This window comes from Melospiza georgiana, chromosome 14, assembly GCF_028018845.1.
Source record: "Melospiza georgiana isolate bMelGeo1 chromosome 14, bMelGeo1.pri, whole genome shotgun sequence".
Taxonomy (NCBI): domain Eukaryota; kingdom Metazoa; phylum Chordata; class Aves; order Passeriformes; family Passerellidae; genus Melospiza; species Melospiza georgiana.
This window is the reverse complement of record NC_080443.1, coordinates 18,103,611-18,175,699: the sequence shown is the minus strand read 5'-3', so window position 1 is coordinate 18,175,699 and position 72,089 is coordinate 18,103,611. Positions and strand designations below refer to the sequence as shown.

The 72,089-nt window shown below is 41.1% G+C and overlaps 2 protein-coding genes across 3 annotated transcripts; both read left to right on the top strand.

The window, feature by feature from the left end:
• The first annotated feature begins 30,094 nt into the window (after positions 1-30,094).
• KCNG4 (potassium voltage-gated channel modifier subfamily G member 4) lies at positions 30,095-46,465 on the top strand. The gene is made up of 3 exons (XM_058034174.1): positions 30,095-30,152; positions 30,970-31,769; positions 44,403-46,465. The coding sequence occupies exons 2-3, from the start codon at positions 31,020-31,022 to the stop codon at positions 45,186-45,188; spliced, it is 1,536 nt and encodes a 511-aa protein (XP_057890157.1). The 5' UTR covers positions 30,095-30,152; positions 30,970-31,019; the 3' UTR covers positions 45,189-46,465.
• A 20,848-nt stretch (positions 46,466-67,313) lies between these two features.
• HSBP1 (heat shock factor binding protein 1) lies at positions 67,314-70,998 on the top strand. Of its 2 annotated transcripts, none has more exons than XM_058034080.1 (3): positions 67,314-67,387; positions 67,941-68,007; positions 68,798-70,998. In XM_058034080.1, exons 1-3 carry the CDS (start codon positions 67,343-67,345, stop codon positions 68,914-68,916), a joined length of 231 nt encoding a protein of 76 aa, XP_057890063.1. In that variant the 5' UTR covers positions 67,314-67,342; the 3' UTR covers positions 68,917-70,998. The 2 variants fall into 2 exon arrangements, with proteins under 2 accessions (XP_057890063.1, XP_057890062.1); XM_058034079.1 differs by lacking the exon at positions 68,798-70,998 and adding an exon at positions 68,510-68,773.
• The last annotated feature ends 1,091 nt before the right edge of the window (positions 70,999-72,089 follow it).

The window sequence follows — 72,089 nt, the reverse complement described above, 5'->3', positions numbered from 1 at the left end:
ATAATATAATATAATATAAATAATAAATATAATATAATATATATGACATTATATAATATAATAGGTAATATATCTATTAGAAATATATATTTGTAATGGATAGCATATATTTATAATACATATAATATTATAATGTATATACTAATATATAATATAATGTATAGTACACTATATATAATATATATAATATATAATACATAATATATAATATAATATATAATATATAATACATAATACCTAATATATAATATATAATGTATAATATATAATACATAATACATAATATGATATATGATATATGATATATGATATATGATATATGATATATAATATATAATATATAATATATAATATATAATATATAATATATAATACAGTACATATAATGTATAATACATTACATATAATATTATATATTATATATTATATATTATATGTAGTACATTATATATAATATTATCACAAATGATATTTTATTTTAACATTCTCTTATTTTATTATTTATTTTTATTATAATATATTATTATTTTTATTTTTTTTCACTCGATTCAAAATTTTTCACTAGATTCAAATTTTCCCTTGGGGAAAATAAACCCCCAGTTTTACTCGTAGCCCAAACCTTATGTAACTCTTCAGGATATGATTCATACTACAACTGCACTGGGTGACAACTGAATTTTGAAAGACACACACACAGACATTGATGTTGTCTGCCAGCATCTCAATTTTCCTTGAAACACATAAACTCTCACTGCCTTCCTTTGGCTGCAGGGAGAAATCTGTCAATGTTTTTAAAGTTCACTATGAAATACCTCCCTTGCCACAAGAAGTGAGTGGGAAGATTTTTCCTGTTCCCTGAAGAGCTGTAAGATTTTGGAAGAGTTTCATGTTGTGCATCAGGACAATCCATCAACACTTTGAAACTCCTCAAGGAGGAGAAATTCAGATTTCTTGTCATCGGTTCTGTGCGACCAAAAACATTTTGTTCCCATGTGAAGTATCTCATTTTTGAGATGGAGATAACTGAAATATTGAAATGAAAAAAATGATCGCTTTCTAAAAACCCACCAATTTGCTTATTTTGATAGAATTCTAAAATTCCTTTAAAAATTTGTCATTTTTTAAAGGCAAAATCTGCTTAATTTCAGGTAAGAATTCCTCAGGGTGTCTCTTTCTTTAGGGATCAATGGGTTTGTGGGCTCAGTTACCTGGATTAGAGTGTCCAAATTAAATTGGACCATTGAGCAGGAGCCAGGGAGAGCTCCAGGACCATGGTGTGGTGTTACCAGGGCAGGAGCTGAGGGAGGGCAGCTGGCTGATATCTGGTTACTGAAACACACACCCTTCTGCCCAGAAACCTTAAAAATATTAAATATTTCATATGGTTTAATCAAAGAAAATGCTGCTAAGTAATTTTGTTTTAAGGAATTTGTAATCAGGGGCATTCTATTGTAAGAAAATAAAGTAAACCAAGAGGAAATCTCCGGCTAATGGCTTTTTAAAACCCCTCTGTTAACTAAATGCTGAATTAAAAATTAAAATTTGCACGATGGAAATAGAAAGGAATTGTTTGCTTGCCTTTGCTGTTTGGCTTTCATATATTGGCTGGGTTGTGCAGAATATTATTTCTATTCAGTCCTCCCCTCCCAATATTTTACTGTCACAGGATTTCAGCAGCCAATTCTCATACACTCATTTCAGCCTTAAAATCTCACTGCTAAGTCAATGTACATAATCCAGTGACAGATTGGGCTCTTGCTGTGGAGACAGAAGAAATAATCAAGTGCAGGGCAGAAAATCCCAGACACCCATCTGACTTTAGTGCCAGGGAAACTTTAGTGTCAGGCAGCTCCTTAAATTACAGAGAACATGTCAACAAATAGCAATAATGAGTGAACTATGGCCCAGAATGGCCCGAGCCCTGTGCCAGCAGGGCTTGGCTCGCCCAGCTCTGCTCTAATCCTTCATCTTTGTGGTCAGGGAGTGAGGAAATGCAGAGCTGGCACAAGGGTTGCAGAGAGGTTTTTGAGGTAGCAGGGATGCTCTGTTGTGGGAAGCCCAGGACATTCCTCTGGATGGCTCAAAACCCTGGCAGGGGCTCAGAGACCTTGGCACGGAGTCACAGACACCTGAGCCTTTGATTTAAACGCATGGAAACAATTCCCAACTTTGTGTGAGGATTTAGAAGCCACAAGGGTTTGAATAGAATGATAGTGAATTTGTCACAGGGTGAAAAAGTAGAATTTTGTGTATTTAGATTGGGGGTTCAAGAGGCAAGGTGGAGAAATCCAGGTGTGCTCTGTTCTCCTTCTCCTTCTCCTTCTCCTTCTCCTTCTCCTTCTCCTTCTCCTTCTCCTTCTCCTTCTCCTTCTCCTTCTCCTCCTCCTCCTCCTTCTCTTTCTCCTCCTCCTCCTCCTTCTCCTCCTCCTTCTCCTTCTCCTTCTCCTTCTCCTTCTCCTTCTCCTTCTCCTTCTCCTTCTCCTTCTCCTTCTCCTTCTCCTTCTCCTTCTCCTTCTCCTTCTCCTTCTCCTTCTCCTTCTCCTTCTCCTTCTCCTTCTCCTTCTCCTCCTCCTCCTCCTCCTCCATCTTCTGCTGGGATGGTGACACCTCTGGATTGGTTTAGAGTAGAGACAGACTGTCTGACATAGGTGATAGCTATTGGGAAATTATAGTAAATAAAGTACAGGAAGTTTTTAGTATAAAAAGCCAACACCACCCCAAGGGCAGGGACTGTGCCACAACCCGACCTGCTGGACAGAGCTCAGCAGGTCAGAGAAAGAATGGAACAGATAAGAGAAAATAAACAACCTTGAAAAGCAGAACCAATGAATCTCGACTTCTTTGGTCATGGGGCTGGGGAAAAAGAGACTTTCTAACACCTCAGGAGCCATTTCAAGCACAGAAAACCTGAGACTCCATAATTTAGGGAGCCGGGAATGGAATTGGAAACACTGCTAAAATTCCCACTTTATTTCCATGCCTCCTGGGCTCTCCCCTCCTTTAAGGTCTCCCAAACTGAGTTAAATCTGTGCTCCTCAGGCAGGCATCGTTCCCTGGGGCTGTTGTTAAGCATCCTGCTCTCACACCTCCTGAAGATCCACCAGGCTCTCTCTATTTATTCCGAATTCTTCATATCTATGAAGATCCAGGCTCCCTCAGTTTATTCCAAACTCACACACCAGATGGACACCCAGCTCTCCAAAGAGCTTTGCTCCAACACCCAGCCTCCAGCTTGGTTTTTTAATTTATTTTTTATTTTTATTTTGAGGCAAGCCCAGTAATGAAAATAAATGCCTGGGGCCTGACAGAAAGCAGGCATTTGATTACATGAACAGCCAGTTTTCCAGCCAGGAGTGATAACAAATTAAACAGCCATCTGAAACGGGGAGTAATGAACCCAGGAATGCTGGCACAAGTTGCCATCTGTGTGCTGCTCACTGAGGATTCAGTCTCCAAAGGAACCCGGATGCAGCAAAGTGTGTGACTGAGTGAGGGGCTGGTTGCAAACCTGTGGAGCAGCAGCAAAAACCCCAAAAAATCCCCACAAAATGAGCAATAAACCTTGTATTTAATTGCTTTGCTACAATAAAGGCAGAAAATCCACCTCAAAATTAAATAGCTATATATTTATATTCATTAAATATTTATATTTATATATTTGTATTATTAAAATCTACTTCATATATATTTGTATATTTATATCAAAATATACATGAATAGTTAATGTTTATGTAAACATATCATTATATAAAATATTATTTTATATTATAGAATACATATTCTATTATAACAATTCTATTATAACAATCCTATTATATATTATATATTATATATTATATATTATATATTATATATTATATATTATATATTATATTATATGTTATATGTTATATATATGTTATATATTATAGCATATAGTATATAATATGCATTATATAATTATATATCTATATTATATAATATATAATTATTAAATATTACACAAATGATTATTATAAAATTATATGACACATATATTAATATAATATTATATATATATATAAATATATATATAAAAACTATAATTAATATATATATGTGAACAAACACGTCCTTAAATAAAATGATGTGTCAATTCCAATCTGCTCTGTTAGGAATCATGTCCTGCAGCAGATACAGACAGCCTGTATTACTTCACACCACTTCATATTTAATCCTGAAGCAATCAAATGATGGTAAATCAGAGAAAAGATTGGAGACACATTTCTGACATGATGGTTTTAGCAGCCCCCACAAGCAATGTTTCCCCTAAAAGGTGAATTTGTGGCTCTGAAATTCACAAGTTCCTGTGTAAAAGTTTGCACAGCAAAGCAGGTGAAGAAATATCAATTCTGACACATCAAATCCCACTTTTTGAGGTCTCACAGCTTCACTGTCCAGGTGTTCAAGACCTTTGCACCAGAGGAAGATTTGTGTGAAAATATTTCACCTGCAAACATTCTGTTAAATGAAGGAAAAAGCCAGAACTTGGCAGGTCCACAGGTGCAAAACACCTGCCCAGGCTGTGAGCAGCATTTTCCTTGTACAAAATATTTACTTTTAGGTTTCACAGCATAATACACAATTTAAGCCAGGTAGCCAATATTTTCAGTTTTATTTCCCACTCTTTGGGGCTTTCCCCTCTTCCTTTTCATTGCAGGTCCAGCAAGTTGGTGGCTCCAAGAGTTCTTGCCAATGGGAAGTAAAAAGTAATAATAAAAAAGAAATTCAACTTTAAGACTTCATCATTGCTGTGAAAAGATTAAAAATCTAATCCAAACACACCTTTCAGAGCCAAGCAGGAGGTACAAGTGGGATAACATCTTTGGGTTTTTTATAAACAAAATTTGCAAAGATTAATTTGTGATTTAGCTGCAGGTGTTGGCAGTAGTGTTGTTAAGCACCTGCTCCATCCCTATGAAATCCTGTTGGTGTATTTGACTCAGATTTAAGTACAGGAAAAATTATGTTCGTAAACAAGAGCTGCTGGGAGGAAACTTCACAGCAAGGCTGAATTTTAAAGTAATTGATCTCCAAACTTCTCCATCAAAACTCCCTGCTCTGACACAAACAGTGTCAGAAAAATACTGACACCAATTCTGCAACGGAGAGAAAAGCAGTTCTAGAGGACTTTGGTCATTTCAGGCACTAAAGAAAGAATTGCAAAAATCTTCTGATGGTTTCATACTGAAAAAAATAATTATATAGTGTCGTGGGTTGACAGTCTTTATCCCAATATCGTGTGTTGTGTCAGAAGTGGGATAAAGGCTGTCATGGCCATGGCAGAGGTGGGATTGAATCAGCTTTAAAGTTCCCTTCCAACCCAAACCATTCCATGATTCTACAAATATGCTGAAATTTCTCATGATCCCATGGAGATGGCACTCAGCCCAATTTAATTTTTTCTGTGCTGCTGCATTTTATTTTATATTTTATTTTTTAAAAGATATTATAATATATAATATATAATATATAATATATAATATATAATATATAATATATACATTATACATTATACATTATACATTATACATTATACACAATATATAATATATACATTATATAACATATACAATTATATTATATACATTATATAATATGTACATTATATAATATATACAATTATACATTATATATTATAATTTATAATATCTAATATCTAATATCTAATATCTAATATATACTATATACTATATACTATATATTATATATTATATATTATATAATATATAATATATAATATATAATACATATTTCATATATTATAAATATATAATATTTTTATTTATTTTACATCTAATATATACCATCTATATTTATTTTATATATAACATATAGAATATTTTATAATTAAATAAAAATTATCTATAATATTAGTAATATAATATTTATATAATTATAATTTTTTTTAAATAGCTGGCCACCAGTTCCAGATGTCTCTAAAAAATGAGAGCATGTGAGTAATTCAATGCCAAGCAGCAGCAGTGTGCAGGCAGAACAGATGGCCATTCCCACTGCCTTGGACCTGCATCCTCCTGACGTGTGAGATGCCAACTGCAGGGCAGCAAAAAAAAAAATCAGGTATTGGGACTTTTTTATTAACTTTCTGGGGTGAGTGACATTTTGCTGGAAGCCAGGCTATTTCTGGCTGCCATGTGTGCTGCTGCTCATCCCTAAATTGGAGATGAAGTTGTGGGAAGAGGTGGAAGCTGTCGTGGTGCTGCAGACAGCTGCAGGATGAAGGTCCCTGGTATAGACAGATGATGATAGAATCACATATTTTTAATTTAGTGTTGAAGGACACTTCTATCAGCACCAGCTATCAGTGGATACATTCTCCTCTGTGAGAAAATAACCAATTATTGCAGCAATTCTGTACAAAGAAGTGGGATTATACAAGTAAAAATGAATGATGATAAATATATAAAGAGATGTTATGGACTTCTTGCATCTTAATGTGTAGATGAAAAGTTGCAGATAGATTTACATATAAAGAAAGATTTGGATTTACATATAAAGAAAAAAATATCTAGATAGGCAATCAGTTGTCAAGGTTTTAGTGCCTTGGTTCCTCTCATTAAATACAGCCACATTTTCTCTTAATTTTCATATTGAAATTAATCATTATTTCATTGAAGTAAAAATAACAGGAAAATAAATTCAGCCCTTCCTTAGCTTTGTGATTTAGCACCTTTGGCCCATAGCAGGTTTTTCACAAAACCTTTCAACATCTCTGCAGAAAGAAAACCTGAAATTGTGACTGCACTGGTTTATTCCATGATTAAATAAAAATGTCACTGTTTCCAGCAGAGTTCTCCATTCTTTCCATTACTTGAAGCTCACACATTTGGATAATTTACACATTCTAAACATTCCTCTCTGGCTTGTTGAACTAATTTTCTTTATCAATCTAACTGAGCTAAAATTCACCTTGATGCTGAGTGATAACCACACAAGTTACTTGCACAAACTCTGGTTCCTCATTTCTAAATCCTCCTCCTGATTTTAACTCATTCGCCCTAAAAATTGTTCACTTTAAATGGAAAGCTTTAGAAGTTCAGTAGTTAAGTTCCTGCGCTGAAATTCCAGCCAGGAGGAGCCCAGATTTTGCAGCAGGGCTTCCACTGACAAATAAATGAGTGAATTTTGCCTGATGTTTTCTCCCATACAAAACACTGGCAGCAGTGTGCAGGGCCATGTCTTTGAGAGCTGAGAGCACCCCTGAGAGTGCTTCCAGATACAGCCACAATGCACATTCTCAGCTAATTTGATAAAGATAATTTTCATTTTCCTGCCAGCCATTCTGTCTTTGGGAATTATTTCCTCCAGTGCCAAGCACAGGAGCACATTGTGCCAGGCAGCCCCTGCTCTGCAGGCTCAGCAGAATTCTGGGGTGCATGAACTGTTAATAATTCCTGGAGGGACTGATCATTCCCTCAGCTGACACCAAAATTCCCACTAGCCCTGACAGAGCAGGATAAGGCTCTTTCTTTTGGCCCCATTCTACGAGGAGCTTGCACAACCCCATCTTTGCCATCTGAATTTGGTACCTGTAGCCCAAGGGTGTAAAGAATATTATAGAGAGTCTCTTGAAACATGCAGAGGGTAATAAAGGTGGTGGAAGAGCTGGAAAACGTCACTTAGAAGGCATTCTGGGCACTAAAAGCAGTTATTAAGCTGTCACTACACAGTGGGATTTTCTGCTCTGCTCCTTGCAGTTCTCCACAAACACTGGATAAGGCTAGGAATGGCAGAAGGGGTTTGAAAATTGGAATAAAAACCTGATAACTTCTTGTTAGTCTCTTTCTGAAGAGAATTGAGCACTGGCAGCACAGGGATGGATCCATTTGTGGGCGTGGGATGTTCCCAATTTTCCCTTGTGGCATCAGGGAGGGAATGGGAAGCAAGGGGAGAACTTGGACAAGTTCCTGTCAGGAATGGGATAAAAGGGGTTTAATCCTGCTTTGGGAGCAGGTGTGTGTGGCCTCTGGGAATTATTCCCATCCCTGTTTTTTACTGGGAATTATTCCCATCCCTGTTTTTTACTGTAGAAAGGCTCTGGGGCTGCTCAGAGGCAGCAGAGGTCCTGCCAAGCAGAGCCTCTCCAGCCACAGAGGGTTTGTTCAGCCATTCCCCTGCTCCTCAAGCAACTCATCAATGCAAAGCCAAGCTTTAAATACCTCCTCCTTCAGTTCCATAAAAATCTTGGTGATAAACTCTCAGCTACCCAGAGGTCTGTGGGACAGGAGTTTGGTTCAGAGTCTGAACCAAAATGCTTTGCAATTTGATTTTTTTTCTCCTACTTACTCCAACCCACAAATAATTTCCAGTCCCTCTGCTGTTTATAAACCCCCACAGTCACGCTGTGCTCCATCCTCATGAAAACAACCACAGCTCATGCACGTGGCTCCCAGCACATGCATCTTTTTGCCAGTGTGTGGCTTATGATGTGGCTGTTAGCCAGGCTGCTGGCATTTCAAAATTCATCCCATTCCCCTTGTTCTGTCCCTCTGAGGTGCTCACATCAGGCTGAAATTAAATTCTAGGTATTCCAGTTCTGCTACATGATGTCATTCATTTTAGAAGGACATCTAAAGAAGAAGGGGGGAAAAAGAAACTCTTTTTTTTTTTTTTAATTTGGATCACAGCACCAGAGCAAACAATGTACACCTGATCTATCTGCTTTTTAATTTTTTTTCTCTATTTTACAATAGAGAATAGACACAACAAAATTCATTGGGAGCTTTGGAACAGTGAGAAAATTAATCACTGAGCAAACTCACAGTGAGAGGGGTGAGTGCTTTGGGTGGCCTCAAGGTGCTGAAATCAGGTTTATAACCCCCTTACACAGGTCAGGACAGGTGCTGTGGATCCCTTGGCTGATAAAAGGTTCTGACACTTATTTATATTTATATTTATATTTATATTTATATTTATATTTATATTTATATTTATATTTATATTTATATTTATATTTATATTTATATTTATATTTAACTGATATATAAATTAATATTTAACTTATATCTATATTTATATTTAACTTATATCTATAGTTTTATTTAACTTTATATTTATATTATATTTATATTTAATTTACATTTATACTATATCTATATCTATATCTATATCTATATCTATATCTATATCATCTATATCATCTATATCATCCATATCATCTATTTCTATTTCTATTTCTATTTCTATTTCTATTTCTATTTCTATTTCTATTTCTATTTCTATTTCTATTTCTATTTCTATTTATATTTATATTTATATTTATATTTATATTTATATTTATATTTATTTAGCACATTTCTCACATTTCCCTCTCTCTTCCCCATTTCTGAGGTACTTGGGAGGTACAGACATCCCAAAACACCTGATACCAGAGATTTCCCTCTAATATGTAACCCTGCCTTTTAATTTTTAATTCTTGTGGAATTTAGGGCATTTTCCCCATTTCTGAGGTATTTGAGATGTACAGACTTCCAATACACCTGATACCAAAGATTTCCCTGTAATATATAACGCTCCCTTTTAATTTTTAATTCTTATAGAATTTAGGGGGTTTTCTCCCCCATTGTTTCTTTCATCTTTCAATGTCTAAATTAATTTCTCAGCAAACCTAAAGTCTATTTGTAAAAGCAAATATATTTTTTCATTTATCAATCAGTGGAACCCTGCCCATTTTTTCTTTCATTTCTCAGTGCTGGTTTTATCTGCCAGCAGACCCACAGCTGGTTTGTAAAGACAAATCCACTATTCCTCTCACCTGCTCCCATTGCTGAAGCAATTTGCTTTTCCCTGGTCCTTTACAGATGTTTTATAAGTGCACAGGAATGGTTTAATATATAAGCTCTCCCCTTGGTTTCCAACAAAATCTAGCAGGAAGAAAAAAAAATATGTTTTAAAGGCATTGCACAGGCTGGGTGTAATAGCTACCACATAAATGTATTGCAGCACTGCTCATTTCAGCCCAGAAATTGGGTTTTATTCTGACACTTTGTGTAAAAGGGAGATGACAGTGGTGCCAGCTTGCTGAACTTGTCAGAGATTATTTTGATTAATTTACTTCTGCCTTGCTCACTCTTCTCTCGAGGGCTGGAGGAAACGGCTTCAGGTTGAGCCAGAGGAGGTTTAGATTTGACAATACTTGAAATATTCGAAAAAATTCTACATAGAAAGGGCTATAAAGCATTGGAATAGTGGAGTCACCATTCCTGAGAATGTTCAAACCTGAGGACAGGGCTCAGTGGTGGTGGGGTCACAGCTGGACTTGGACCTCTATCCCAAACTCCCCAATTCTATAATTCTGCAATTCTGCTGCTCCTGGGGCTGCCAGCAGCATTAGAAATCTCTGATTTCTGCAAGGATTTATTCTGGAAATCACAGTAAGTGCACCAGGAAAGTTTTTTTTTCTTTTCCAGACCCTTGGAAAACTCCAGAGGGTGACAGCCTGACTAATATCAGCCTGGGGAAGTGGCTTTTCCATAGTAGGTGCTTTTCCATAATATTTTAAAATATTTGCAGCAAAATCACAAATTCAGGGTGAGGCTGAGCCCTGGCCAAGGAAATCCATCCAAGCAGCACCACAAAGTCACCTCCTGTTCCTCAGTGGGTCTGAAGTCAGTGAGTTTCCCACTGGTTTTACTTTAAAAATTACAAATTCACCTTCACAAATGGGACACAAACTTTGTCACATTGTCTTCAAAACTCTTGCCACTTACACAAACACCACCCCACAGTAAAATCTCAAAAATGTGAATATTTTGCTCAGCAAGTCTGTGGTTGCTGGTCCCAGGATGCAGGCAGGCTGAGAGATGGACAGAAGTACATGTTCCTTTTTCTCTCTTTTTAGGTGCAAATATAATCCTGAAGATGATAAAATATTCATGGTACTAAATATTTAAATTCTTCTACCCTGCTGGTCTGGGTACTTCTACATTCACCAAAAAAAAAAAAAAAAAAAAAAAAGGAAAAAAAGGAAAAAAGAGAAAAAAGAGAGAGTTCTAACAAACTGAAACAGAGTCAAACAGAAGAAATGTGTGTTCAGCAAACACAGGTGAGTGTTTAGGAAATTACAGCTTTAGTCAAAGCATTGCCACTGAAACAGTGACGAATTTATTGCAAAAGAATTACAAGACAAAAGTAATTCACACGGTCTCAGGTGAGGGAACACTTGCTTAAGAAGGGAACTGCACCTCTCTCAAAAGAAATGTTCTCAAATAATTTTGGGCTGGCTTTTTAACAGGAAACACTTTATGAAATGTGTTTTAAGAACCTCTGGACTGAGTTGACAATCACCTCTATAGATATTTATTTACTGAGACATCCAGATCTCCTCTCACACTTGATTTTTACCAGTTGGCATTTACGTTTTCCAGACAGAGCCAGAATTATCCACAAATCCGTGAAAAATCCTTGAGAAAATGTTGATGTTGATATACGGAATATAGAAAACACATGAGCAAACATCTTCCAGATCTGCTGTTAAACTAAAGTGATAAAGTTTATCCAACTCTGCAAACATAAAGGCAGGAAAAAACCCAACAAATGACACGCCTGTAGAGCCTTGGCCATTTTACTTTTAAATGCAAACCCAAAGCATTCAGAACAAATGGAGCATTTCTTTCATTTCCAGCCACATGAGTGATGCTGAATTAATATATGGGGCACATTTGAGGGACTTTGCTCCAGTATTAGGCCTTTAAATAAATGGTTTTGTTCCTTATTTCTTTCTCCCATTTTCTTTTTTTTTGTGAGGGATTTTAACCCTTTATCTCTTCAAGGTTTTATTCCCCTTGATACAGCTGCAACCACAGCAGCAGGTTATTTCACCCCAAATTTGGTGTGGTTATTCATTGTGCTGTGATCAGCAACAAGAATTCAGAGCTCAGAGAAAAGAATCAATCAAGAGTAAATCATTCTCCAGAATGGCTGAAAAAAATACAGTTCTTGGGATCTGAACCCAGCAGGAGCAAGTTACCCCAAGCTGTGAAATTCCTGAAATAATTTCCTTTCCCAGGATTTTCTAGGAAGGTGATGTGTGTAAGGACAGAGGGCAGAGAAGCTGTTACACAACTCTCCTTGCTCACGTTTCAGAATTGCTTCATCTGAGCCCAATCTGGCAGCGTCACCCACACCCAGAGCTCTGCATCTGCCTGCCCATCTGAGAGCTTCATCTGCCTCTTTCATAAGATAATTACTGCAGGAATCGTTAATATCGCCCGTAATCACTGGGCTTTTGTTAACACCTCTAAACCAGCCCAGCTCACACATCGGTTTGCACGGAACCTGGGACTTTGCGTTAAAGGAAGGACAAAAATTAGGGCTGAAATTTGCTGCTTGTGAGCTCTGAGCCCACATCCGGAGCAACCCTTTGGGTTCTCTGCTGTGAATAATCCACCAGAAATTGCTGATTTCTCTCCTTAATAAAAGGGCATGAATTCTCTCAAAATAACTGTCTTGAAACAGAAAATAACGTGGAGCATGGGACATCCCTTTAAAGGAAATTCTAACACTGAAATGTGATACAGAAAGTGATTCTGCAGTTTGCAAGTCAATGTTAAAGGGAAAACTCCTCATTCCTGCCTAGTGAGAGCCCCAAAATTTGTTAAAGGAACTAGAAAAATTATTTTTCTCCCCTCATATTTCTCAAAATCATTCCTCATTCACCATTGGTGACACAGCTATATCCTAGAGTAGGTATGCACAAGTGTATTTATTTATGCACACAAAGATGTCCAATACAAGCAACAAGAATTAAGAAAACGAAGTTATGTAGTGTTAAATAGTAGATGCAAAGAAAACTTCTTATCAAACATGCATGAAAGTAATCTATACACAAATGGCAGCAAGGAAATGTTCTTTATATATCACCCTCTGCACAAAAATAAAAAGTTTTTGAAATGGCATAAATACGAGTATTTATCAAATTCCTCACTCGGTATAAAAATGATCTTTGCCAGTGCAGGAAAAACACTTTAATTCCTAACCAGGTGTTTATTTGGGTGTGGTTTTGGGCTCTGTTTTTTGAGTGCTGCTCTCCTGCAGGTCCAGGGGTGTCACATTCACATTTTCTGAAAAATCTCTTTGCCTTCCAGGATTTTTCTCCTGGGAAGCCTCAGAGAAAAAGGAAAACAATCCTTATCTCATTTGCTTCTCCTGTGTTTTGCTCATGTGGGGATGTGTTTGGAGATTGTTTATCCAAGGTGATTTTTTCATTGGTTTCATGTGAATTGTTTTGACTCATTGGCCAATCAGGGCCAAGCTGTGTCAGAACTCTGGAAGGAGTCATGAGTTTTCATTATTATTTTTGTAGCATTCTGTCTATATATTTTCTGTATTCTTTAGTATAGCATAATATATAATATAATATAATATAATATAATATAATATAATATAATATAATATAATATAATATAATATAATATAATATAATATAATATAATATAATATAATATAATATAATATAATATAATATAATATAATATAATATAATATAACAACATAATATAACAACATAATATAACAACATAATATAACATAATATAATATAACATAACATATAATATATAACGTATAATATATTATATATTATATATTATATATTATATATTATATATTATATATTATATATTATATAATACATATTATATATATCATAATATAATATAATACAATGTAATATAATATAATACAATGTAATATAATATAATACAATGTAATATAATATAATGTAATACAATGTAATACAATGTAATATAATATAATATAATATAATATAATATAATATAATATAATATAATATAATATAATATAATATAATATAATATAATATAATATAATATAATATATATGATATAATACATATTATTTTCTATTCTATTCTATTCTATTCTATTCTATTCTATTCTATTCTATTCTATTCTATTCTATTCTATTCTATTCCATTCCATTCTATTCTATTCCATTCCATTCCATTCCATTCCATTCCATTCCATTCCATTCCATTCCATTCCATTCTATTCTATAATAAATTATCCTTCTGAGCACATGGAGTCAGATTCCTCCTCCCTCCCCTTGCATGGGGGCAGCACAAACCCAGTTCAGGGGCTGTGATGGATCCCTGCAGGAAGGGAGCCCCAGGCTCGGGTTTCAGCTTCGCCAGGGCACAAAGCCAGGGAGGAGGGATGAGGGGGAGGAAGGAGGCAAACAACACCAGCCAGATGACTCCAAACACGACACCAGAGAGCAGATGAGCTCCTTGATGACAGCCCCTGAAGCTCCTCTCCTGCCATGTCTCTTTCCATGACTCAACTTGTGGTTTTAATGATGCTCCCTCGCTGCTCGTGAGCCAGGAGAAGACATTAATCAAAGCACTGCTGCTTGATTAAAGCATTAATAATATATTTTACAGCAGCAGAGCTGTCTGTTAGAGGGAGGTTAAACTGTCTTTGGCAGGAGAGGTGTTTTCCTTCGTTAAATGTCAGGGGAGAAAAGTTCCAAAAACTGAGCAAAACCAAGATTTGGCAATGAGTAAAACTATTCTTGTCACCACGACTCTGCTGCCTCCAAAGAAAAATGGGAAATGCACTAAATAGGAGGGGGTTTAACAGGGATTTGACATTTCTGACCCCTTTATTTTTGTTTTTTTTCATAGAGAGAGGGGTTTCTCCTGCCAGAGGAGGTGCCAGCCATGGATAACCCGAAGGGGAATAACTGCTGTGGCTCAGTGCTGATTGCTCCCCATCCCCCTGGAAACATTCCCAGTTATCCTGTGGGATAACTCACTGGATTAAATCATTTTAGGAGCCCAGCTTTCCTCCTCTGACAGAGTGGGGTATCTGTCATGGGTTAAAATTGCCCAGAATCAACTTGAATAACAGATCAGTAAAAACAATTATCCTTAAAAATAACAAAATTACCAACAGTGCGACAAGACTGAAAAAGGATGAAGCAACGAAGAATATTAAGATTGACAGCAGTGTTCTCTTCCATTCATAAATGTGATGATTCCATTTGTTTTGCAATAATGATATTTTGCACAAGCGGGTGGTTTAAAAAAAGAAAATTAAATCAAAACGTGTCAATGCAATAAAAATGTTTCCAAATCCCTGGACTGATTTCCTACTCACTTCAATCTCTTTTTGCTGGTGTAGTCCCATGGAATATAATAGCTTTGTTCTTGAGGGGATAAAATCAGATGCAGAAATGAAGTTACAAATGGAAATGATGCCAAAAAATCACAACTTACTTTCCTGGGCAATGTGTCAGAGCTGGACACTGCCAGAAATCATATTTTTGTCCAGGTAAAAAGACAAATGAATAGACAAAAATTAAAGGTCAATTGTTAATCAGTATTAAACAACACCATCTGAAATTATCCCAGATAGATATGACCAAGAAATTAATATCTAAAACCTAGAAATAAAAAAAAAAAAACTCATAGAAGGCCGAATGTCTTCATTTTACCTCCAGCATGGACCAGACATTCCAGACTCTCCAACTTCAAGCACTCAGCTGGATTTATTCCTTACTGATCCAGGAACTAAAGCACTTCTGTCCCTAAAAAACCTAAATTCTAAATATCAGACATACAGGAATAATAAACAGCACAGCATGGAGCTGCTGTAAAATGGAACCATGGGAATTGTCTCATGTATTTTCAAAGCGAATCTATCCACAGCTTAATTTGGATTTTTTTTCTTCTTGTCCTTATCTGAAACAGATGTTACAAGGAATGCTGATAAAATCACTTTGCTGTCAATTATGAACTGTGAGGCAGATAACAGAGGTGGTTATGGCTTCTGCATAAAAATGACCAAACAATAATTAAAAAATGCTAATCACAAACCAACTGGAACTTTTTAGAGCTTTCTTATGATTTCTGCATCTTTAGTGGGTCACTCGTGGGTCTGTGTTTCTGAAGAATCCACACTGATACTAAAAGATAACCCTTAGGGAAATCAAAGGGATGGACAAGGTCTATTTTTGTCTTTAAGTCAGCCTGAATAAACTAAACCATAGCCAAAAATATCTGGAGAAAAGAAAATTTGCTGCCCTTGTGGCACATCCCCCTCGTCCTCAGCAGGGTGAGATAAAGGACGCAAATCACAAAGGGTGAGCTGCTCACCACAAAAAGGCCATAGGACATCAGCATTCTGCATGCCTGGCATCAGCTGGTTAAAACTGATATTAAAAAAACCTTGAATTTAATGGAAATAAAGGGATATGGGAGTGTTTGTAGCTCCAGATTGCATCTCCAAGTAGAGGAGCTCACCCCTCATAACAAATTCACTCCAGGTTCTGTCGACTGGCACAGAAAATCAGAGCATTTATTGAACAAACAGCAAGTGTTGCACCCAGCTTTTTATTAGAGCTGTAAAAGTGTAATGAAATTAAAACCTTTTTAAAACAAGGTATTTTGAATCTTTTATAAAGGTGTGTGGCTTCTGACTACAAATCAGCAGCCTGCTCTTGCTCTGAAGGCATCCCAGGAGAGATCCACGGTGTGAATCTGGCAGAACAAAGCTTCAGGAAAGCCAGGAATTAGCAGTGGAATTTATTATGAAAGGATGAAGTTCAAACATATAACCATTAGCCAGCTAAGTCCATTGCAAATAGCTTCTGGAAGGAATTACAGTTCCAGGGACTCATTAGCTTAAGATGTGTTAATAGCAGCCAAAGGGTTTTAGTGCCTGCAGTGAATTCAGAGCTGGAGCTGTGACTGATGCTGACACTCACAGGACACCAGCCAGGCTGCTAGAATCCAAAATAAAGGGAATTCTCAGAATTTTGGTGCCCTGGAAACACAGGGGCCTTCCCTTCCTCCAGACCCTGCTTGCCTTGCTCATGTCCCCATTTTCTGCTCACGCTTCACAGGACACCATCCTGAATCTGAAATGCAGGGAATTCTCAGAACTGTAAGTCAAAGTTTAGAATCAAACACAGGATTTGATCTAACACCTTAGAAAAGGTCTTAGAAACTTAGAGACTTAGAAAGGTCTTCCAAACTTAAGTTTGGAAGTGAGAATGTGAGATTTATAGTTTAAAGTGAGAATGTGGATTTATATTTTAAAGCAGAGACACATTAAATTAAGAAGAAGAAAGTTTAAAGTAGTTGCAGAAGTAAACAAGAAGTTTAGAATGCAGTACTGTAAGTTTGTACGTCATAACATAATTAACTAAAAATGCTTACACTGTAGCATGAGTCCATAAGACAAAATATTTTAAAATTAAGTCAGGACCATAAATATCCTTGTTAGCAGTGGTTTATTAGTCAATAAATCCTTAAAAAGTCTTGTAACTAGAGGTTGTGCAACCTTCTCAACCATGCAGGAAAGATGTGAGCTGAACTCACCCTTCCTATGTGAAAGATAAAACCAATAAAATGCATCATCTAAAAAACTCACAAGTCCTGTCTCTAACTCATTCAAAATTCCTTCACAAGAGACTGGAACAATCAAAATAACCCTGGGATGGAGGAAAACAGAATTTGGCCCTTCCATTATCTGTATCAGGCAATTGGCCAATTAATGACAATTATAGGGATTCACTCCAGAGCCTCTCAGTGAAACCAGAGACCAAGTTTTGCCTTTAAAATGGGAAATATTTTTCCATTAGTCTGACTTAGATTGCTGCATCTATTTCCAGGGTGAACTTCCCAAGACAACAAGCATCTGTGTGTGCACCAAACAAGAGGCTGTTCCTGTCCATTCCTGAGATTATTAAGCTCTGCTGCAGCACCACTAATGACCAATTGAAGGGAAAACAAACTTGTCTCAGACACCAGAGAGCCAGCATTGATCTCTGGGAAATATCAGAGTAAGAAAACATTTTCTTACTCTGGGTTTTGCTGGAAATCATGATCAAAAATATCTCAGAAAGTCCCCAGCAAGGCAGACGTGCTACAGAGGTGGTTTATGTCCTGAAATACTTCTTCCTCTGAGCTGTGATTTATGAGCTAATACCACTCCCATGAAAGCAAAACCACTTCTGTAACAGGACAATAATTAGGAGCACCACCAGAACATGAATCTGGAATGCACCAGTCCTTCCAAAGCCCTGCAGCCAGCAAAAAATAAGTCGGGATCCAAAGCTTCACAAAACCTTTTCTTAAAATTAAGATCTCACCCTAAACCCAGCAAAACATTATAGCACTTCTTATTTTTCTAATCAGCTTTAGCCTTTCCTTCTCCTGTCACCAGTAATGAAGAACTCACAGCCCAAGCTACGCCCTCCTTGCCCTTGGGTCCCTCAGCTCCTCACTGAACTCTGCCTGAACCTTTTGATCAGTTCTGTTGACAAGGCAGAAATTGATGGTTCAGCTGCTTCTTGCGCTTCCCCGGGGCTGGAGGAGAGCAGCAGCCTCAGGACCAGCAGCAGCCCTGCCCCTGAGCCCAAGCAGGGGGTGCTGAGTGAAGCAGCAAAGTGAATTTTCCTGTCATTGTTCAGGGTGGGCTGAGGGCCCTCTGCTAATGCGGTGTGCAGGTCACATCACCCCAAGCACTCTCCCTGGTTTTGCCTGCTGGGGAATCACAGGTGAGAGAAGGAAGCACCTGCACTGATTTCACAAGGTTTTGCAGTGGAAGAGGAGAGTACAAGCAAGAGCACCCTGTGCTGTCACCCAACAAAGACAAAATGCATTTTAATTCTTGGTTCCATCTCCATGGTCCAACACACTGGGACGACTCCTGGGGGGGAAACAGGCTGGGGAAAGTTCCTCTGAACAGCACAATTGCTGCAGAAATAGTGCAAAATTGTCGCAGCAAACCCCAGCAGAGTGAGGAGGGTTGTGGAGACTCACCCAGGACATGGTGAGAAACCAGGGCTGTCTTGAAGGACTCCACCGAGAGTGGAAGAATCAGGGAAAGCTCACTGGCACTTCGGCTGCCTCTATTAATTCAGGAGCTTAGGGCAATTTGGGTGATTTCATTCTAATCAAAATCTTTTCCTATTTCTAATCCCTCCAGCAGATTAAATATTACCAAAAGGAAAACCGACACCCACACACTAAGCCTGGGCAGGGCCAATGAGTGCAGTTATTTATTGGAGGTCATTAGGGTTGAAAGACAGGCCCTTTTGGCCAGCTAAATACCCAGAAGGGAAGGACAAGCAACAGGAGAGATCTCTATCACCCTCTAAGTAGTTTCTTGTTCTCTGCTGTGGAAAGAAATAGCCTGGAATGAATAAAATTCAAATTAGTCCCTGTTCAGTGAGATGGAGCTGTGCCAAGTGCTGCCATTTACTGAAGTCCTTCCACATCTCTGCTAAAAAGGAAAGTTCTCAACAGTGACATCTTGGAGACAGAATTTGTTCTGGGCACAGGCTGCTAACAAAATGTATGTACTAATGTAAAACTCTCAGGGACTTGGAGTTTCTGCAGCCCATGTCTAAACACTGCTGAGGGTAAGAACAAATAATATTATCATTTCTGCTTGCTTCAAGAAAAGGACACATTTATTGTGTTTTTCCATGTAAAATGTTTAAAATGAACTGTGAAAATTCTGCTTTGAACGCATGAGGGAATACTGCAGATCCTTTTCTCCCTTTCTTGGTGTCACACATTTCCATGTCAGGCACTGCCTGGATGTTTCCCAGGCAAGCAGGTGGTAATGAAGTTATTTCCCTCAGCACCAGGAGTGTTTGGAGCCATGGCCATAGCTCAGCATCTCCTGCACCTTTCATCTCTTGCTGTTAATCAAAGGAGCAATGAAAAGGAGCCCAGGAATGAGGTGTAGATAAATATGAATTATTGAAAGTGGCTAGGAGGAAAGCACTGCAGAAACAGGAGGATCTGTCATTTAAGCTCCAGGTAAGAGAGCTTAAATGAGAGAAGTGAATGTGGAAATGCTCTGAGTGCTGTTTGTGCTGCTTAATAGGGAGCAGGGGGTGCTGCTTTTAGTTTGCAGCAGTGTCTTGTCCTCACTCCAGCCAAGAGGAAAATCATCCTGTCATACCCCATCCTGTCCTGCTTCCACTCATCCAAACCAGCAGTGGATAAGTAAAAAATTTTTGGGAGAAGAGCAACTTCACTGGAAAAACTTCTTTCCCTTCAGGAGCCTTGGTGGCATTTTATTTAAGACATTTGCTGTTGTCTTTTTAATGCATTCAGATGAAATTTTAGGTCTTCCCTGAAACATTGAGGGAAGGATTTCCTTTCACCTCATGCTAGCAGCCACTCAACAGCTGTGGATGGGTGGTGTTACCCATAATCTTCTAAGTTATTTTACCATTTCTTCATAAGACAAAACTTTCACGTCTTTAAATGACTTTGTCAGCCCCATTCATTTCAAATCCTGCAAATCTCTTTCAAACAAAGAAATCCAAAGCCACAGGAGGTGAGAATTTAGCAGCACTCCCATTTAATCCATGATCCATTGCATCTTTGCAAAAATCTCCACAAGCACCTTTTGATTTGTTTGGTGGATAAACTGAACAAATGGACTCACTTTCTCTTTGCTGTGTGCTAGCCTAACATGCTGTAAAACCACCCAGCATTTCTGCTTTCCTGACTCTTGCTTTTCATTGCATTCATCCCTCTTCCTACTTCATGCCTGGTTTGCTTTAGATTAATCCCCCACAGTGGACACACAGTAATTTCCTCAGGTTCAGCCTGAGTTTACAAGTGCCTTCCATCTTCTCTAATCTCTCTGTCTCTGTGTCTATCCTGCCAGGCATTTCCCTTGATTTTATTGTTAATTAATGCATCTTTGCAGTGTTTACAACAAAAGCTGGGTTATAAACATGACTCACAGATCCATCCCTTGCCCAGTCCCACCTTTGCTGACTCAGTGTGATGGCAATTTTTAGATTATGGTGAATGAAACATTTGCTGATTGTTTTTCCTCCCTGCCCTTTTAGCAGCCACAGCTGATAAGCCCTCATGACTCCGTGGGATAAGAGGAGGTGGGGAATCCAGATGGAGAGAGCAGAATGATCACTTCACAGGAGGCAATGCCAGCTCTGGGCAGGGAAGCTCACAAGGAGCACTTAGACCTTCCCAAAGTTCCTCATCCTGGTGCCAATCCAGCTCTGGAGTGCCTCAATCAGTGCAAAAGCTCCTCTGCACAAAGGGGTGATGGAGCAGCCAGAGATCAGGGAAAAGTGGGATTATTGACAGCAGGACAGGACCCTGAGCCACCCCTTGGGGCTTGCAGGGCTGCAGGGTTTTGCTGCTGGCAGCCCTGGGTGCTGGGAAGGGTCTGGCCCCAGATGGGGAATGGGAATTCCAAACAAACAGGGAAAGGCTTTGTGGGGAGGAATGGGCAAGCCAAGGGCTCCAAATTCACTTTTGAAACACAAGGCTGCAAAGAACCAGGGCTGTCAGGTGGGCTGGAGGTCTGATGAGGGAAGGGCTTGGTTCACAGAATCGCAGAATCAATCACAGCATCACACAATCACAGAATAACGAGGTTGGAAGAGACCTCTAAGATCATCGAGTCCAACCCATGCCCTCACACCTCACCTAGACTACAGCACCCAGTGCCATGTCCAGTCTGTTTTTAAACACACCCAGAGATGGTGATTCCACCACCTCCCTGGGAAGAGCATTCCAGTACTTTTTTATTCTTTCAGTGAAAAATTTCTTCCTAATATCCAACCTGTGCCTTCCCTGACATGGCTGGAGGCTGTGACCTCTGGTTCTGTCAGAGACTGACCCCAGCTGTCTGCAAGCTCCCTTCAGGAAGGTGTAGAGAGCAATAAGGTCACCTCTAAGGCTGTGGTGGTGTTCACAGAGGTCCCAGGATGAGGGAAGAGATGAGGATCTGACTCCGTGTTTCAGAAGGCTGATTAATTATTTTATGATATATATTACATTAAAACTATACTAAAAGAATAGAACAAAGGATTTCATCAGAAGGCTTGAAAGGAAAGAAATGGAATGGAATGATAATAAAATCTTGTGATTGACCAGAGAGTCCGAGACAGCTGGACTCTCTGATTGGCCATTAATTAGAAACAACCACATGAGACCAATCACAGATGCACCTGTTGCATTCCACAGCAGCAGATAACCATTGTTTACATTTCGTCTCTGAGGCCTCCCAGCTTCTCAGGAGAAAAAAGGATTTTTCATAAAATGTGTCTGTGTCATAAGGCTCCTCACAGGGTTTGTGTTCCCAGCCCCTCTCCAGCCTCGTTGCCTCCTCCGGACATGCTCAAGCATCTCAGTGTCCTTCCTAAACACGTTCCTGCCCTGGTGATGGGATTTTAAAAGATGTTCGGTGTCAGCCTCATAAACTCATGCCCAAAGCAGAGCCAGGGACTGTCACAAGGGGGAAAATCTCTCTCCTTCCCCCCCTAAGGGGAAAGGGCAGCTCCCTCCATGGCAGAGCCTGGGCAGCTCTCCCAGCCCTGCAGGGACTGCTCTGCAAGCACAGCTTCCCCTCCTAAGAGTTCTTACATGATCAGATAATATCGTTATATTTCAGCCTCAACAAGGCTAACATTTCATGGATTAAAATCCAGATCCCAAGGAGAACCAGCCAAGTTATTAAGAAGAGCTCAAGGGTACTTTTCAAGAACAGTGTGGTGCTAAATACACAACAATGAGTTTTATGCATATTGCTTTTAACACAAGGTCTCAAGGCTTGGGAAGAAACATAATTGGAATGATTTTTTTTTTTTTTTTACATTTAATGCATCATAAATGGAGAACTGGATTTGTATGGTAATTTAAAAAGTACGGTATTAAGAAAAACAAGAGGAAGAAATCAATCTCACCAGTAAAAACTAAAAAAGAAAATATATTCTCAGACCTTCCTTCACTAGTTTTAAATTATTTGAGAAATAAATTATAACAGGAGTGGGGGAAAAAAATCAACAGCATTCAGTATTCAAACCCACCTCACCTGCTTAGCAATTCATGTTTTAATCTGGCAGTTTGTCACAGTAGCTAATGGAATTTTAACTCTATTTCTCTTTCTGTTTGAAAGCTGAAAGAACTTCTGTGTTTTATTCTTGAGCTAGATAACTTTAAATAATCGGTCTTTCTAGTAACTTACCCACCTGATAAAAAGCTGTCTTCTCCAGCAGAATTGGTTGAAGATCAAATTTTAATACCTCCTGTCCTTCTCCCTGAATGGGAGTCTGTTGTCATGTTTCAGTATTGCAAACACAGTTCTTACAAGGCCGCAGTAATGGTATTTATTTGATTTATGGCTAGGAAAGTGAGGCACTGAGATACTGAATGTTATGGCTGGGATGACAAAGAGATAATTTTACAATGACAATTGGATTGTGACCACAATATTCCCTTTTAATTCTACACCAGCCAATGGCAGATACTTCAGGGTGCACTGTGAGTCAGGTGTGTGTCTGTGTGTACAGGCAGAGCTCAAAAAAATAACAGCACTGGTAGGCAGACACATCCATAACAGAGCGCTTGCAACATCTGGTTAAAATCTTCTTCAGATTTTCTTCCTAGAAAATTAACACCTTTTTCTGTCCATGTTCCTCTTTAAATCCTGAAATGGTGCAATTTTCTCTAACTCATGGTGGCACAAGGACAGTCCCTCTGTCACCTGGCCCTGCAGAGACAGCTTCTCTTTGAATCAAACCTTTTTCTGTCTTAATCATCTCTGCTGTTCCTGGCTGTAGAAATGCATGAAAGTGGTAAAAACCCCAATCTTGGCACTCAGAGCAGTCAAATATCGGCTTTAGAGGGTCACCAGAAAGAGAAATTATTCTCTCTGTGGCTGTATCCTGTACTCTATATTGGATATTTGTGGTATTTCAGTGATCCTGAGCTGCACCACTGAAATGAGTCCCTTGGTATCAGTCGTGAAAATGGTGTGATTCAGAAATGCTCTGGAACTGAAATAAAAAGCACTTGGTAAGAAAAGCATTTATGAAGTTTTTCTCACAGTTTATGTTGTCAAGATGTTTCCAGCTCTGAGAGAAACATCAAAATGCACAGTTAAAATGTGCCTGCAGAGCTGGAGAGAAAATGGAGGGAAAACTTCATTTATCAGCAGCAGCCTCCTGCTGATTATCACCAGGCCTCTCTTTCCAACCCCTTGGTTGCTGAGCTCTCAGTGAGGTCAGAAATGCCGACCAGACTTGTTTCCTGATGTGCTCAGACAGATGTGCCCTTTGGTTTGGACCTCCAGGTGATCAGAATGGCAGAAAATCTTTCTCAAATAGAATTCACTGAGTCACAAGGCTGGAAGAGACCTTCAAGACCATCGAGTCCAACCCAGCCCCAACTCCTCAACTCAACCCTGGCACCCAGTGCCACATCCAGGCTTTGTTAAACACACCCAGGGATGGGGACTCCACCACCTCCCTGGGCAGAACATTCCAGAACTTTATCATTCTTTCTGTAAAAAAAAAATTCTAAATATTCAGCATGTATTTCCCTTGGTGCAGCTTGAGGCTGTGTGCTCTGGTTCTGTCAGTTCCTGGAGAAAGAGCCCAACTCCACCTGAGCACAGGCACCTTTCAGGAGCTGTAGAGAGTGACAATGTCACCCCTGAGTCTCCTTTTCTCCAGGTTTGTGTGTGGAGCTCAGGGTGAGATTGCTCACCAGAGCTGGAATCAGGAGATTCCAGATTTTCTGGGTCCTGTTCTCCGGTCTCTGTCTAAATCCAGATCCCACAGCACCTGGGCACTCCCTCCTGATCCATCTCCCACAGCACTCAGCCCCAAGCCTGGCACTCAGATTTTCCTCTGCCCATGCCACACAACATTTTAATTCCTCAAACCCTTTTAAACCTAAGTGATTCATCCCTTATGCAAAATTCATTGGGGTCCATGGAGGAATGATTATCCCTTTAGGATTTCTTTCCTCAGCCACTGTTTCTTCACAGGCATAATTTTCTAGATAGCCCAGAGGAAAAAAAGCACAGAAAACTTCAGGAAACTCCAGCAAAGTTGGCTCAGGTTCAGTTTTCATGCATGGAGAGGAGAGAAACAACACAGAAATGCGTGTGTTACATGACATGAACATTATTTTACGTTTACAGAGCAAAGAAGTGCCCCAAATGGTTCATTTGCTTCAATGGTAATTCAGATGTAACCCCTTTCAGCTTTCATCAGATTTGATAGAGAAAAAAGAAACTTTTACAAAGGCAAGGAAGGAAATAAGGAATAAAACAATGCCAGTGATATGTGACCCAGTCTTCCAAGACAATTTGTGGCACAACAGGACCGTGGATCATGGCTGGGGTTTCCAAGGACAGGGATGAACCAGCAATATTTTATACAATATTTTATAAAACAAACCCTGGGTACCCACAGCCTGATTTACCACATGCTCCTGGGCCATTGCAGCATTATTCTGCTGGAATCAATAATGCTGCAACTTGGGAAGACTTGAATAATGAAGAGGTGGATCGAGTGCTTTACTGTCAATTTAATTATTCATACAAACGAGGCATTTGGCAAGAGAGGGGATTTCTATTGCTTCATAAAGGCAAATTATGGGGGAATAAACAGGAACATGAACCAAACATTGCTGGACTGAATAAAATGTTGGCATCAATCCTTCAAGTTTACCTTGCAATGTGTAATGTCATAATTAAATGGAGAAAAGGAGGCCAAGCTATTCTTTGTGGCCAGTGAGTAGCAGAGGGATCTGAAAAGAGGCTGAATTTCCATGTAACAAGGCTATCTAAATCCAATTAATTCCAGAAGTGCCAACCACCAGCGAACACAATGGAAGCATTTAAATGCATTTTTGGGTGTTTAAATGCTCTTTTCAATCACGTGTAATTTGTTGTTGTTTTTTTTCCCAAATAACCGAAAAATTGTTTTATTTATCATCAGCATTCACATGGCACAAACATAAAGAACCTGAGGAGGGCCAGGGCTATAACTTGGCTGAGGCTTAAAGGAGAATCAGAGCTCACAGACAACAGGCTGGGCACTCAATCAGTAAATGAAACAGCATCAAATAATTTTGTGTTGAAATTGCACCCACTGAAGATGCAGCACTGAAAATGCTGATTTCTAAGCCAATGAATGAGGAGGCTTTGAAAATTAATTTCTTTTCCTCATTTTTCCCCTCCTCTTTTCCAGTGCATTCATATTTCCTTAAATAATTATTTTGATTTACACTTTTGTTTTCCCCCTGACTTTAAAAGCCCGAGATGCATCTTGTGGTAGAGATGCCAGGCAAAGCAATTATCTTGGTATTATATTTAAGCATCACAAAAAGCCTGTTTGGGGAGGGAGGAGGATTGACAACAGTGCTTTTATTAAATTACAAGCTGCTCCCTGCAGAATGGTTGGGAGGCTGGAAGCACTGAGCATTTCTGAGTGAGATTGCCCATTATATACAGACATTATATACAGGAGGTTCTATACATGCACATATGGGTATAAAGAGATAATTCAGATCTTTTTAGCTCTTCTGAGAGGGAAATATTGTCAGGTAAATATTGCAAAAGGGGCAACACCAAGCTCAGAGAGCCCTGAATGCCCTCAGGTGTCTCAGCACAAACACAAGGTCACACCAGCAGCCCCCTGTACATCATCCACCAAAAATTTTGGGGGAAAAAGAACAAGAAGAGCATCCAAGTTGTGCTAAAACATCTCCCTGGTGCCCAGGAATAGGTGGGTTGCTGACTTTCTGTGCCAGACATTGGATCTGCCTGGGGAACCTTCGTTGCATAAATTTCTCAGCTCTTTCCTAAATACTTTACACTTTTGGCCACTGCAGCAGCATGTGCCCATAAATCCTGCAGTTTTATTATGGGCTCTGGGGAAAAGAAGAAATCTCTGTTTTCTGTCTTTATCTGCTCTTCATACAGGATGCTGGCACAGCTGCAGAGAGCAAAACAGGAGAGGTGAAATCACAGGTGAGCGAGTGAACGCCACCAGCTTTCCACCTCCTGCAGCATCAACCCTTATCAATCCCTGAGTAAAGGTCCTGTGAAGGGTTTAATTACTGAAACCTGCAGGGGAAATGTGCTGCCTTCAAAGGACAGCTCTGCCAGGTTCTCCTGTCCCAGGGACAGGGTTTGCACTGAGCCATGGCAGCCACAACCTGCTGGGCAAGCAGCTCCTCGCTCAGCAGCAGCACCCTGCCCTTGCTCTGCAGCAGGACAGGGGAAGGGCTGCCAGTTCTTGGCTCATTTTTCCTACCTCTGCCTCAGGATTGAAGGTCTCCAGGTGATAGTTTGTGTTTGTTATTTCTTATCTATATTACAAGTCCTGAGTTCTGCTAACAAGCTACAAAATGGCCAACTATCTTTCCATACAAAGTCTTTTAAGGCAAAACTGTCCAATTAAGAAACGACACCTAAATTATTTTCACTTTTAACCCAATAACTAATCACTCAAAGTTGCAATGTGGACTTTTCTGTCCAATTACAAAATACCACCCAAACCCATGGAGAAGAAGGTGAGGAACAACCAGCACCACCCTAAGACCCTAAAATCTCAAAACCTCCATATTTTCCCATATATATTACTCCATTCTAAAACCCCAAACTCAGTTTTCCACCCTGTGATATCACACACTTGCAATCAAACTCCACATCCATAATCCCAGTGCTCTCAATCAATTTTGGAAGCTTTCTCCACACCCTCAGGTCAAATATTTTCAGTATTTTCCTGTGGGTCTGTGCCCTTCAGCACAGAAAGTTGAAAATTCTCAGCATCCAGGATTCCAACAAAGGACTAAAACAAATCACAGGAGAAGGGCAAAGCTACCCAAGGAGGGAAACAAGGAGGAGAGAGGAATGTCAGCCATGCCAGCAAATCAGTGAAGCATATGGAAACTGCATTTAAGGCATAAAGGGTGCGTAAGGAGCTGGTATAACCAGATGGCTAAAGAGCAAGGAGGGAGCAATTCCAGAAATTGTGAGGGAAACAGAGAACAGAGGAAGAAATTAAGGATTACCAACTTCATACTGAAAAGGGCATGGAGAATTTAAAAGGAAAACTACAGCAGTAGTGGTGAAAATTTTTTTTTACAAAGTGAAAAACCACATCAGCAGATGTGAGAACTGAGGCAGGAATTTGCCTTTCTCAAAGAGATATCAGTGCTGAGGAGATTTCCCACAGATGTGGCAGAAGGGTCCAGGGAGGCAGAAACATGGACAGGACAGCTCTGGGGTGAGATGCATGTTTCAGTCCTTCAGAGCTGGGTTCCTCAGACACCAAATCAGGCATTTTTCTTTTGTGTGCATTCATTAATCAATTTCAATAGAAATATTTCTATCCATTCTTTGTCTCTGACAGATATTTGTGTGATTCTAGCCAGCAATGAGGTCCTGATTTACCACACACAGCTGCAGATCCCAATAAAACAAGTATTGGAGTACCCAGTCTTAAAAAATAAAACTTAAAATTAAAGTACATGTATTTCTTGATAAATAAATGTAGCACTCCAATCACTCAATTGCACACAGAATTTTCTCATTGCTTTGGATTTATTCACCTTCTTGTCAGCTGCCTTCAGAAAAATAACCTTTAACAACACCATGCAAGGGCTTCACAAGGTAGGAAGGAAATGCTAATTGGTTTTATCCTTTTGTGAAACAATCCATCCAAAGTTAATTAGAATGGGTTTACTTTTTCCTCACAGAAATAATCCATAGGAAAGACTGATGGGTAGAGCAAGCTGAGTCCTGCACAAAGGTGCAGGATTTAAGTGATTCTGAGCTGTGCTCCCAGAACTCTGCAGCCTTCAGGCATCTCTCTGGTCTTTCTCTGTGGATGGCATAATTAGGCTTTGAGTGAAAACCCCAGAGGTGAGGCCTGATAAGAAGTTAATCTTGTGGGCACCTCGTGGGCCTGGAGAGATGTGCCCCAAAAGCCCAATTAACAAAGGCTTCCTGTCCCAGGCTGTGCCACAGCCTTGCTCAGAGCTGAGAAAAGCTGAGGAGCAGCAGCTCAGGGCTCCAGCAGCCCCTCACTCCTCACAGGGGTGACCAGCACCTGCACTTTGTGCCCATCTCACTTCTCCTGGTGACCTTCACACTCCCAGAGTGGCGTTTAAACCCCACAGATTCACACATTGCTCTGAAAACAGGATTCACCTCAGAGCCTGCTGGCTACAGACAGAGCCAAGGCTTTTTGGGGAGCCCCACAGGAGGGACCTGTCCACAGAACCCGACCCCAGGTTTCCTGCACCCTCTGACTGAGGTCAATTTGTGTGAAAGCAAGCAGAATTTGTGTGGAATCTGTGCCATCCCAACTGCAGAACCTAAAAGCATTACAGCAAGCTCAACTCCCTACAGCCACGCATGAGCAAAGCATGATAAGGTTTGGTAAGGTTGGATTAATGATAAGGTTTGATAAGGTTGGATTAATGATAAGGTCTGATTTCCCATCATCTGTAAAGAGCAAAGGAAAAAGTTCTTGGCTGTTGGAAAAGCGCTGCAGATCTGGAAAAGAGACCTCTGCTTTACAAGCTAGAGGTCCTTTCTTTTATGGAAGGAAAGCATTTTCCTAACAGCCAAAGGAATGCTGAGGCACAGCATCCATGGACCCCACAAATTTCCCTTTCCATCCAGAGATATTAAAGAGCAAACCCCAGTTCTGAGAGGGATGCAGGTCATGCAAAGTGCTGCTGAAAAACTGAAGTGGTTTCTCCAGCCCAAGCGACTGTAGCATGACTATGATGGAAGGAGTTAATAGACACTGAAATTGTTTTATTAAGTAGATTTGCCAGAATTTACTGATTATCAAACCTCATTAGCCGGGGACTTGTACTCCATGTTCTTCCCCAGTTGCTGCCTGCTGGATACACGGAGGGATGCTGGAGAGATTATTGCTAAGCCCTTCCCCCTTGCCTCTCCCCTCCTCTTCCAGGACCACATCGACAGTCCCGGGGGAGGAGAGGAGGGACAGGGAGAGGCCAGGGAGGAGAGGAGGGACAGGGAGAGGGCAGCATCCACCCGCTCTGCCTCAGCATCCTCCACCAGCACAGCCCAGGAGAGGATCTGCAGCTCAGGACACCTTCGGGAGGATCCCTTAGCACAACATATGTTACATCCACACGCACGGCTGCTTTCCCCTTCCAGGAAAGAGGAGAAGGAAGGAGAGAAAAGAGCTCCGGAGGGCTCCAGGGATTCTCCATGTGAGCAGAGCCCGACGATGCCCCCGGGAGCCGCTGCCGGGTGCGGCAGGTGAGCATCACCTGCGGGGCAGCCCCGCTCCCGCCTGCTCCGCCGGTAAGAAACTTTCCTCGCAGTTTGCACTTCGCTGTCTTGGGGTAAAAAAACGGGTTTTTAATCTCTAGGGACTATAGGCAAAACCAGGGGTTTGTCACTGAAAGCAGGAGAGGAGTGTTAAATTCTCCGAGGTGAGAAAACACTTTCTGCCTGCTTGTAACAAAGTTTTCTCCGAGGTGGGCAAAGATGCCTCTCTAACTTCTCAGCAATTTGGCACGAGGTGGGGTTGACCAGAACAGTCACTGCTTAGACAGAATTTAAGGCATTTTTAATCCCTGCAATCCCCCCGAGAGGCAGAACGGGCGTGCAGCGAGAGCAGAGGAATCACGATGTGAGCAGTCCCGTTAAAGCAATTAGAACTTCGCATCCAGCTGATGGCAGGTAATTGCCCACTCTGTCGCTAATAACTATTAAGCAGCTTAGTTGAGTTAGCCCGTGGTTAGGGGTTTATAGAAATAAGAAAGCGAAGCGACAACGACCAGAAAATAAGGATAAAATAAGGATGTAACGGTGCCCAGACCTGCTCGCAGAGGAGCCCGAGGTGTTCCCGTTCGCATTTGCAGCTCCCGAGGCTCGGTGATAATTATGAATGAGGCTGGAGCTGCGCTCCGTGCCTGTGTTGCCAGACAACCAATGAGGCAGCAAAGCAAAGCTCATTCACGGGCTGCGGGCTTCGGGGAGAGGCACAGAGGTGACTTTTACTTACCAAACAGGCACTCATTGATTTCCTGATTGAGGAAAGTGGCTGGAGACACCTTTTCTCTGGCAGTAACCCCTGCTATGTTTTCTCCTCCTCCCTGTGTCCTCCGGCTGACAGATCCCCCTGCTCTGATGCCGCTCTGGATGTCCCGGTGAGAACTCTTAGAGATGCCTATTCTCTCCAGAGGCAGTGACCAAGACTATAGCAACATTAGCTACAACTCCTGCAATTCCTTGAGCCACTTGTTTCCCATCTGCGTGGAAACCCCTTCTGTCAAGGGGGTCCATTACCAGAGAGCCAGGAGGATTCACCACCCTGACCAAGTGTCTGCAGTCGACCTGAAGACAGAGATCATGATCAACGTTGGGGGCATCAAATACTTGCTGCCTTGGAGTACTTTGGACGAGTTTCCCCTGACCAGACTGAGCAAACTGAAGCTTTGCAGCAGCTATGAAGAGATCATCCAGCTGTGTGACGATTACGACGAGGACACCCACGAGTTCTTCTTTGACAGGAACCCCAACGCTTTCGGGATGATTGTCAGCTTCCTCGCAGCAGGGAAGCTGATGCTCTTGAGAGACATGTGTGCCTTGTCTTTCCAGGAGGAGCTCAGGTACTGGGGCATTGAGGAATCCAACCTGGAGAACTGCTGCTTTCGGAAACTCTTCCAGAAGCTGCAGGAGCTGGCCGAGATCCGCAAAGAAGAAGAGCTCCGGAGGAGCAAGGAGGCTTCGTGTGTCTTGGATGAGAAAACCAGGTTTGGGCAGTTCATGAACAGGCTCAGAGATATGGTGGAAAATCCCCAGTCAGGACTGCCAGGCAAAGTCTTTGCTTGTCTCTCCATCCTCTTTGTGGCCACCACAGCCGTCAGCCTTTGCGTGAGCACAATGCCAGACTTGAGAGCTGAAGAAGACAGGGTAAGTCAGTCCTTCCTAACTGGTCTACCCACAGAACTGGGACAGAAAACACAGCTATGGCTCAAATTAGTTCCATCATGTTCGAGTGATATCGTATTAAGAATAATGGGAACAAATATTATACTGATTTTTAGCTAGAATACAAGAAAGCTTTTGGACAGAGCAGATATTTCAGCTCTCCAGTATAGGGTGATTTTCCCTTCTTGAGAAGCAGCTGCCAGGGTAAGATTAAGTTGTTAGCACTGACTCTCAAACTGACATCGTGGAGTTTTCAAGATGCTTCACTCTCTATTTACAGGCAATCTTTCCTTTGGACACATTAGCTACAGAAATATTTTCCTCTGACATCTTTACTTTTAAAACAGCTGGGTGTCTTCCCTTGTGATAAAACTGTCAGATGCTTAAAGAGGGAGAAATATTCATTAATTTTTATATGTTACATTTCAGTAGTTGCATAAAGATTGAAGGATGAGAGGCAGATGAAGTATTTTTGCACATACTGATACATAAAAGCTGTGCCTCCAAAAAATCATAATTCCATGCTAAGAGAATTCTGTGTTTGCCCCATATATATGTACATAGTGTAGGAGCAATACCAAGCACTATCTGAACTGCTAACTGCACTTAAACCCTTCTCAAAAAACTCATCCACATTAATTCAGGGCAAATAAATCAAGCCTGTATCACACATGAAGGATCTTCTCTATAACATTACTGTAAATATTTCAGTATTTAAAAGATTTATTTTTGTAATAATAGACCAGAGGAAAAGTAAGAATCCAAAGTTATTTCAGATGTGGTAACATCCAAATTCATCAAATTAACCTTGACTAATCTCTGTAATGAATCCTGCACTTCATTTGCAAATTGCCCTTCCAAAAGTGCTGAGGAAATCTGTGTCAAATGAACCCCCTGCCCCAACCCCTGCTGTAAGACAAGACACTCCTCAGAGTGTCACATATTGATGAATAAAGTCATTTCTACATTTACAGCACAGCTTGGTGTGCACAAGACAAAAATCTGTATTTATTTTACTGGTCAAAGCAGCCTTGTCATGGTTAAAATACATCCTGATATTTGATGTATTTGGATAAAACTGAGGACTGCACAGGAGGCTGAAATTGAAGATAATGTCCTGTTCCTTTTTAACCCCTTGAATATTAGTTTTCATTTGCTAAGGAAGGCTCCAGCCTGTCAGGAATAAGCCTGGTGCTCTTGCAGCCTTCCCCAGCTATTCTATTACTTTTTGGCTGAAAAAAGGAAAAACTGTTTTCACAGCAAAAGCTGTTAACACTCTTCCAATGCTTCTTCCAAGGAAGTACTTTAAATATAGAACATCCTTCTTCCAGCTCCATGTACAAACATTACAAACTCTGCTCCAGCAAGTGCTTCCTACTAACTTTGTTAATGGAAGTGCCTTTTTTATCTTCATTTCCCAACCACTGCAGGAAAAGCTTTGATAAATAAATCCCATGTAAAGGGCCCAGCACATGAGCAGAGCTCTGCTGGATGTAAGGGGTTGTGTGTTTTAAAAAATAAATTACTGAGTTAGAAAGAAAAGCATGCTGAGGGTTATAAGTGTGTCTGGGAGCTGCAGTGAAGCTGCTGCTCCTGGATTTCCTATAAACAAGGATGATATTACTACTTAGAGATTTGCATATATATCAGCACTTTAAAAACAAGCAAACTGCATTAAAACAAGCTCAAAAGATGGATTGTTGGAAGTGCAGGGGAGAAGATGAAGGATGAACTTGAGGAAAGGACCACATTTGTCCAAATGTTTGGAAACATTCCATAATTTACACTTACAGCACCAGCCCAATGCATTTTGTCATTGTGCCCCAGAATATAGAGTATTAAAAGTCCCTTTCTATGAATTATGTGATGTTCTGCCACAGAAAAAATAGGGGAATATATGAGACAAAATACTCATGCCTTGTGGAAAAGCAGAAAATCTGAACTACTGACAAGCAATTTTGGCATCCCTTAAATTTCCATCCTCAAATTCTTAGCCTGCAACAACTAAGATTTTCTTACTGGCATCTCAAAAGAGCATTTTAACTAGAGCTGGACAAATAGCTCCATGAAGTTAATTGACTCCAATTAGGAGTTCTTGGCTGCAGCTGAGTCATACTTAGCAAAATCAACTCTCTGTTGATTTGTAACTCAGAGCAGACCTCAGAGAGTGATTCCAAGATGGGGCCACATTTACCAGCAACCTGAAACAAGCATGCAGGACCTGGAATTTTTGCCTTTAGGGCTGAACACAAAGATGATTCAATATCTGTTTGCTCAGTGACAGAAAACAGTCAAATTCCTTCACAAAGTTTCTGAACAACCTGAAATTCCACACCTGAATGCAAAGATTATTGTGAGGTTTAATCACTTTTGAGTTAAAGCTTGGCAAAAGCTCTGAGATAAATGTCCTTAAAATTACTGCAAGGATCCATTTCCCAATGTCACTAACACTGAGAATTGAATTTATCCATATTAACCATTCTGAAAAACAGACAAAAAAGGCTTTACCTCTGCTGCATATGTACCACGCTAGGGTCTTGTTCCTCCTCACCACAGCCACATTAAGAGAGTGAAAAGTGGCTGGACTCCAGCTCAGGATGGATCAGAGTAAAAAAAAAAGCCAAGAAAAAAGGGAGGAAAAAATGAAGAAATAATGCAAGGTGACTTCCACTTGACTCTCTTGGCTCAGAGGCTGCTGATCCCACCCTGCAGGCACAGCAGATCCCTGGTCCTGGCAGCAGCTGCTGAGCCAGGTCTGCTCAGAAGGGAGGAAAGAGCAGGCAGAAGAGCAGCCAGGAGTCCTCAGCGTGCTCGGGCAAGTGAAAACTCGGCTGTGTCTCCGCGAGAGGGATGGCAGGGAGCCAGGAGAGAGCATCTGCATCAGGGAAACCCAGTCACCCTGGCAACCAGAGGGGAGGGAAGGAGCCAGCGCCGGGGGCAGCAGAGGGGATGGATGGCAGGGGGAGCCTGGGGTCGGGCATGCAGCTGACAGAGAAATAAAGGAGGAGTTGTTATCACTGGCACACCCCAGAATGTGCCAAATGACGTTTAGGAGCCTCCTCATGAGAAAAAAAAACCCACCCAGATTTGGGCAAACATTCATATTATATATGGACATGATGGGAATGCCAACCCAGAGAGAACAGTCCCAGGTGAAGAGTGAGCAAAAAGTTCAGCAAAAACGTGGAGTAGTAAAGGAACAGCTCTGGTGAGATCAAATTTGAGTCTGACCATGAAATGAATATACAAAAGGTTTTATTATTTGTGAGGCTAAGGAGAGAGGAGTCATCAGTAACAAGGTTATGTTAGTTAAGAATGAAACAACAGAATTATCACATTTACCAGTGGAAATATATCCTTGTCCATCGCATTTGCATCACTTCTTTATGGAGCTGTTTTTACCAAACAGTTTTCACCAAACTGTCTTTAAAAACAGATTTAATATCATCAATGTGCAGTAATCAAAGCATGTAGAGAAAGGAAAAAAGGCATATTTAAAGGTGAGAAAATCTGTTATTGATCTGAACAGGCAGCCTGAGAGAACTGCAAATCTGAATTGGAGACCAGGCACACAGGGTAGGAAAGCTGAAGTGACAAAATTCACCAGCGTTACCCTCGAATGAAGAAATTCAGATTATCCCACTAGAGACAGGACAGAAGTCCCATCAAAGCCCCCCAAAAGTCCCAGTCCCACATAAGAGTTACAGTCAGGATCACTGAAACAGCCACTGCTCAGCACATCCAACCCAAAGGGAAAAAAACCATCATTACACCAGAAAACTCTGAGATAAAACCACTGCAGAGGGGCCTGGAGAGGGAGAACACTTTGAAGTGCTCTTGGGACTTTCCTTGGGATGAGATATTTCATTTAATGAGTCCCTAAAATTGACATCCTCTGGAGAAATGACTCAGCAGAAAGGCTCCAGCAAGGTCTGTCCTTCAGGAAGGCAGCAAATTAAGGTCAGGGGGGAGAAAACCCCCAGATATTTCCATTCCCTGACCCTGTTACTACTAATTCTTGTGTTTGCTCTTAACTGACTTGAAAAGCTTGGAATTGCTTTAGGTATTTTATAGGACTTAATGAAACAAAATCATCATAACCTACAACCACTGTTGTTTCACATGAAGGTTTTATCCTGAAACACAGAATACTCATTTTAAAAATCTTCTTTTCCTGGGATCATTTGATTATGTGAAAATCAAGTTCCTTTTAAGAGAATATGTTTCTAGTCTCTGGTTGCATTTAGAATCCAGAAAGCAGAACAAATGAGGAGAACCCAGTACTTAACAAATAGAACCACTTTAAAATTATTTTTTATATTCTTCACCATTATTCTGGAGGCCCTGATTATTTTTTTAATGCTTGACGTTGCTGAAGTTTTCTATATGATACTAAAGAATATTTGGCTTGCACACTGAGCGAAACTGCCAAGAAACAGGTTTTCTTTAAAATGGAATAATTTTACTTTATGAGGGAAAAACCCAATTTATTCACCTTACTATGAAGAGAAAGAAAATGTAATGCTCATTTAAAGTGTAAGACTATAAAGGCATATATGTACATGCCTATCTATAAATATACTGCTATTTACATATGACTTGAAATTACTTGGAACAAAATAAAGCTGGATGTGCTTTGACTTTATTGCATCTGCTCAAGCACTTTATTCTGGGTTCTTATCAGGTCACTTTCTGCAGACAATCCTTCTCTTAAATTGTCCAAGCATCCAGTGCAATTCTGATTTTTTTTTCTGACCATTTTGATTAGCAAGGGAAGTAGGAAAATGTGCTTCACTGGAGCACCAAAACCTCCTGGTCTGGGTGTGCTCAGCAGAGTGAAACCCAGCTATTTATGTGCTTCATGGACTGAATTAGCTAAATTAATAATGACTGAAGAAAGGTTAAATAAGAAACCATTAAACAACAGAAATCAGAATATTCAAGCTTGGGTCTTTGATATATATTTATGAATTATTGCTTTATGATATATATTTAGGAATTATTGTTTTATTATATATATTTAGGAATTATTGCTTTATGATATATATTTATGAATTATTGCTTTATGGGATCTGCATTTTTTTGAGGCCAGAAACACCGGGAGCTTTGAGATGGAAATTTCACCATCATGTTAAGACCCTGATTTCAGAGTCCTACATAATCAGAGATCATTTCCCAGGCACTCATACTCAGAACTGCCCAATTCAGCACTGGGTCTGTTCTGTACAGCTCATTTTACTGAAACCCTGCTCTGCACATCTCAAAGGGCACAGAGGGGGTTCAGCTCACTGCTGCCCATCTGTGCCCAGCTCACCCTCCCTGCCACACAAAATCAGTGTCTGCACAAACTCTGGCCCTCCAGGGAGGGGATGGATCCTGCCTGCCTTTCCAAAGCCAGTGTCCAGGGCTCGGGAAGCACAATTAGACATTATTTGTTTGCCTTATCTTCATCCTCTCTTGGCTGTGTCCCAGCAGTGCTGAGGCTCTGAGCTTTGCACGCCATCCTGGGGACCCCGAGCTGTTCCAGCTGTTCCAGCTGTTCTGCACTGGGCACTGCACCAACAGCTGTGCAGTGTGCCAGCACGTGGCCCTCACTGGGAGCCAGGATTTCTTCCCCCTCCTGCTGCTTTCAGGACTGTAATTATTACAAAAACCTGTTCACTCCCCTCACCTGGCTCTCCTCAAGGTTTCAGCACAGGTGAGGGTTTAATAAATGAACAAATGAATAAATGTTCTTTGGGAAGATGGGTGCTGCTTTTCCATCTCAGGAAAACTCTGCTTGAAACTAATTTATACCCCAAGTTCCTTCCCACAGTGTCAGCACCTCTCATTAGCACCAGTATCTCCCACTAAAACAGATTTAACCACCTTTGGAACCCCCTGTGCTCCAGAGTTACAATAAAAAGGAATTTCTTCTCTGAAGAATTTGCAATGCAGTGAGAAAAGAAAGAAAGAAAGAGTAACAGGCAAAGTGCTTTGACCAGCAGCAAAACTGTCAGGTTTTGGCTATCCTTCCAAGTCCAGATAAATTCCTTGTCATTTTGACTATACTGCTCTGCACAGTTACAAATCTGTTAGATTCCTTACTAGAAAAACAAGAAAGATTTACTCTTTCACATCTTTCTGCTAACACCAACACTTTAGAGTCACCAACTGGTTTAAATCAAAACCAGATTCTTCAGATTGACTCTAACAGTGTCTGCAGACTAAAGTTTAAAAGTTAATTTTAACAATTTATTTTAGGTACACTTCAGCCCCAGAGGGGATAATTATTTGTTGGACACAGAGCATTAATTCCTTTCTCTGTTCTTTCTAATGTCCACATTAATACAATACCAATATTAGTTCAGTTTCCTCAAATGCTGTAGTTGTGGTAATTGTTTTCCTAAGTCCAGGTTTCTTTCCCCTCAAGTAGAACAAGTGGGAACTCGCTGTGTTCTCAGAATACACAGCACTGCTTTAACAAGCTCATCATTCCCTAAATCAGGTTAGAGTCTTTCTCAGCAGGCTGTAACCTTCTGATTTTATTGCATCAGGCTGAAACCATAAATCCAAGAGCTGATGTGATCCATAACACGGGGTTTTCAAGCTCTCCCTCCCCATGATTTGATTCAGCAGAGCGTGGTTTAATTATTCAAATAACAGCGTCAATGCGGCCGCAGTGATTCAGCACTACCTGCAGCACTGCAGCTGCATCCCAGAGCTCAGGTATGCAGGGAGCCCAGGCTGGCACCACATTTCCTAACCAAGGCAGCACTTCACAGCCAGAAGGGATTTCTGCCCTGTATCTGCTCATTTCCTGCAGCCAACAGGGTAAGAAAAGCTTGGAGCCAGCTGGGGAGCTCAGCTCCCGACACCCACGTCTTGCTCTGCCTCTGCTCCTTCCCAACCCTTCTCCAGACTTCAGCCTCCCCTGTGTCCCACTGCCTTGGCTCTGTGGGAAGAATCAAAGCTTGTTTTTACACCATCCCATTAGTTTGTGTTTTTCACACCGAGGGAATTGCTCAGGGAGAAGCTCTAGAGCAGGATGCACTGCCCAGGTGTGAGAAGTGCAAAAGGCTGGAAAACAGCCCCCACCCAGGAAATGGCAACCTTGGGCTTAGAGAGGGAAATTTCTGCTGGTTTTACTTTGAAATCCTGCACCTAGAGGGCTGTTTTTGGCCAAGGGGACAGAAGGGATTTCTGCCCTGTATCTGTTCATTTCCTGCTGCTAACGGGGTAAGAACACATTGGAGCCAGCTGGGGAGCTCAGCTCCCTACACCCAGCTCTTGCTCTGCCTCTGCTCCTTCCCAACCCTTCTCTAGACTTGCAGCCTCCCCTGTATTCCACTGCCTTGGCTCTGTGGGAAGAACCAAAGCTTGTTTTCACACCATCCCATTAGTTTGTGTTTTTCACACAGAGGGAGAAGCTCTAGAGCAGGATGAACTGCCCAGGTGTGAGAAGTGCAAAAGGTTGGAAATGTCAACCTTGGGCTTAGAGAGAGAAATTTCTGCTGGTTTTACTTTGAAATCCTGGACCTAGAGGGCTAGCTGGTTTTGGCCAAAGGGCCAGGCTGCAGGAAGAGCAGTCCTGCTGGGATAAGTGCTGGACAGCACAGGCTGGCAGAAGGCAGGGCAGGAGCTGCAGGACAGGCTGATCCCATCTGCTGCCTCTCTGGTGGACCCTGGCCTCTGTCCACAGAGCAGTGTGTGCATCACAGGAAGCATCTGAGCAGCAGCTTGGCTGTGCCAAACAAAACCTGCCCCTGCCAGGATAAATTTAGCAGATGTGAACCATGACCTTGCATCAGCCACGGAGCCAGGCACGCTCCTGGTGTGAGCGGTGACATTCTGTCTGTCCTTCCACCGCAGGGGGATGAGAAGGTGCAGGTCCTGTGCTCAGGGAAACTCCTCTAGGACTCAATAGGATGGAGCAGGTGCTCTCTGAGCTCCTTTCCTGCCTGGTTCTGGCTCCATTGGGTGTGGGTCACTGAGCACAGGGCAGCCTTTCCTCAGGAGCAATCCCTGCTAGGAGCAGGGCTCAGATCCCTTCAGCCCTTGTCATTTGTTTGATGATGATGATGAGCCAGCTGCTTCCCACAAACATGCCTGGGAATAACAGTGTTTGCATACAGGGGTTCTGTTATGCCTTCTAGGTGGGTTCAAGGACTTTAGTCAGCTTGGCTTCATAAATGACACAAGATTCCTTTCTCACCAGTGTGCTGTGTAAGCAGCACATACACCTTGTGCTGAGGTACACATTGATTTCCACTCCAAAGCTCTGGAAATATGGCATGATTCTGAAATAATCCAGATACTGATCAAACTGTGCTTATTAGCAAAGTGCACCACAAACATTGGAGAAACTTTTGCTATTTAACCTGGGAATAGATCACTTGACACAATAGATCACTTACAATTTAACTTGGGAATAGATCATTTGACACAATGGATTATTTGCTATTTGACTTGGGAACAGATCATTTGACACAATGGATTATTTGCTATTTAACCTGGGAATAGATCATTTGACGCAAGAAACACTTGGAATGTGACACCACCCTGAGCAGAGCTCCCTGGCAAGCACAGGAAGGAGATCACAGGAAATCCTGTAGTTTTGCTTGTTTTACCTCCTAGACCTGTTTATAGATTGTGGGAAATCCCAAATTACACAGCACAGAAAACAGACCCAGACTGCTGCCAATAAACTTCCACTTAGAGTCAATCACACCCAGGGCAGAAAGCTGGTATCTGTCCAATTTTATCCTCACACAGCTGCAGCACTGCTCTCCCATCATAATGGGAATAACAGGATTTCTTTCCTGATTGTACTTCAGATTAAGAGGGAGTAAAGGGTAAATACCCACTGCAAAAGGTATTGGGGTAAATCTCTGGCAGCAGGAAACTCATTGGTGGATCAAGTAATGACTCAGAACAAGTTTTCCAAAGCATATTTTAATTGTCAATTGTCTTAAGAGAGCAAAAAGGTGAGACACAAAATGATCAGCACAGAGCAGAGCCTGAAGGAACAAGAGGAGTTCCTTGGTGGTGTCTTACAGTTATTCAGTAATAATCAAGTTTTTCCTTGTCTACATTAAAAAAAAAAAAAAAAAAAAAAGTGAGCAGCATCTGGAAACCAGCATGGATAGATGAGGGATATATTCTGCAGGGGAAATTCTGATTCAGTCTCCCTGGGCATAACTGAAATTATTGATGCATGTAAAGATATTATTTTCACTAGATGAGATTTATACCTGTTGTAAGTTAGGCTACTGCTGCATAACCCTGGGATCTGATTCTGTTTGTTATCCTAGATGTCATTACACTTTAATTAATGTTTCCTGGCAAACCAATAGGCTGGGAAATTTATCTCTTTTTATCTTGTGAGTGGCACATATCTCAAGCACATTTGGCTGGAATTCACAATTAGTGAATAAATTGCCTTTTTGCTGCTCCATCCCTGGAAGTATCCAAGGCCAGGTTGGACAGGGCTTGGAGCAACCTGGTTTAAGGGTTTTAAATGGATTTAAGGTCCCTTCTACCCAAACCACTCTGGGATTCTGTGAGTGGAAATCAGAAACCAGGAGGGTTCCCCTGGGCACTTTTTTCCTCTGGCTGTTGAGGGAACTGGGTTAACTGCACTCAGTACTGCTCTTCTTCTCTTTTATTATGAACCTACCTTCTTTTTTTTCCTGTTTAAAGAGAATTTAACAGAAATATCCTAAAATGAGCAATCTCACTGTAATGCCATAAACTCCAGCACATAAGAGAACATGGGAAATAAGCCACTGTCTTATACACCAGAAGGGGATAATCAAAAGGAAGCTTGAATTTTTTTACTATCTCTGGTAGTAGAGGAGTTTGAAACAACTCCTTTGCTTCTTTGAGGTAGTTTATAAATCTAAGAAACCACTCAATATTTCAGACACCAGACTCAATATATATCTTTTTACACACAAAATATTGTTTCATTCATTGCTGAGCCAAATGCTCATTTCATACAGAAGATCAATACCAGGCACTCATTTTATTACATTTATATCACAGGTTGTAGAATTTCTGCTGGAGGCAAGTTCCATAAATCCTGATAAATTCTTAGATTGTTGAAAAGCAAATCTGCAGGATGAATAAAGTATGAAGACTCACATACTCACTGCTGGGCCTGTCATAACTGCTCTCCCATCAAAGTCAGAGACAGGATGAGTAGAGATTGATGTCAGATGGTTTGGTTGAAAAAGCTCTCCCAAAATATGCTGTGGTCAGTTCTAAATAAAACCTCATCTTCCCCTCTTGCTCAGGGTAAGCACCACCCCAGCTTGGAGCTTTTAGAGCTCCCACTCCACCGTGAGCAAAACTGCAGCAGGAGGAGAAGGAGCTCAGTGAAAATTTCACTCAAAGATCTGGAAATAAAACCCCAGAATTCTCTAGTTGATGGTAAGGTCAAGGGAGGGAGTTTTTTGTGGTTTGTGGTGGCAGGTGTTGAGTGCTAGAATATCCAAATGTGACTGGTTTGTTCAGAAAGAGGAATTGTGCAGAAGTTGTTAGGGCATAGAGATTTCTTTATCATTTAGGCAAAATGGCTTTCATGGATCAGAGTATTTGGGCCATACTGAAAGTAACTAATGGGAATGTGGTGGCAAAAAAAAAATTTTGAAATCTCCCACTGACACAGGAGCATCAGTATTTTGGTGAGAACAGAACTTTGAAGTCAGAGTGTTCTGCCTGTTCTTTGGACAACAGTTCTGAGAGCAACATAAAACACTGAGCTGTAAAAATCCTCAAAACTACTGGGAGAAACAGAAATTGGCTTTGATGCTTGATATTTCCTTCCCTACCCCCTCTTATTTCAATATTTGCTGCTTTTGACCAGGGTATTCAAAAGGATGAAGAATGTTTGAAGTGACTGACATTAGAGAGGGATATTCTATATAAATCAAGTCAGGTGCATTCCATAATATATACAAATGTTCCTATTATATAAAACGTTCACATGCAAACTCTTGGGATGAAATCCATCTCCCCATGTGAAGGCAATGAGCATGTTCTCATTATGCTGACAGCATAAATTGCCTTCAGTAAGTAAATATAAATTTCCATAGGGAATACTGAAGTTACTGAGGGTGGCAAGAATTAAAAATCTCCCAAGCAGTCTCTACATTGCTACACCTTGAAATTTCATGCTCAGTTCAAAAGCCTACATCTTAATGGTTAAACCTTCCAGGTTTAACAAACCAGCAAGTTTTAACCAGGTTAAATAAAATTTCTTGTATTTCCTAAGGAAGGAATAGGGAAAACCCCATGATGATCTGAGAGCAATGTCACCTGCAAATGTCTAAAGGCAAATAAATAACAGATGTACTGGAAATTCAGCCCAGCTAACAAAAAATTAAATAAATCTTGATGGGAGCAATGAATAATTCAGAGGCCCCATCACTGGGGTGACCAGAGGCAGGTTTGCAGAGTCCAGGCTGCTTTGTACAAATAATTCAGGGCTCAGAGAGAGTGAGCACTGCACAACACAACTGCTGATTGCAGGCAATCTCATCAAGCCCAGTCAGCAGCTCTGCAAACATCAGCGTGCTCCAGCCCTGACTGCAAATGGAGCCACAGCCTGACCCTGCATGCAGAGCCCTGGCAGGGCTGATGAAGCTTCTGTGGTGTTTCATTTTAGGGGTAAAATATGAACTCAGCAGCTTACTGTGCAGAAAGGAGAAATCCCCAAATGCTGCTACAGAGCTAAATTGTTCTGAGGGTTGGGCAGGGTAAAACTCACTCCTGAGGGGGAACCTCTGCTGGCCAATTCTGTAACACAAAAAGACTTGTTATTCCCAAGTGCAGCAGAAGGTGGGAAATATTGGGTGTTGTAAAAGTCTGCTGTGATTCCATTTTCTTCATGTGGGAAAAGCCAATATTTCATTCACACAACTCATTTTATACAGTTTTTACAGACCTCGTGGGCAACTTTAATTTGTTGATAACTTTCTTGTCAATTACTGTATTGGTTAGTAAAAGGTATTTTCCTTGTCCATCAAATCTCTCTATTCTTGAATTGTTTACATATTTTCTTCACTGATTCTCATGGGACAGATTCTATTGTTTATACAGGTGCACTTGTTTTTCACCCTAGAAATAGATTGTTGTGTTAAAGAACTCTCATTTTCAAGATGTTTTCACATGAGAACTTGCAAAGTACTTAGCTACATTTAGAAGTGACAGGCCAGCTATTAATTTAATAGGGCATGCCTGATTTTATGAGGCCTTTCTTTTATAATTTTTTCTACCTGTCTGTGACATTCAGAACTTACAGACTACATGCCAGGACTTTATACATAGATGGGTTTCATTCTAGTAGTTGGAAGAAGCAACAGGGTAAAATGAAGCAGGTAGACCTCATGGCCTACCTGACAATGAGGCCTGACCATGACCAATGAGGCAAATGAGCTGTTTGTTCAGCTATTTTGTGTGCTCAATATTCTCTGTGGAACTGAAGGACAGCTGCCACACTACCTGTGAGCTGGTTTTGTTTATCTCTGCTGCCAGTGACTCAGGCAGATCCATATTGCCTCTCCCTCAGCGTTTTTGGATGCCGGCTCACAGACTGTTCTTTTGTTTATTTCCCTCTCTGTTTTGTGGCAGGGCGAGTGTTCCCAGAAGTGCTATTACATCTTCGTCATCGAGACCATCTGCGTGGCTTGGTTCTCCCTGGAGTTCTGCCTCCGCTTCATCCAGGCCAGGAGCAAGTGTCAGTTCTTCAAAGGACCCCTGAACATCATCGACTTCTTGGCCATTTCCCCTTACTACGCCTCCCTCATCTTCTCCGAGGACGACTCCAGCGAGGAGGAGGACAGGCCGAGCAGCAACACGTACCTGGAGAAGGTGGGCCTGGTGCTACGGGTTTTACGTGCCTTGAGGATCCTGTACGTCATGCGCCTTGCCCGCCACTCGCTGGGCCTGCAGACCCTGGGCCTCACCGTGCGCAAGTGCACGCGGGAGTTCGGGCTGCTGCTGCTCTTCCTGTGCGTGGCCGTCACCCTCTTCTCCCCCCTGGTGTACCTGGCTGAGAATGAGTCAGGCAGGGTGCTGGAATTCACCAGCATCCCTGCCTCCTACTGGTGGGCCATCATCTCCATGACCACCGTGGGCTACGGGGACATGGTGCCGCGGAGCGTGCCGGGCCAGATGGTGGCTCTGAGCAGCATCCTCAGCGGGATCCTCATCATGTCCTTCCCCGCCACCTCCATATTCCACACCTTCTCCCACTCCTACTCCGAGCTGCGCAAGGAGCACGAGCGGTTGCAGTCGCGGCTGAGCCGAGCCAAGAGCGCCAACCGCGCTGGGGAAAGTGACACCTTCAACGAGACGGACAGCCTGATCCTGGAGGGACAGGCCTCCCCCATCAAATACATCTACACAGGGAACTGAGCCTGGAGACCATATCAAACACATCTGCACAGGGAACTGGGCCTGGTGTTCTCCTCAAACACATCTACATGGGGAACTGGGCCAGGCCTGCCCCATCAAATACATCTGCACAGGGAACTGAGCTGGGAACCACATCAAATGTATCTGCACAGAGACCTACCTGGGCCTGGAGATCCCATCAAATACATCTACACAGGGAACTGAGCCTGGAGACCATATCAAACACCCCTACACAGGGAACTGGGCCTGGTATCCCCCTCAAACACATCTACACAGGGACCCGGGCCTGGTGTCTCCCATCAAACACATCTACACGGGGACCTGGGCCTGGAAACCCCATCAAACACATCTACATAGTGACCTGGGCCATCTACACAGTGACCTGGGCCTGGAGACTACATCAAACACATCTACATGGGGACCTGGGCCTGATATCCCCCTCAAACAGATCTACACAGGAACCTGGGCCTGGTATCCCCCATCAAACACATCTACACAGGTTAGTGAGCCTAGTATCCATAACAAATACATCTACACAGGGAACTGAGCCTGAAACCACATCAAACACCTCTACACAGGGACCTGGGCCTGGAGACACCATCAAACACATCTACACAGGGGTCTGAGCCTGGTCTGGCCCGTTCCCAAAACCACAGACAGAAATGTGCACGTGTACATCAGCAAAACACACAAAGCAAAACAACAGCACAGGTTACAGTGCTATCCTCTCTCCTGGCATAGGTATAAGCAGCAGCCAACCCAACAAAGCCAGCTCCAAAAAATCCCCGTGGAGCTGGAGGTTGGGAGAATGTAAAAAAGCCAGAGTTTATTCAGTGATAAATGCTCATTCTTCTCTATGACTACTAAGAATAAACTTTGTCTCTACCACTCATGCATCTTGCTGAATACCTAACACTGAATGAGTAACAAACAAACCAGCTTCTGTTGGCACAAACACACTTGTTATTTCATTTGCCTTTGAGTTTCCAGTGTTCTTGCAATGAATTTCCTGAGCCAGGCGTTAGGACACATTCTTTCAGGGCTACACACCAGTGTGGTTATCCACAGCTCATCCACCAGGCATACAGACACAAATCCAAATTCTGTATTTAAAGCCAGTAACAAGCTTAAAATAAAAATAAAACTGCTGTATGTGACAGCTTTCAAAGTTTGCCTGTAGCCAGATGATCAATCTGTACCTAACAAATTGCACTGCTTTGTATAAAACACTGTTTGCAAGAGCATTTGCTTGAAATGCAGTTGTGGTCTGCAGACTGTAAACATATCATACTAGACAGCAAAAGTCTTCAAACTTCTTTTTCATATAATTATTTAAAATTAAAATGAGAAATAAAAAAAAAAAAAAAAGCCCAAGCTTACTGACCATATCAAAAAAGCCTTGGTGTTTTGTTTTGTGTTGAATGGTGATGGTTTCTCTGGAAGAAAGATAAAAAATAGGCTTGTAGAAAATGTGAAAATTGGCTTCTGAAAATGTGAAAATTCTTCTTCTAAGAAGACTCCAAAGATTTAAATAGTGAAGAATGAGGGGAATGATTGCCAGAGAGGCAATGGGAGTAATTTTCTGATGGAAATGGAAGATGCCTCTTTTGGGACAGCAAGAAGGAATCAACAGGGCTTTGCAGAGGTCAGCAATCTCCTTTAAGGACAGAATGGATGGTTATGTACAATTTGAGCTTTTGGATGGTGTGAAGGTGCTCAGTGAGTTCCATGCAGGTCCAGAGGCCAGGTGTACACACACCTGAGTGTTCATGGCCACAGTGAGAGCCCCCCTGATCCCCAATAGGGCTCTGACACCCTGAATTTCGGCAACGTATTTAAACATTGAGATTAAGCAAGGCCTAAATTAGTTTTTAATCAGATTCCCAGCTTTCATTACTCCATTTTCGTAAAACTTGCCGAGGTCCCCATGTCCTTGTGATGGGGCTCAGTGAGTGAACATTCCCCAGGGCCAGCTTTGGGCAGGGACCCCTCCTGCCCAGCCTGGGGACACCTTCAGGCACTGCCACATCTTCCAGCTGGACATGAAACCCAGCCTTCTGCAGGAGCTGCTCCCCTCCCTCCTGCACAGCTGGAGTGGAGAAAAGCACAGTTGTTGGCACCACTGGGATGGCGTGACTGGAATTAATCTCTTGGGTTTATCTTGCTATTGACCTTATGATTCAAAGCAGAGAAACTGCAGGGGATTATTCAGAGGGATGTTCCAACAAGAGGAACAAGTTGGCTTTAGATGACAGGCATTTACATTTGTCCCATTAAATATGCAATTTCTGCTGGTTTATGCATAGGTCCATCTGATTTTTTATTTTTCACAATTTTTTTTTTCTGGCAATTCTCTACAGTGGGTCCAGTGAGATGATAAATCAGACAAAATCCTGGTCTGGACTATGAAGCAAACCTCTCCAGGGTCCTGTCCTTTCCAGGGTCCTGTGCATGGTGATTCACCTGCATTTCTCTGGAGATTCTGCCCCTCTGGCCTGGCAGTGCCAAATCCAGTGCTAGCTCCTGATCACTGGTGGCTGCTGGGACACAGAAAGTGATGCAGAATTGCTGAAGCCTTAAAAAAAAAAAACCAAAAAAACCCACTTCTCCCATTGACACACACTTTGGGAACACAAACAATCAGGTGGGGCAGCAGATTTGCTTTTCCAAGTAACAATTTCCTTATTTGATCAGAAGTTAGTTCAACATGGTTACACACAAAATTAGCCAGCGCATGGTTATAAAAACGTAGATATCTGGTGAAATACTGGGGGTTTTACTGCTCAAGTGCTTGTAAAAGCTCCATGTCCAACAGGTTCTGTGATGTAGCTGGGACTGTGGACAGTGACAAAAATCCAAACCCTGACTCGGTCTAGTGTTTAACCCTGTGTAAGTTCCATAACATAACCCAAGAATGTGCTGAATCACAGAGTTCAAACAAACAAACAAACCAACAAACACCAGTGCTTGACAGGAGCTGAGTGTTTGAATGTCCAGCTGAATTTGGACCATCACTCCTATTTCTGATTTTAACTTAAATCTCCTCTAATAGCTGGGTCTGGGCTGCACCAGCTCTCACAGAAAATAAGTCCTGCATGATTCATGGCGTTACAGGGGAGGGAAAAATATGTTAGGAGGAACATTTAGTGCCGGTGTAACTCAAGTGAGTAACACATTCAGAACAAGCAGTTACAATTAGCAGATCCTGTTGTTGCCAAGATCGAATCATTTCCTAACCAGATTTAATTAAAAGAGCAGTTGAGCTGCCTGGCACCCATCTCCCCTGACTTCAAAGCCTTTCCCCTGGTCCTCCATCCCAGAAACAGTAGAGGGACAGCACCCATCACCCAGGGGATCCACGTTGTGCAGCCCTCACCAATGCCCTGCAGCCCTCTTGAAGCTTTTAATTCGTGCCCTGGCACAGCAACACCTCCTGGTGTTGTAGGAACCTGCAACAACCCCCATCTTGCTGCTTCTTGGGGGAAATCAGGAATTTCAACCCAGCCTGTGGGAACCCTGTGAGAGCACAACACAGGATGCTCCCACCTGGACCTAAACCACAGAGAATGGCTTTTGATCAGGGGCTGAATGCAAATTTTCTGTGATGTTGAAACCCCACCGAGGGACTGAGACCTTTGTTCTGACCTAACTCTGATTTCCTCAGGGGTTCTGCAGCCTGTTCCAGCTCTCTCTGCAGCCCTGGTGCCTCCCAGCTCTCCTCCAGCTGTTTCTCCTCTGTGACTTTCACCACTTCCTCTGGCACAGAAGCATTACATAAGAGAGACATGTTATTATCCCACTAATTAACTTCCTTTAATTTCACTGTATTTTATTATTTCAGCCTACTATTAGAACTCCTGAAATTTGCTTTTCACCTGTCTTTCCATCAGCCACTAACGTAAAGTTACCAGGTTGATTGAGCCACAAATTCATTGAGGGAACAGTGTTTTATTTTAGGAGCAAATTGTAAAAGAATTCAGGGACTGGACTGCATACGCCAAGCATTAATTATAGCAGAACTATTTAAAACTTGCAGTGGTCAACAATTTTATTTCAAACACACCCAAACACTGGTGTGCAGTTATGTTGATCAATTAGGCACATCTGCTGACAGAAATTACACTCAGCATGTCCCTTCTGGTTTTTTTCCCCATGAAAGATTTTCTCCTTCTTTTTTTTGGTTCAGAAAATTATTTTAATACATTGCAGTAACCTATAAATAATGATGAAAACCTAAAAGGTCAAGGAGAGGAAGAAGTACAGCACATTCCCAGTTTTTACTTCTACAAGTAATAAATTATTAGCCACGTGTTGAAGTTAAAACTGATAAAGGGCTGCTATAAAAGTCATATTTTCTAAGTGCAATCCAGTTTCTGCATGGTAAAATGAAGATATTCCAGCCCATTTCACTGAAAGTGTTGAATTCCTTCCTGTGAACTTTTTTGTTTTGGTAGCAATGGGGCTTTTCCCCCTTCCCTGAGTGCCAGCCATGGCACAACACCCAGCAAAGCCCTGAGGAACAGGCTGCAGATCTGCTGGGCAGTTCTTAATTTGCAATATTAGGATGAAACCTAATGCTCTGGGTAACTCTGGTTTGTTCCTGGGTGATTAAAATTATGTTCACAAGAAAAAGGCAAAGGAAAGACTGGAGGTGTTTCCCCTCCTCCTGTGCTCCTGTCTCAATCATTTCACTTCTGGCAGAAGACAGCTCTTAAAAAACTTATTTTCCCCAAAGTTTCCTGTTCCTGTAGTTCCCTTATTCCAGGGAAATGCTCACAGAGGGGGGAAGAGCCTGACCCAAAGCTTGGGCACTGTAAGATCTGCAACCAGAACAGCATCCCATGAGCTCACACAACAACCCAAGCCTGGATTAGCAGCACTAAGGAGCATTTTAGCAGATTATTCCAGCAGATTCAGCAAGAGGGATAAAAATCCAACTCAGATTTCATTATTTTCATACTCCATTCCTGCCAGAACTACAGCAGATGTAAAAATCAAGCACTTATCTAAAAGGGAAGGGCTGTAGAAGACCCTTCAGGTGTTTCTCCTCTGAAAGTTACAGCCTGTTATACCATCAATAATAAAACATAATCATCCTGAAACAACACTTCAGATTTTAATGGAAAGCTCTACTGCTTCATACCTGGCAAATTTTGCTTTAAAAAGTCATTTAGGACTTAATATATTAGCACAGAACTCCAGACATGCATATAATTAAGCCATAATGTCTCCCAAAATGTCTTTTTTTCTTTCCAGTTCTAATGTTCAGCCAGATATTAACCAACCAGATGAGCCAACAGGTTTTGTTTCAGATTCTTCAAAATAATTCCATCAGCTTCCAAGAGGCTGTTCTCAGTAAGAACAAATGGACCAATACAGAATTTTCCTGCTGCCTGAAGCTCAAGCAGATGAGGAACAATTAATGCTGAACTTGAGGGCAGTGAAGCCTCTGTGAGAGCCCAAGGATGTTTCACTTTATTTCACACAAACTGCAGGAGCATTTGCAGGTGTTCCACCCTTTGGTTTAACTTTGCACCCAGGCAGACAGGACACAGATTAAATCCCTCCCCAGTTCCGTGGCTTCTCTTGTTTTCACCTGCCCACAGCAGGAATTGTTCCTTTGGTCACAAAGTTAAAGAAATTTCTTATTAAAATTCATCCCCTTAAAGGTAATGTGTGAGAAATGCTAAAGATAATTGGGTTGCACTCATGAATAAAGAATATTAATAAAATGAAGAAAGTGTTTTTATGTTCTTCAACCAACAGCTCTTGTACTGCCCTTTGAGGGTGTTGCACTCTCATTTAAGAAAACAGACACTAAAATTTTCTAATTAAAGTTTCATTTGCAAAATCCCTGGTTTTGAACTGTCTTCACCAGAGCAACAAAGCAGGTAACAATCCTAAATTTATGCCTGGAGGATCTGATTTTCCAAATCATTTGTGTTTTCATTGGTCTGATGTTTTACTTTCACCTGACTGTCCCGAAGATTCCTGAGCTCTCTTGCTCCACACTAAATTAATCAGAGCTCTTCTACCTCTGAGAGACTCTTATAGGAGAATTTCACAGAAAATCAGCTCAGCTCAGAGGCAACAAAGTCCAGGAAATTTCAAAGGTTCTGAGAGACAAAAAGCTACGAGCTCATGATTAAAGGAAAAAACTATTACACACTTCAGCAAAGATTCATGGATACATTCCTCCAGCACAATTACTATGATTTTTAGAGGATATTTTTTAGGAAAGAGAGGGTGAAACCATACACTTCATCTGTAATTCCAAGCCAGATCCAAGGGTTCATACCTTGAATGAGGCTGGCAGGATTTAGAGCAGTCATTTCCAGAACTGATCAAGATAACGCTATCAGCTCATTAGGGTGTGAGTATGCATGCTTAAACAAATTAAACTCATTTCATGCTGATAAAAAGATATCTAAGGAAAACTGAAGGTCAAAGAGATTTATCCCATAAGGGATTCAGAGTTTGAGGAATGTTCCAACAGAATTTAAAACTCCAGAAATGATGCATTTCTGAATAAAACTGTAACAAGAGTCCATTTGTCTGTGTTATTACACAAGTGGGATTAAAAAAAAACCCCAACCCAAAACAGCAATGAAAATACACAGAAATTAATCTTTAGGGCAAGGTTATTGAAGAAAACACTACATAGAAGAAAAATAAGTTTCAAATTATCTCCCAAAAGAGCAAAAATATGTCAGCAGATAAATTTGCTGGGCTTTAATCCTATTTATTGAAATAACAGCAAATTAAAGGCCCATTTTTGCAGGTTCTGGGATAATCCCTGTGCTAAGTGCTTCCAGCTTTTTGAAACTCTACAGAGATTCAATCACCCAGCACACTGAGATCTCTAAAGAGTGCAACTAAATATTATGATAAGGTAGTTAAATTTTATGTTTGACTATACTTCATTTTATCCAAGTAGCACAGATGGTGATAGACGCTTCTCCCTGCTTGCCCTATCTCAGTGTGGGGCAACAGAGAGAGGAAGAAGAGCAGCTCAGATGTGGGGTAAATCTATGTCCTCCTGAAATCCAAAGTTCAGTTCAGCTCAGTCCAGTGTAGGAGGAGCTGTGAGCACCCTGACATTGCTGCTGTGTGTTCACTGCTTCCTCAGCTGCTGCACTAAGGTAGAAAAATCAGAAAGAAAACCTTCATAAAATCAGGCCTGCTCTCCTAGAATCGGTGCTGGCCTTGTCAAGCTGGCACTTTGCAAGTTCCCATGTGAAAGCAATCCTGGTGTGAGCATTTGGTTAACATAACAATCTATTCCTGGGTAAAAAACAACTGACACCTGTATAAACTGGTTTTACACCTGAGATAGAAAAATGAAAACTATCTCTCACTAACAACTTTTCCTGCAGGTACACACTGAGAGTTTGAGTGACCAATCAATGCAGAATAACAATTTGTTACTGACCAATAAAGTAATTGGCAAGAAAGCTCCTGACCAGTTGGAGTCCCACACCAGGTCTGTAAAACTGGATAAAAGGAGTTTTGTGAATAAAGAATGGGCTTTTTCCCCCATGAAGAAAATGGAGTCTGGGTGATTTATTCCCATACTCATCCTCCCCTGAGGGATTCTGAAATGTAAAAAGCATCAATCAGGGAGCTGAATCAAGATTAACCTTTCTTTTACCACCAAGATCAACTCTCCAGGCTCACAAGTTTTGTTGCGAGTCCTGCAAGCTGTTCACGAGATTTGCAAACCCAGACACAGCCTCAAGCCTTTGCATTCCATTTTTATCTTATAGTGTAATTTTACAAACCATACCGACTGCATCTATCTAATGATTACACAGAACAATCTCAAACACTTCCATTTCCAAAAGGGAGGGAATTTCACAAGGTCTTCAGAGATTTCCAGGATGGTTGATTCTGGTGGGAAAGAGGAATAAAAAACTCCAAGGAATTCTTGATTTGTTCTGTTTCCAACAAAGAGAAAAAGGGTCCACCAGAAGCAAAGAATATCCCAACCTGTAAACCATTAGGTAAAAGTTGTGTCCCTGTGTATGAGACAATATATTCCATTTATAACTACAAAGAGGTGCTGAACCTGCTCCTCAAGGGCACATTCAGTCTGAGAGAGAAATTGGCACAGACAGAGCTGTTTGCTGGCTCAGCTCTGGCTAAAAAGCACCACTGAGGACTGCCAATATTTATGTGATCCTCCTGTTTTATTCAGAGAGCAAGAAAACACAGCCAAAAAGCCCTGGACCAGCACGCTGAACGAGGCAGGTACAGCACTCATTTCTCATAACTGATTTTCTGCTGAATAATCAAGCTTGTAATAGTTAGGGAAGCTTTCTTCTTGTAAAATGTGGTGGGTAAATCAAGTAGCTTATAAAGTTAATACTGCACAGGGCTCAACTCTGCCAAAATCCATCCAGTCCATCCAAGGAAATTCTCCCAAGGTCCTGTGTTTGCATGCAGGGAAGCAGGTATAGGGGGGATGTGCACTAATGGGGGATTTTTCTCATGGAACCTGTGGGTTTGCTCAGAAGAAACAACAAAATACAACAATTTCTAGCTCATGGGTTTCCACAGATAGAATTGACATAATTATTTTCCTTTTCCTTTCCCCTTTCTTTTTTTTTCTTTTCCTTTTCCTTTTCCTTTTCCTTTTCCTTTTCCTTTTCCTTTTCCTTTTCCTTTTCCTTTTCCTTTTCCTTTTCCTTTTCCTTTTCCTTCTTCCCTTTCCCTTCTTTCCTTTCCCTTTCCCTTTCCCCGCCCTGCAGCTGCACATCTGGAAACCTCTGTACCTTGGCCTTGCCCCCCTCTATCCCAGACTTTTTCAGGCTGCAGGGAATGTCTGAGGAATTATCACAGAGGCTCCAAATGTCCCCCAGTGTGAGCACAGGAGCAGAGCTCTGGGGCTGAGCCAACAGGAGCTCAGCAGTGCTGAGGATTTTCTCCCACTCCTCCAGCCCCCCAGGCAAGTGAAGCACACAAGGATGGATGGACGATGTGCTCACTCTCCAGGGGTTGTGTTCCAGCTCTCTTACAGACCCTCTCAGGGGAGATTTTATTCCTTAATCTAATCTCAATCTCCCCTCTCTCAGTTTAAAGCCATTCCTCCTTGTCCTATCATTATATGTTGCTTTCCAACAACATTTCCAACAAATGCAACTTGAGCTTTTCTGCTTTCTTCCTCAGTCCCCAGCTGGAATCCTCTGGTAATCCAAATGCTCAGGTTTACACTGATGCCTCAGGTTGAGCTTTGATATTTTTCAGATTCTGTACTGCTTTAGCAGGGAGAAAAAAACAATTCCTGCTCCAGCTGGGCACCAAGGACAGATGATCCAAATCTCAGCCCCAAGAGCACAAACACCGTGGGCTGGAGAGAGAAAAACAAGCAGGGTGGGACTGCATGGGCTGAAGGTGGAATGGGACAATGAACTGCAAGGTGCAAATGGACCAAAAGTTAAAAAAGTGAGACCCCATGACCAATTGTCCATTTTGTGACCTTTTTGGGTTGTGCTGCCCAAGAGGGATCCATTGAGGCCTCTGAATAAATCCCTACTTTATTCTTTATCTCCATCTACTCTCTGTTCTAGGTCAGCCTTCACCAGGCATCAACACCAGAATAACCTCAAGGCCTTTGTTGTGCCTTGATGTTCATTTCTCCCCTCCTGTAACCTCCTTTCACCTGAGCTTTGCTCTGCATGGTCCCCAGCAGAAGCCAGAACAAATCTCTGAGCTCCTTTGCATGACAAAGCAGCAGAAGGCACAGAAACCTGAGCACATTTCCAAGCTCAGCAGAGCATTGCACTCATTCCTAACGAGAGACATCCTTCACCAGGCTGAGATTTTACAGGTGCTGAGGCTCTGAGAGCTGTGAAATGAACAATAAAAGACTTTGGGTAGCTTAGCATGAAGGCAAGATTGCAAATTAATGTTAAATTTTATTCAGGTTTACCCAGAGGGCAGGAATGGATCCTGCTGTTAAGGGAAGAAAGAAAAAATGTTTAAAATTTGTATCACAGGGGACCTCCAAGGAGTCCAGCTCTGAAGTGAATGGGGATCAAACCCACACTCTTGGCATTTTTAGCACCATGCTCTAACAAACTGAGCTAAATTCAGAGCCAGGTGTGTTTATTCCATAGATCACCCACAGAACATCAGCTGCCTGCAGTGTTTGCCTTCAGCTGCACGTGGAGGGGTTAAATCCCAAATGGATGGGTTAAATCCCAAATGGAGGCGTTAAATCCCAAATGGATGGGTTAAATCCAAAATGAATGGGTTAAATCCCAAATGGATGGGTTAAATCCCAAATGGAGGGGTTAAATCCCAAATGGATGCCAGAGTTCAGGGGTAAAACTCACCACCCAAAGCATGATTTACCCCAAGGCATCACCTACTCCAGCTCCCACCCAGGTGGCACCAGGCACATTCAGAACCCAGGGCTCTTCTTGAAACAAAAGCTGTAAATGGGATTGGAAGGGACAGGGGTTGAGTTCAGCTACCAAGATAAGATATTGGGCAGCTCTCAGCACACTGGACCCCAGGCCTGCTTTTCCTCTCCATTCAGATCATTCAAGCCTAATTAATTAAAGCCTTTTTGTCTCAGGGCAGAGATAACTTGTATGCAATGATTTCTTGAAGCACTCAGAAGGAATGAATCCCTCAGCCAACAAATAACACAAGAGAAACTGGTTAAGTTTAAAGATTGAGAGGGAAAACCCAGCTCATTTCCTCCAGCCTGAATTCTCTACAGAAAAAATGGGGTTTTTTGCCCTCCTGCCAGCAAGCACAGCAAAAAACACCTCAACCCCAAGTGTCATATATGTCATATATATATATATATATATATATATATATATATAATTATTTATATATATATATTATTTATTTTTATTATGTCTATATTTATATATTATATATATTATATATATTATATATATCACATTATATTATATTATATTATATTATATTATATTATATTATATTATATTATATTATATTATATTATATTATATTATATTATATTATATTATGTTATATTATATTATATTATATTATATTATATTATATTATATTATATTATATTATATTATATTATATTATATTATATTATATTATATTATATTATATTATATTAATAAAATTAGAATATATATTATCTACTTATATATATTAGAATATATAAGTAGAGAATTTAAAGGGGAAAAATAAGGAAAAAATCCTTCACATTTCTTTTTTCTTTTGTATAAAAGCAGAACGTTTAGCTCAAGCTTTTAGCTGGCAGCTAAAAGTAAAACAGCAATTGTTTCTTAGGCATTATCACTACATGTTTCATAAGGATTAAGTAGTAAGTTGTTATTAGAGTAGTCAGTGGTTCAGGATGCCAGAAGATTGGAAGATTAAACAAAAGCTAATCTCTAGGAAAGTAGGACGAGATGCTTTGCTTCTTTTTCAGGAAAAAGGATTCCCAGGTCCTCAAAGCTGGCTTGGTAAGGTGACATTTTTTAAAACAGCAATATTTTCTCATCTACCTCTTCCAGAATAATTCATTTTCTAAAAACTGTGTGTACAGATCAAGTTGTTATTTTTTTGACAAGTTAGCAATAATAATAATAATAATAATAATAATAATAATAATAATAATAATAATAATAATAATAATAATAATACTTTTTCTTCTTTCTATAAATTAGGGAACTCTCTGGTTGCATCAGTGATCAGGCACAACTGGAAAAGGTTTTGTTTGAAGGGGTTTGCAGAGTTTAAGAGGTGTCAGCAAACCACTGACAAAATGCTGTGAGAAGTGATAATTTAGCAAGATTTTTAGAAAATGTTAAGGTTTTTTTATATGAGAAAGATGGTGAGTGTAGAGCCAACCTCCCAGCACAATCCTGCATTAAGTTTGCATTTTATTTTTATACATTTTCAGCAGCATCTCCCACCAAGTTCTCTATTGCAATATCAGTTGCATTTAGGACTGATAAACAGGTAAAAGTGACATTGATAAATACAGTTCTTAGTAGCATAAAACACAGAGAAATTCCTGCAAAATCTAAGTGGTATTTAGGACTGATAAACAGGTAAAAGTGACGTTATAAACACAGTTCTTAGTTGCATAAAACAGAGAAACTCCTACTAAATGTTTAAGGTTTTGGAAGGTGGCGTAGGTTTTGGACTTTGTAAAGGTGCAAAAGATTTTGGTCCAGTGCTTAAGGGACTTTTGACAGCTCTCAACAAAAAGAATCCCATGAGTTTAGCACTCAGCTCATGCAGGAAGTCCTGAAAATGGTCTAAAACAGCCTTTGAAATGTACAAATACCTATAGCAGCTCTGAGAAATGTTTGTTATGCTGCTGTAGGACAGAGAGATGGCACATATGAAGTAGATCTCATATACATCCATTAAATGCTCTCTGCACAGGAAGAAACTTTGTCCAAGAGCAGGAGAGCAGCCTGGAATGGGAGCAGCACAGAGAGCAGAGCCCTTGGAAGGTTTCACCCAGGGGAGAGAGGGAAGCTTTAAAACATTTGCAATTCATGTCTGAGCGATGTCTTCCATGCCCCCAGGCTCCCTGTTCTGCTGAAATCCCAATTAAACAGATGAGGCTGCTAAAATTAGGGATGCTAATGGCCATGCATGGGCCAGGCCCTTCCTGGGGAGCAAAAATAATCCCAGAGGGAGGGACTGGGGAGGGAGCTCAGACCTTGCCCAGGGCAGGCTCTGCCCCAGCAGCTGGCACTGGGTGCTCTGGCAGGGATGCAGTGACCTGTGAGGAAGAGGATGCTCAGAAATGGGGGTCTGGGGCTCCCCTCCAGCTCCAGAACCAGCTTTGACTCCCTGAATTGATTAATTTCAATATTCCCTGTCAGTCTGGCAGCACACAACTCTGTCCCCGGAGCCTGGGACTCAGCACAGGCTGGCAAACCATGTTGTGGGAACCTGAGGGAGTCTTTGCTTCTTTTTTGCCAAGGTTTAATGTGTGAGACATTATTTCCTGTTTGGATTCAGATGTTTGTTAGGTCTTATCTATATTATATTATCTATATATTACATAGATAATATATAATAGATATAATATATAAAAATATCTATAATAGAGATATATAATATAGAAATATATAATTCTGATATAGAAAGAATATAATTGTAATATACAAATATATATAATTTATAAATATATACTAATATAGAATAGATATAATATAAACAATATATATCATATTATATTATATTATATTATATTATATTATATTATATTATATTATATTATATTATATTATATTATATTATATTATATTACATTACATTACATTACATTACATTATGTTACATCACATCATATCACATCATATTACATTAATAATATATAATATATATAATATAAAAATATCTATAATAGAGATATATAATATAGAAATATATAATTCTGATATAGAAAGAATATAATTGTAATATACAAATATAATATATAATTAATAAATCTATACTAATATAGAATATATGTAATATAAACAATTATATGTATTTATTTATATATTATATTCTATTATAGTATCCATATTATTATTGAATCTCACAAACTTTGAGTTCTATAGCTCTTTAACAAACTAAAAATGGAGCCCCATCTCTCTCTCTACAAGGCCTTTAAAGGATAAACTGTCTAATTAAGAAATGACACTTAAATTATTTTTACTTTTAACCCAACAGCCAACCACCCATGGCCCACAATGTGGATTTTTCTGTCCAATTACACAAAACCACCCAAACTCATGGAGAAGAAGGTGAAGAAGAAGGAGCAGCCTTCACCCCAAGACTTCCATTTTGCTTTATCTAAATTACTGTATTCTAAACTTTAAACTCCAAGTTTCCCACCCTGTGATATCACACACTTCTATCCAAACTCCACACCCACAATCCCTGTGCCATCATTCCATTTTGGAAGCCTCTCCATGGCCTCAGGTCAATGCAGTGTTCTCTTGGGGTTCAGTGCCTGCCAGCACAGAAAGTTTAAAATTCTCAGCAACCAGGGCTCCAAATGTAACCTGAAAGAGAAAAATGTTAATATTGCTCATCCAAAATAAAGCACGTGAAATGTTCCTCTCAACGAGATCAGGCAAATTACAACAGCCTTAAAACAAGGAGAAAAGGCTTAAAACAGGGGGAAAAGGTTTAAAATAAGGAGAAAAGGCTTAAAACAACAAAAAAAGGAACCAGGCCTTGTTCATCTGTTTTTGGCTTTGCTCTCCATCTCCTGCATTTCCCCTGTGGTTCCTGACTTGCTGCTGCCTTGTAGCTCTTTCTGAGGAACACGACCCAAATCAGTGCTCAGGGAGCCCAGGGGAGCCCTCCTGGATTTGCAGCTTCAGGTTGGTGTTGAAGCATCATTGCATAAACAATTGAGAGTCTGAGCTGGCTCTAAATTCAGCATCCTTTAGGCTGGAGTGGAATTTTTATTAATCAGCTCATATATTCACTTGCTAACTCATCTCCTAAATTCCTCTAGCCAGCCCATGAAAATGAGAGTAACCATTGCTCAGTAATGAATGAGGCTTCCAGCATTTCAGATCTCAGAGTACAAAACTATCAGTGCTACAATATTTAACATCTGCTGCAAGTCCCTCACAGCTAATTATCAGCTCTTCTGTGGCTCCCTAATGAATTTCTTAGGGAAAGAGAGGCAAGGACAGATTACATTTGACCTGCAGTGAGATGACAGAGCTCATGCTGGAAGGGAAATTTGGAAAATGTTTCTCTGGAGTGAGGAAAAAAAAAAACCACCCCAAAACCTGTGAGGAAGAATTTAGCAGATATTCCTGTTTGCAAACAGCCAGTTTGGAATGTTAATATCTCCTGCAGTCTGAACAAAATGGCAGAATTGGAGTTTATTTCCAATGGAAAATAAGGTTCCTAACAGAACTCAAATCAGGAGGTAGAGCTGTTCAAATTGCAACATTCTAATTTCAGTGCAACATTCTAATTTCAGTGCATGTTCAATTTCAAAATCAAATACATCAACAGCACAATTTCCAGGCTGTTTTGGCCAAAATGCACCTGCTTGTATTTGGTAGATGAGGCTGAGAGTCCTTCCACACACAGCACAACTCAAAACCCACAGAGTCACAAAGTTTTATTGACATTCACTATGGGATTTGCAGGAGTTGGTGGGAAATCCAAGGAAATGGCTATTATATCCCCAGCTGATGGAAACCAGCATAACCCCAATGAAACAAATAAAACCAAACTCAGATTTGGTGAATGACTTCTGAAATGAACTGTCTGAGGTGGCTCTGTGCAGCTCCTTTTGAGGGGACAGGAGCTGTGACAAAACCACATCTCATTTTTAACAGGCTACAAACCAACCCCACTGAAATGATGAAATTATGGAACAGGAATATTTCCATCCCAGCAGCTGCCCTCATTCTGTGATTCAGGTCCGCTCATCTGCCCGCCAAATTACTTCAATTTTCATTAAATCATCAATTAGTTTGACACCAATTCCGTTGTATTTTATATTTTTGAGCTCACCATTCCCTGGAATAAAGGAGCTGAAGAATTGACTATTAATGTTGATGTAACAAAGTGTTTTGATAACTAAACACACATCAGGAGTTAGAGTTATGGTGGCAATTCTTAGTCTTCCTGAGACAGCTGGAAATTGGGAGAAGCAGAACCTGGAGAATTTTATGGTCCTTTTAGTGAACATAAATTAGATATGAAAAATAATTTTCTGCATACTGATCTACAGTTACTTGAAAATTCAGGCTGGAAAACAGGGATAATTCTGTCAGAGGCAGACTGATTGTTCTTTCTGCAATCAGCTTGGTTCCCATCCATTACAGCTCCGTGGTTGGCACTTTTTTACCCTGGAAGCATTGAGGATTTCTAATATACTTTTGTCTCCCCTTACAAGTAAATGCCATAAGAAGTTTTTCTGCTTGCTGGTTGGGATCTGGAAACACTCCCAAGAGGACAGAAATCCATCAGGAGTGCCCAGGAGGGCTTGAAGAAGGAAATATCACCGGAAAAAATCAGTGGCACATCCCTCCATCAAAACCTAAACTCAATCTTACACAACTGGAGGCTTTTGGAGTGGATCTGACTATTAAAAAAATAAAACAAAAATCAACAACCTGCCATATAACTCAGTTATTTGGGCCCCAAATTGTTGCTGTTCCCACTAACCCCTTGTGTTTTTGGGATTAAAAGCCTGGACTAGAGTTTGTGACTGTTACTCAGGATGAGGTGCATTAATAAGGCTCAGCATGAAAGGGCATTGAAATCAAAAATGCTGAATTTTATTCTTTGCCTCTGTCAGAGGTCCCAATAACAGGGTTATTCTGTACTCACTCTGCCAAATGGACACAGAAGGAATTTCAGCTCTCCACTTGTGAGTGATTGATTACTCTCTGTGGTTTCTAATTTTTTTCCTGAGTAAATATTTCAAGTCCTGGTCTTGATGTTGTAAAATAAATCATGATATAATTATACCTTGTCAGTGTTTCAGAAGACAAAAAGAGCATGGATTTATTATTTCTGATAAGCAGCCTTGTAACAAGAGAAACCTGAGCCAGACAAACCAATTTACAGTTTCTATGCATGTATTTCATTCCAGATTAAAATGGCTAAACCCAGAATTTAGACCTGATCTACCTGATTCTGGAAGATTAGCAGGTTTATCTGGCACAGGATCATGGAGCAGGATTGCTCCTTTGGAAGGCAGCTGCCAAACACATCCAGCCCACCACTGCAGCATCCTATCCACTGCCAATGGTTAGAAATCGCTTTATTTTACATACAAGTGCAACTTGTAGAGCCAATGTTTGGAACTCAAGATAGGATTTTTGTTGTGTGCTGCCTGATTTCTGGCTGCCAAGCTGGAAACTCCCTGCAGAGGATGAGAACCAGGGGCTGAGGTTCACTCAAGCTCCAGAGCAAGATTTGCCATGACAGGTTGGACACAAAGAGTGCAGCAGAAGGGAAAAGCATTTAATGGTTTGTGATAATTCTGTGTGCTTGGAGTGGGCAGTGCAATTTCCCTGGAACCTCAGCACTGTGCAGCTCCAGCTTTCCCTCCTCTCCTTGGGCACATCCAGCGCACAAAGAGGAGCTGGCTTCAGTCAGCTGCAGAAGCAAAAAATTCCAGTTTGGAATGGCTGACAGAGCTCAGACAATTTTGAGTTTTCCCAAGCAGGAGCATGAAGATTGGTCCTGAATTCATGCCGAGATTCAAGAGGCAGACAGCACTTAGCGTGGATACTTTCCTGGAAAATCTGGGTCTTTTTCACCATCTTTGACAGATAACAACAACAACATCTGTTGCAGACATCTTTTATGAAAAATCCTTTCCTTAGGATTTTTCCTCCTGAGAAGCTGTGAGGCCTCAGGAACAAAATGTAAACATTGATTATCTGCTGCTGTGGAATACAACAGGTGCATCTGGGATTGGTCTCATGTTGGATGTTTGTAATTAATGGCCAACCACAGTCAGCTGGCTCAGACAAAGAGCCCAAGCCACAAACCTTTGTTATTCTATTCTTAGCCAGCCTTCTGATGAAACCTTTTCTTCTATTCTTTTAGTATAGTTCTAATGTAATATATATCATAAAATAATAAATCAGCCTTCTGAAACATGGAGTCAGATCCTTTGTCTCTTCCCAAATCCAAAAAACCCTGTGAACACTGTCACACAACATCAGTAATAACAGTAATAATAACAATAGTAATAATAACAACAATAATTATTATAATTACTAATAATACTATTATTATTATTATTATTATTATTATTATTATTATTATTATTATTATTATTATTATTATTATTATTATTATTATTATTATTATTATAAAAAATAATCCAGCTTTTCACCCCCTCACCCACTCAGAACATTTCTGTGCCTGGCAGCAACCATGACCCAGACCCCCTCAATGTCCCAGCCATCTGAATTTGCCTTGATAAATGGGAGATTTCAGTGGATCCCTAATGATTTCTCTCAGGAGAGTGTAAAGGCAGATCGCCGACAATCTGGAATCATGAATCTCCTGCTGTTTCAGTGCCACTGCTCTGCTTTGCCTGGCTGAGCTGCACAGAGCATCCAGGCTCTCCCTGCATTTCTGCTCCCCAGCAGCTCCTGATCTGGGAGAATCCTTGGGGAATATCAGAATGCAAAGGGAATTGCAGCCTGCAGGAGCTGGGCTCCATGCTCTGGACAGCAGGCAGTCCCTCAAGGTGGATTATTTTCAGCCTTCCAGTCTTTTAAATCATTTTCTCTGTTGAGAAGTTCTGAATTATACAGCAGTACCTTTTTAGCAATGGAAAAACTCACCTTAACCACTCTGCTGCCCAATCTCATTGCAAGTGTAGCATTCAGGAATAAAAGTCTGAGATTACTTTAAACTCATCAGGAGACACTCTGGGCAAAGCTGCTTCAAACATCAGATACCAACCTGAGCCACAGGCTCTGAACAATAGACTGTGCTGAGCAGATATGGAAAAGAGACTTAATTTCAAATTACCTCATTTAAAAAGACACTTCCCATAATCACCAGACTAATTCTTCAGGGACTCAGTTAAATCATGTCCTCTACCTAGTGTGGTTCCTGCTGTAATTTATTCCCTGCTCATTTTGAAGGGATCATTAGCCCAGCTCTGGGAGGTTTTTATTAACTGCTATTGATGCTTCCAGAGGGGAAGGGATGGGAAAAACCAGGGGTTTGAAGATAGGAAATAAAGAGTTTGACCAAATCCAGATTTGTGGAGTAAACACTCCAGAGTTCCAGCTCAGGTTGCATCCAGTTTGAAAATGAACTCACTTACAAATAACCTTTCACAAAAATAGAGGGAAAAGAAGAAAATCCCCCACCACTCTAATTTTGAATGCAACTAATAAAGATCCATGCAGTCGTGTGCTGGGGGACTGAAATTTATTCACAGTGGGTTGAAAACACAGCACAGGGAGGGCAGTGATGGTGAGGAGCTTCACGAGACACCCTTGCTCAGACAGCTCCTCTCTGAATGCCCAGTTTCTGAAAAATTCCTGCTCATCCCAGGCTTTCAAAATCCTAATCATCTCTGAAACTGGTGGCTGGCTTCCATATTCAAATGACCCCCCAAAATATCAATTAAAACCTTCCTGTTTTGGCCAAAACTGCCAATTTCAGAGCACCAATGTAGGGATTGGCATCCCCTAAAGCACAAAGAGAATTACTCTGGTGATGGTCAGACTGCTGCAGTTCTGAATTACCAGGCTGTTATGACTCACTGTGAGTACATAATTGGTTAATTAAACTTTCTGTACAATTTATCTACAAAAATGTAAAGCCAAAATGCTGATTGCCCTGTGAATGGCTTAAAACTCAGCTAAGCATTAAACAGAAAACAAAGGTAAATGACACAGCATCTGAATGGCCAGTAATGCTAAGAAATAAAAGTTTACTGTGTGGGAAAGGAGTTTTAGAAGGAGATCTTGTCTTAGAAAGCTCCTGACTCTTCAAGGACGTTATAAAAAGATTTGGTACAAGCCACTGCTAAGCAATTTAGTTTTCTAGAAAAGCCACAGGGAATTGCAAGGGTTCATGTAATGGTCAATGGAAGATTAAAATAATGAAATTTTGACCCCACAAGATATTTTAAACCATATGATTGGGATAAAGCAATCCCATTATCTGGTTCACAATCTGATCTGGCTGAGGAAAGCAGCTGAAAACATTTCAGAGGGTGCATCAGATGCTGTCCATAAAGACCTCAGTGGCTGTGGTGGAAACTTCAGAGGGCAGAAATCCATCCCTTTGGCTTTGCAACAAGTCAAAATAAAACACTGAGGGGACACTGAGGCTCCTGTGTGCATGGAAGGATGGGAAAGAGATGGAGATCCCTGATGAATCCCATAATGACTTCCTGAGAACTGACATCCTATAAAAGCCCTGGAACCCACGAGGATGAGGATGTTTAGCAGCAAGCAGCAACAAAAGCATGCAGGATAAATAATAAATGCCACATCCTGCAAGCAATCAGACACTCAGAAGTCTCCTTTTTTTCCCTTGTGGGAGCCATTAAAACCATCCAAAATTCCAAAAGGCGTTGCCCAAAGGGAATTTTGCAGCCATGTCTGCCACAGAGAGCAGTCCTACAGGCTGTGGAGGGCTCTCAAGGTGGGACACAGAGGTTTTCCTGCCAGGATCAGTTTTTAGGAACATTTATGACCAAAAAGTTTCATGGTGGATGACTCTGAGGCCTGTAATACTCAGCACAGTTTTTCCTACTGAGTGAAGATTCCTTCTGCAGAGAGGCCCATTAAAAAGAAAATCCTTGTCCCAAACTGATGACTTTTTCCCAAGGAAATCAGACTTTTAATAACAAAAAAAAGAGAGTTTTTATGGCAACTTTTAATAACAAAAAAAGAGTTTTTATGGCAAGTTTCTGATTCAATTATTGAGTGAAGATTCCTTCTACAGAGAGTCCCATTAAAAAGAAAATCTTTATCCCAACCTGTTTACCTTTTTTCCATGGAAATTAGACTTTGAATAACAAAAAAAGGGAGTTTTTATGGCAAGAGTTTTCTGGTTCACAGGCCAGGGTACTCAAATGCTAGAGGAAAAGGACTTCTCCAAAATCCCATCTTTACCCTCAATGTTTGTGAGAGAAAACAGAACTGTGGTTACTGAGGAAAGGGAATTCCATGACAAGCCCCAGAACTGTTTCTGCTCTCTGGAAAGAGACAATGTGGGACATCATCCCACCCTTCTTTATTTCCCTGCTCTGTCAGCAAAGCCCCAGTGTTCACCCTGCCCCACTACGACTGCATTTCACACCAGGCTCATCCCCTCACTCCTCATTTCACAGATATTGGACATTCCTTTTCAGGGCACAAATCTTCCTTTTCCGGGCACAACTCTTCAGGGCATAAATCTTCCTTTTCAGCGCACAAATCTTTCTTTTTAGTGCACAAATCTTTCTTTTTAGTGCACAAATCTTCCTCTTCAGTGCAAAACTCTTCCTTTTCAGTGCACGCACCAAGTCTGCAGCCAGCAGCATTGATCATTCCATTATCACTCTGTTATACTTAATTTCCTCTTCATCTTTCCAGTCAAACTCCATCCCAGAGCCCATCAATAGTGCTGCAAGCACCCTGATGGATTGCCCTGGCTCTGGCATGCTGCAGGTACCCTGCAAAAATTGCTTTTGTGCTGCCCCAGCACCACTGAGCTCCCCTAAACTGCTCAGAGCAGAAAATTAACAAGAGGGGAAAAAAATCTTAATGGAGCAGGCACAGAGAATAATTACCCATTCTCCTCCACACATGAAGTATTTATAATCAAATCATCCAGCTTTGTCTAGCAAAGCAGCAGAAATGCCAATGGATTCTAGAAGAGATACTCATGAAATGTCATCCTTTAAATTTTCATCTAATTCTGGGTAGATTGTTAGCATTCAAGAGATAAGACCTACCTAAGCTTCATTTAACTGCTCGTCCAGAAGAAAGCAAGAAGTAAAAGAAAGGAATATTTTAATATTGTGCATTAAAAAAACAAAAACAAAACCAAAACAAAAAATCCAAAAACAAGAACAAAAACAAAAACCACAACAACCCAAAAGAAATAACACAAAAGTAATAAAATAAAAATGTAATAAAGCAAAAGTAATAAAAGAAGTAAAACAAAACAAAAAGTAGTCAAAAACAAACCAAAAAGTAATAAAATAAATAATGAATAAATTATGATATAAAATAAATAATAATTCTAAATAATAAAAATTTATTAATAATAAATAATAAAATTCCAAAATTATTATTTATTAAAATAAATAATTAATTTTTCTTTGTGTAAAGAAATGAGGACTTCAGGAACCTAATCGTACATATTTAACAGAGACAACAGCTGTCATTCAAACAAAAATGCATAGTCCTTAGAGAAGAGAAGCTCTTTACATAGAATGATTTAGCACCACTCTCATACAGCAATAACCAATAGAAGACAGAAGGTTAATTAATAAGAGAACAGCACAATTTTCAGCCCAAATGTAGAAATAATGAAAATTTTTAATTGTTGCGCCGCTCTGGGGACTACTGGGGATGGCCTGGGGACTACATTTCCCACAATGCCGCGGGGCGGGCGCTCTCGCGAGAGCTGGCGGAAGCGGCGGGGCGCGGCCCGGAAGTGGAGCCGCCGCCGGAGCCACCATGGCCGAGACCGACCCCAAGAGCGTCCAGGACCTGACGGCCGTGGTGAGGCCCGGGCCGGGCTGCGGGCGCTGCGGAGAGCCGGGCGAGGAGGGAAAACACGCTTCTGGAGGGGGCTTGGATAGAGCAGCTGCTCCGCGGGAGGGGTCGCTGGTCATGCAGGGGGTGGAAGGAGAGGGGACCCTCATCACAGCCCGTTCTGTGATCTCACAGAATCCCCCTGTGGTTAACGGGGCCATGGATATCAACAGGGCCATGGGCATTACCAGGGCCGTGGATATTGACAGGGCCATGGGCATTACCAGGGCCGTGGATATTGACAGGGACATGGACATTACCAGGGCCATGGACATTAATAGGATCATGGAGGTGCTGTCCTGACTTTGGTTCTGGTTGGGGAGGCGGCCAGGTTTTAAATCTTACAAATATTTCCTGTAACACCACGTTATACTTATATTTAGTAGCATTTTTAGCTCTAGGTATAACTGTACTGCAGGGGTTTGAGTTTAGCAGTGAAAGATCAGTGTAGTTGTTACATGAGATCGGGTAACAGCCTCTGAAGGAAAAAAAACATTTCTTTTTTATCCCTTTCCATTAGGTGCAGACATTGCTCCAGCAAATGCAGGACAAGTTTCAAACCATGTCTGACCAAATCATTGGAAGAAATATCCTTTTCTAAACTCACATGGGGGCAGGATTGCAAGTGTCACCGAGTCTGTTGGCCAGTGGGGTTTGTAAGAGAGGTTTGAAGTGGGGAATGTTGTCACTTCAGTGCTGGGGCTGGGAATGGAGGGACCAGAGGAGGCTCCAGGCTGATCAGAGGATGGAGCAGCTCTGCTGGAGGAAAGGCTGGCAGGGCTGGGAATATTCACCTGGAAAAGTGAAACTTCAGGGTGGTTTAACTGTGGCCTGAAGTGAAATGGGATTGGAGTGACAGGAGGGGGGAATGGGCTCAGACTGAGGAGAGCAGGGTGGGATGGGATTTTGGGAATCAGGAATTGCCCCTGTGAGTGTGCTGAGAGCCTGGCATGGCTGTGGCTGACCCTGGCAGTGCCCAGGGTGGGCTGAGGGGGCTCTGAGGGCCCTGCTGAGTCTGCTGTCCCTGTCCCTGGGCTATCCCTGTCCCTGGGCTGTCCCTGTCCCTGTTGTCCCTTGACCCCCGGGCAGTCGATGACATGAGCTGTGTGTCCCTGGGCTGTCCCTGGGCTGTCCCTGCTGTGTCCCTGTTGTCCCTTGACCCCCGGGCAGTCGATGACATGAGCTGTGTGTCCCTGGGCTGTCCCTGGGCTGTCCCTGGGCTGTCTCTGTCCCTGCTGTGTCCCTGTTGTCCCTTGACCCCCGGGCAGTCGATGACATGAGCTGTGTGTCCCTGGGCTGTCCCTGGGCTGTCCCTGGGCTGTCCCTGTCCCTCAGCTGTCCCTGCTGTGTCCCTGTTGTCCCTTGACCCCCGGGCAGTCGATGACATGAGCTGCCGCATCGATGACCTGGAGCGCAACATCGCCGACCTGATGATGCAGGCGGGCGTGGAGGAGCTCGAGGGGGAGAACAAGACCCCGGCTTCCAACAAGGGCTAAAGTAAATCCTGGCTTTGGAACAGACCAAAATTATTGCTGGGCCTTTGGAATGGCTGGCTGTGACACACAGAGGGAGTTGCTCCTTGGTTTGAGGCTGCTCTGAGAGAGGGAGAGGGAGAGAGCATGGCCAGGGTAGGGAATGGAGCACCAGGAGCTGCTGAGGGGGCTCAGCCTGGAGCAAAGGGGGCTCAGGGGGTCTCTCCTGGCTCTACACAACTCCCTGACAGGAGGGGACAGGCTCTGCTCCCAGAGAATGGCCCCAGGCTGGGCCAGGGCAGGCTCAGGGTGGACACCAGCAGGGATTTCCCTATGGAAAAGGCACTCAGGTTCTGGAGCAGCTGCCCAGGTGGAGCCCCAGGGGCTGCTGAGGAGTCCCTCAGCTGTAAATTCCTCCTCAGCAGTGCCTCCCTGCCAAGCTGCAGGTGCTGCCTGTGTGGGAGGGCACTCAGGCATTGTGCAATCCATGTCCCTGGAGGAAGGCAATTCACCTTTCAGTAAAGCTCTGTTATATTATATATTCTATTATATTATTCTTATTCTTTCTGATTGCCCACTTGCCCCTATGTTACAGTGGGCCTGTGTTTGGAACAGATATGTTCTTGCTTGTTAAGGTGTCTATTTTTGTATTACCTTGTTAAAAACACAAATTATTACTGGCTTTGTTGCCCTCAGTGTCATTTCCAATAGCCTGAACCTCACAAATGAAAATCTCTGATGAGCATCATTCTGTTAATTCCCAGTAATCTCCTTTCTTGCTATTTTTTCCCCAACAGGTTACCAACAACTCAAGTCATGGAAGATTACTTCTTCTTTTTTTTTCTACAAATCCTTGGAATTAAAAAATGGCTCTTTGCAACTCCAGTGTGTGAAAGCATTTTTATATTGTTACAGAGCTTGCATTCCTAATGTACATTGTATAGTTGGGGTAGGGTAGTTTCTATTTTGATTTTGTGTACTGTAATTTCACTTTTTGAATTCTTGTAACGAGGATCACTTGGTTGTGTTATTAAAACACAGATCTTATGGATCTCAACTCCTGGGTGTATTTTTTTGTGGAGTCACTTTTTTCTCTTTCCTGTACTTTTCTAGATGTTTCATGTTTGATAGCTCAGCATTTAGTGACTCCCTCCAAATGGGAACCTTGCCTTGTGAGTTTGTGGAGTGAAGCACAAGATTGAAACTTAATTAATTGCATTCATTGTAGCTCTGAGCATCAGGCACTCTCTAGTTGAGGATTGTGTTGTCTTTCATCCATGTGATAAAGGTGATTTTTGGAAACAAGAGGCACTGAACATCAAAACCATCTCTCCTGCTGCTGGTGTTCCTGGAGCGTCAAGGAGATGCAGGTTGACCATGAGAGACATCTGAGCAGCTACTGCCACCCCAGCTGTGACACCAGGAACTGCTCACAGAGCAATCTCACCGTGGGACTGAAGGTTTTTAACATGTCTCTTTGATCCATAACTGGATTAAAGGGGTGGGATTGATGGACAGGGGTTGTGGCAATGTCTGTGTGGGGTTTTCAGTGGGAATCACTGCCTTGCTCACAGCAAAGCAGTGATACATGAACAAAAAATGAGAGAATCCAGGTAGATTTTTAAAGCCTTCTCTCAGAATAACTTCAAAATATTTGATTTTTTTTTTTGTTTGCTTTTCTAATCACACCCACATCTTTGGGCATGGAGTGTGTATTTATTACATTTTGGCCATGGAAAGTGTGTTTGGGAGAGTCTGGACTTGTCACTTGTGTAGAAAAATGACCAATGTCAGCCATTCCTGACAATCACTGCAATGCTCCTCCAGCTTCAAATGCAAATTTCAGCAAGCACTAGTGGCAGGCAGCAGTTGCAGGTGCACCACACTTCAGCTGCTCCTTAAATGCCACCAAATTAGCACTTGAGTGCTGCGAAGGCAATATGACAGGTCATTTTTCCAAACTCACTATAATAAAAGCTCATAATAACGGGGGAATTTTGTGAACATGAGAAATGTATCAATATATATACTTGTAATACCAGCCTTAGGTCCTTTGTAATGTCATTTCAAAAAAAAAAATCTAATAAATGGTTATGTGGTAACAAATAGCCAGCTCGTGTGTGTTACAGCACAATCTAGCATAAAAATATAATTATATGGGAGATTATATTTAGTTGTGAGTTATAAAAAGACTTCAGCACAGCTGCTGCTCACAAGAAAGTCTAAAAATCCAGGGGTGCTCTGTATAATAAAAAGGTGATGATTTGTGCCCTGGCAGATTTGGACTTCAGCAGCTGATTAGAATATAGGAAAAATATTAATTAGAAATAGTATTGATAATAGTAGTAATGTAGTATTATTATTTTTTAGTAATAAATTACTTTTAGTAATAATTTTAATTTTTAGTATTATGATTTTTAGGTTTTAGTTAATAGTAGTAATAATATTATTACTACTAATTCTACTAATAGAAACAGTAATAATAATATAGAAATAGTAATAATAATATATATTATTATAATAATAACCACTTTAATATGCTTTCCTATATTCTAATTAATAATTATAATTAATTATTAATTAGAATATAGGAAAGCATATTAAAGTGGATAATAATTTGATATTTTGTTTACACATGTATATTCTCTTATATATATATGTTCCTCCATGGTCAGTGCTCCCTGTGCAGCAGGAGTAACTCTGCTTTCCTCAAGTTTATTCTGGCAGAATAACTTCCAGGAAAATCCTTTCAGCTTTAAGAAGCAGCTCTGTTTTTCCAGTCACTGGAAAGATTCCAGTCATTGTTCAGTTGGGATATTTTTCCCTCATAAATATAACACTTGACTGATTTTAGCTGCTCTTCCCTGCACCTACTCTGGGTTTCCATTGCCATCCTCTCCCAGCCCTGCTTCGCTTCAGAGCTCCACTTCAGCTGTAGATGTTTGTCTTGGTTTGAACAGCCAGGTGTCTGCTAAGGAAGGCAGGAGCCTCCCCTGAAATGGAAAATGCTAACCCCCACCCTCTGAATTATTATAATTTTGAAATTAAGGGGCTCTCAGGCAAAGATGGGAGTAGGAATAACAGTTCTTTATTAGGAAAATTAAAAATACAAATGTAATCGTACAAACAAACTATGGACAGAGTGAGAGCAGGCCCTGCCCCCTGTGTGCCAGGGAGGTGTCCCAGCCCCATCCCAT

Coding starts and splice junctions, on each gene's coding strand:
- KCNG4 (XM_058034174.1), top strand. CDS start 31,020: ATGCCTATTCTCTCCAGAGGCAGTGACCAAGACTATAGCAACATTAGC. Junction 31,770..44,402: donor TGAGAGCTGAAGAAGACAGG/GTAAGTCAGTCC, acceptor GTTTTGTGGCAG/GGCGAGTGTTCCCAGAAGTG.
- HSBP1 (XM_058034079.1), top strand. CDS start 67,343: ATGGCCGAGACCGACCCCAAGAGCGTCCAGGACCTGACGGCCGTG. Junction 67,388..67,940: donor TCCAGGACCTGACGGCCGTG/GTGAGGCCCGGG, acceptor CCTTTCCATTAG/GTGCAGACATTGCTCCAGCA. Junction 68,008..68,509: donor TGACCAAATCATTGGAAGAA/ATATCCTTTTCT, acceptor ACCCCCGGGCAG/TCGATGACATGAGCTGTGTG.